Source organism: Vicugna pacos, chromosome 5, assembly GCF_048564905.1.
Source record: "Vicugna pacos chromosome 5, VicPac4, whole genome shotgun sequence".
NCBI classification, from domain to species: domain Eukaryota; kingdom Metazoa; phylum Chordata; class Mammalia; order Artiodactyla; family Camelidae; genus Vicugna; species Vicugna pacos.
This window is the reverse complement of record NC_132991.1, coordinates 10299537-10371625: the sequence shown is the minus strand read 5'-3', so window position 1 is coordinate 10371625 and position 72089 is coordinate 10299537.

The window sequence follows — 72089 nt, the reverse complement described above, 5'->3', positions numbered from 1 at the left end:
GTAAACTGACTATACGTCAATAAAATAATAATAAAAAACAGACATGGAAGAAACTTAAATGCATTTTGCTAAATGAAAAAAGATGATCGGAAAAGGTTGCCTGCTTTATGATTCCAACTGACATCCTGGAGAAGGCAAAACTACAGAGGCAGTAAAAGGATCAGGGGTTGCCTGGGTTTCAGATGAGGGGTTGTGAGGAAGGTGGGGGGAGGAGTGAATAGGTGGAGCTTCTGGCAATTTTGGAAAAGCAGTGTAACTATTCCCTATACTGCCATGTGGTGGATACATGACATCATTTGTCAAAACCCATAGAATACACAAGGCTGAGTGAACTCTCAACTATGGATGTTACTTAATGATAATATATCAATAGTGGTTCACCAACTATAATAGATACACCAGAGGAGTGCAACATGTTAATACAGGAGAAACTGTGTGTGGAAAAAGGCAGTATATGAGAACTTTCTGTACTTTCTGTGCATTTTTTTTGTAAACCTGAAACTGTTATAAAATTTTTTTAAAAAACTATTTAAAAATTATAGACTCAAAAAATTAGTCTCTGACAGATTTGACTTAGGTGGCTATTTGAGGCTGATGACAGGAATCAAGTTGAAGGACTGGTGGACCTTAATGGTTAACCTTAACCTTAATGGTTTGCAACATGCTAAGGAGAGGACTGTGCTTTGCAAACATTCTATTCCAAGCAAAAGTCTGATTTCCCTTTCTGGAAAGATTTACGACTTTGAAGCAGGCCAAATTTGAATCTGTGTTCTGATACTTATAGCGAGGTAACCATGAGCAGTTCATTTAATCATTGTCTCAGTTTCTGCATCTGTATAATGGAGATAATTGTGCCATATCTAACCTTATGTGGTTAGTGTGAGGATTAGATCAGATGTATGTAAGAAAATGAGCCAGCAATAGGCACCAATGAGCAATTGCTTTTGTTAGGGAAATTCAAGTAACTATGTTCGGAGAACCATCATTACATATTCTACCTTGGCTTATACATTTATTAAAATTAAGACTCATGATGTCTATTTAAAATTCTCTCAGTGACACTCAACTCTACTGAAGCACAGGAAATAACTGGGAACCATAATAGTCCTAAGAAGTGAAATAAAATGAGGTTAACGTAAATAAAAAGGAGTTACCTCCTGGCTTTTCCCAATTAATTAGCATACGCACATTCAATTATTTATACCTTAGGGAATTCATTTAGGCAATCAGGTATCTCATAAATATTCATCTTATTCACCTTCAATGTCTCTGCCATTAGGATTGGAAATTGGCAGTGTGTTCTCAAGGCATTTCACAACCGGTTGCTTTGAAAAAAATTACCTGGTACTCAACTCGTATGTCATTAACAGTGAAAACGAGCCACCACATGCATGCTGAATCAACAAAGGGATGCTCTGTCCTCATTGTCTTCTCCTGCCTCAGGACTCCAGCCTCTACTTGAGAGGCAGGAGCTCTTCCACTGGGCCTGCGATGGGACTGCAGAGGTGTCATTCTGACCTTCGGCCACTAGCATGTGCTCTTGAATAGTTTTTCGTGGCGGTCAGGCCCTGGGCCCGTAGGAAGGGAGAGGCTACACCTCTGGTTCTCATTTGTGGGAGAGGCAGAAAGAATGCAATGTCTAAGTGTGAAAGCCGTGTGCCACAAACACAGACATGACCTCACAGGAGGAGGCTCTTCAAGATACCAAGGAGGGCAGGGCAGCATTTGCAGAGGGCGATGTGCCCTCGGGATGAGCCACATCGTTTGTGGGACCCAGGGCAAAATGAAAATACAGGGTCCGCTGTTCAAAAATGAAGAATTTCAAGACAGCCACAGTGGGATCCTTCTAAGCGACAGGCCCTGTGCCACTGCTCAGGATTGTACACCCGCGAAGCAGGCCCTGTGTCCAACACACTGACACCTTCTCTAGACCTGTCCAGCCTCAGACAACAAAACAAGGATAACTGACCCTCCCTGGTTATTAGGAGGCCCGTTCTGCATTATAGATGCTATTTTTTGAGTGCATATGAAAACTAGGCCTTATACGAGGCTCTGACATTGTCTCTAACCCTTAAGATATGTCTCCAAAATCAACTTTAGTGCCTCCATTTTACAGGTAAGGAGACTGAGTTTTAGAGAGAGCAAGTGACTTAGAGCACAAAAGTGACCGAATCAGGGTAGAAACCCAGGTCCGTCTGTTGGCCTCCAAAGCCCGAGTGCTTCTTGCATGGACCACGTTGCTTTGTCAAGTTGGAACTTAGGAACATCTCAAATAGAGCAAGTGCAGTCTGGAGGGGGTGACTTTTCTATTTGTGAACATCTTATTTACCTTTAAAGATTTTTTTTGCAAGGCTCCTCGGTTTCCCTCGCCAGGCCACATGCTCCCTTCTTCCTGCAATAGGAAACACTGCAAAATAAAATTTACAGAGCAAATTACAAGTGTTGCTTCCACCTCTTGCCCTCCCGGCTGCAGACAAAAGCTCTTTTCATTGTGCCAAAGGGATACAGTCAGCCATATAGTATAAACTCACAGGACGATTTAGTTTCCAAGAGGAGCCCTAGTCTAAACTTTTTTGATCCACATTCGAAATAAATCAATATGGTGCAGGACGAGGCATGAAAGACCCTTTGAGAAGGGAAAGGTCTTCAGAATATAGAGTGGGGCCAAGTCTTTCCCTAACTTTCCCACTCACAAGTTGTGTAAAAACCAGGGGCAGGTTGGGGGTGGCCGTGGGGGTGGCAGTGTATCATGGAATGGCCTCTTGAAAGTCTTTTCTTGCTTAATGATAAGGAAACAATCCCAGAATGTCCCCACCTTCGGAAAGGAAGGCTCCTTTTGTTTGAAGCTTAGCAAAGCTACTTTGGTTGCCATGAAGACAGAATCAGTACGAAGGATCTTTTTAGGCTGTGCTCCTGTTGGAAGCCGCGGTCCCCTTGCAGCCAACAAACAGTGTGAGTGGCCTTGCTTTCCCAAAGCTCCGCTGCTCATTAGAGCCATCAGTTAACCCCCTGCCCCTGCCCGTTGCCTACTTATTGTAATTAATTTTATGGCCCCTTAAAAAAAAGAGAGAAAAGAAAAGGGAGACCTCTACATTTTATGCTACATTGAACAAGCAATTGAAAGTTGCAGGGAAAGAAGAAAAAAAAAAATCCAAGCACCAAATGTTTAGCAGGCTTTTCTTCTATTTTAAATGAGCACCCTATTTAAATCAATTATCAGCTCAAAATGAGCAAGCTGATCTAATTAGTCTTGGCCCCTGGTGAGTTAATGAATGAAAGAGAGGTGCTGGATAGATGTGGGCTTTCTCTGGAGTCTTCAGAACTGACCACACTAACACAGACCCCTTCTGGGTTTCTAAGTCTTACTGGGCAGAATTATAGAAAGAAATACAGAGAGGCACGGAGTGAGAGAGCGGAATGAGAAAACAAATTATTAGTGCCATCAGCAGAATGACTAAGCATTGCATGGCATATTTTCAGCCTGTGTTTTACCAGGCACTGATCATTACTGTTTGATGAATAGTTCAGAATTGTAAATAAATCAATGCGTGTTTTCCTTAAGCGTGTTTGAAATGGAACAACCTATTGACTTCAGGAGAAAACACGCTGGTGAGTGATGACAGCGCAAGTCCTGAATCTTGGCACATATAACCTCCTTCGCCTTCCCGCCCCACTCATGTCTAAGCCCTTATTTAATCACAGTGGCCCCTGGACATTAATATACGGTTAATTAAGGAACTCATATAAGGAGGCAGGAGTGGGAAATATTGTGAACAGTAAGTTTGTGACTGCTGGACGGGAAGGTCTAAAGTTTCTCCCCATTTTTTTTCAATACATCTTTTCAAGTATTCCTCAGTTCAAGGAAGTACATAGATGTTTGCTTTTTGGGTTATGACATTTCTTACCCCAAATGTTAACTCTCCAGTAAATGTTACAAGTGTTTACAGTTTGGGGATCTGATGTCTGTTCCTTTTTGGGTTACTCTTTTCTAATGGAAATTACATGGGCTTTGAGGTCAGGTAGATCAAAACTCTGCTTCTGAAGTGTGTGACCTTAAGTCACTTCCTTCCTGTCTCTGAGCCTCAATTGTTTCATCTTTAATATGGGGACAGTCTCACGTGGTTGTTCTGAGACTTGAGATTGTGTGTGTTAAGTCGCCACTCTACGTAACCTGCCTCTCTCCTTCCTCCCTCGAAGAGTACTTGAGGATGTTTTGGCAAAAGGCAGATGTGTCCTTGTGTCTTTCAAAATCGTGCTACAGGGTGTGAATCTTTTAATGTTGATTATCACTTGAATGGGATCACTTTTTCAGGACCCTGCTTAAAGGAGGGATAAAAGTGAGTCTCAGGTAACCAGGCTCTTGCCTCACACTGAGGATGGGGAATAAACAGGGAGACTCCATAAATGCTCTGCTGTTTAATGAGGATACCCAACAGGTACTTCTGGATTAGAAAAGCATCAGTGAAAAGCTGAAAGGAAACTTCACAGTCATTAGATCTTCAGGAGGCCAGTCATCATGGGATAGAGCAGCAGGTAGGGGAGGTTGAGTTAAGATATCCAGCTTGCCTGAGCCAAGCCTGTGATGGAAGGAGATGAAGGCCTGAGGAACTGGTCCAAGTCATCCTACTAGGTGTGGAAGAACCACGCTTCATAACCCCTCTGCCTAGTCCTCCTCCCCTATGGTTTTTATTTCATCAGAGTCAGAGAGATTTAAGACATACTGGATCATCTTTGAACTACAAAATTAGTAAGTTGGCTTTGGGGCAAGATTCTTCTTTGCTGCAAAACAGCTATATCCTTTAAGACATCTCAGAACTTCATCTTTAATCAATGAAGCATTCAGAAACATTGGCCTCTGTAGAAATCAAAACCCCACTGTTTTATGACCACTTGGAGACACCATGGTTCCTCTCACCCAACACCCAGTCTCAGTGAGGACAGAAGTACAGTTCACCTTATCATCCATTGTTTAAGGCTGAGAAATCTCATGCTGAAACTACAAAACGCCTTGTGGGAGATGAAAATGGTAAAGTTTGGAAGATGAAGAAAATTTTTGCAGAATCTCATGTGAATTGGATTTTGGCTTTGTGGGGCAAAGAGTGGGCGTGGGAGCATTCAGGAGCGCATATAAAGGAATGGAAATAATTTGCTATTTTTAGAGACACAGAAAGACAGAGAGAAAAAAGGGAAGAAAAATCTTTTGCAGTCAGGAAATGCAAACTTTGTAGTTCGTCATAGTTTCAACATGGGTTCTTACAATGATTTATTCAATTAACCTCTTGCCTGTAGCCCCCATCTTTAGATAAGCAGAATCTGAGAACAACAATTATAACTTTGCTAACGAGAAACTGGGTAAGTACTAAGTGTTTAAAAATCCCACTATTGGAGCCTGGTAATTTTTAAACATATAATTACCTCTTTTATTATACTTTGATTAGATTAAAATTAATGCATTATTAAGTCATGATATGTTCAACCATCTAGACCTCTGTATAGACACAGATAGCAATTCCTTTCTTTCCCCTTCCCCAGGTCTAAGTTAATTAAATTCCCTTTAATTATAATTTACTAAAAAGCTTCACTTTTGCCACTATTATGTCTTTTGAACTTTGAAATTTGAAAAAAAAAAAGGACCTTAAAATGGTCTTTTACAGGAGAAATGAACTGTCAGCGAATTCAGGCAAAATTAATTATTTCAGCTTGATAAACCTTTTCATCTATTTGACTCCTTATACAGAAAAGCCAATTAATAATGTCAAACATGCTTTGCCTCCAGGGACCTGCGACTTCTAATGAGTCTGTTTACTGTGGAGTGGCTAGCAGAATGAGCTTCATGTAGAAATTTTCTAATCGCGCCACACCTGTCAAGCTCAGTCTCATTATCTGTGTACCAAGGGCAAACCTCATTTTGTCAGTAGTGGTTTTCGAAGAACTAACAGATGCCTGGGGGAACATGCAGGACTGTCCGCCAGTAGACGAGTCACTTAATTACCAATCAGAGCAGCCGGGGCGAATGCCTAATGCTCCGTAGTCGCGACCTGCCTCATCCCAACGCCACGCGCGCATCTTATGGAGACCCGGAGCCTCGGTCCTTCTCAGCGCCGAGTGCTCGCCTACCAGGACCTCCTTCTCCTGGGTGCTTGGTAGTGATGATTGATGAGGCGCCTGTGGTAACAGTGATTAATCATGTGTCGAACCGCCGAGTGGGCCAGTCTGGAGGCTCGGGCTCCACCTGCCCGGGAGCTGATAATTGTTCGGTTGGTGAGGGCGGAGCCTGTGGCGGAGGGCGTTGACACAGCCACCCTTAAATGAGACCATATGTCCCCTCTCGCCGTCCATTTGCCTCTTTGGCTTTCAAGAAGCCCAAATATTTGACAGCACGCAAAGGCCCAGCATTCTGGAAAGTGCACATACTTTAGAACTGTGCTTCTCAAGTTTGATGCACCTTGGAGTCACCTGGGGATGTTGCTCAAACTAGTTTCTGCTTCAGTGGGTCTGGGCCTGAGATGCTGCTTTTCTGACCGGTTGATGCTGATGCTGCAGGGAGTGTGGACCATATACTGAGGCCAGAGTTGAGACCAGCCATCTTGGATAAGACGCTAAGCCTTTCTGGACCTTAGATAACCACCTCCATAAAATGTTACAGAAGATTCAGTTCCTCCCCATTGCCTTTAGAATAACAAACTCCTTAATGCTTAAGTGGACCACAGTCTTCCTCCAATACCTGGAAAGCTTAAACTTGCCAGTCTCCCCACCCCTGAGAAGGGTTCAGACAGGCTGTCCACTCTGAGTTCTGAAGATCAATGCACTTCTCCAGTCTCTCGTTGGAAGAGAATTTGTCTTGGTGAGGACCAGATCCACGGCTCTAGAGGTAATTTTATAATATTGCATCATGCCTGAGAAGGACTGAGATTTGGGAAAAGCAACCTGGAGGGGCAGTCAGACTCAGGGATTAGAAGTCTAAGGGTCTTGAATTCAAAGTGGAAGTCTGCCATTTATGGACAAGTCACTTATTCTCGCTCTGGCTCAGTTTCCACTTCTACAAAAGTGAGGGATGTCTAATTCACCTATCATAATAAGGACTAGAGATAGAATTTAATGAATGATAGATGTGCATTACTATGTATTGAAATAATCTGTGGAAAGGCTTGACATTAGATGAATGCCATCCATGTGCAAGGCATCAATCCTGTGACTTTTCGATTTATTCACAAATGTTTTTCCTCTCTCTTCTCTGAGCAGTGCAATGTCACTGAGCCATGGACTTCAGGTCTAAAAGAAATCAGAGTTCACATAAAATCAGGCAGTGGGCTTTAGGAAATCAAACATAGTTAACCTCTCCTTTCATTAGCTTTATTTCCCCAGGAAAACTGTGTTTCTGGGGAAATCTCAAAATGTATCTGATTCACCTAGAACCTTCTAATTTCTTAGCCCAGGGAGCAAAAGAAAGGAGGAAAATGGAGCCTGATTAATTCTGTCAACACTCTACTCGATTGCTTTCTATGCTGCCCTCCTGTTGAATGTTGGGCAGAGAGATGGCTAGATGCCAAGGGACTCTTCTGTCCTCTGTGTATGTTTCAGCCAAGATGACATTGTTGTGTCTCCCATAGACCTTCAGACTGTTGGCCACCAGAAAACATCCCCAGGCACTTTGCAATGATTAAAAAAAATTTTTGATCAGGAGTTCACATTGTCCTCTTTCAATACATGGAAAAAGCTTAGTCCATTCTTAACTATCATGTTTTTCCATGTTGATATTAATTTGTTTACCAAAACAATAAAATTATCATCTCTACTTTTATGACAATCAAAAGAAAATTAGGTATTGATACAGAAAAAAAAGTCACTTTAAAGGTGTGTCTTATGGGCCAGAGATTTTCATACTGAGTTCTATGAAGCCCTAGGTTTCCAGGGAAGTGTCTTATGCTGTCTTGGAAGGGAGGGAACAAATGAGGAGGCAGAACCACAGGTTCCCCATCCTAGTCTCAATCAGGTCTGCATATATCTGTTTTATGTATTGGGATCCCATTAAGATTTTATTTGAAAGAAGGGCACCAGGACTTTTAAAATGTTGGAAACTTTTGTTCTAGGTCAAATATCAGTGCTAACAAGGATGTTTAGATCTCATAATTTTACAGTCCTGATACCTAAACACCATGACCTTGCTTACCGTGTCCTAATGCAGAGCCTTCACGTGCATCCCACCAGTAGCCTTCCCATTATCCTAATGAACTGTATCCTTACAGAAAAGCAACAGAGTCCACACATTATGGTGACATCATTATTGATAAATAGCTATTGGGAACGCTGTCCATTTAGTCTTCCTCTTTGTATCGTAAAGGAGACTAGAGAAAGTGTAGAACATATGTACAGGAGATGGTTGGCCCATTTTACTCACATTGAGGGCAGCCAGGAAAGTTCTTCCAGGCTCCAAGTTTCTGTTCCCCATCATCTTTTGAGTATTGTCAAATGCCCTTCTACACTTTAATGGAGAAATCTTTCATAGGGTCACTCAAGTATGAAGCGTCTTCTCACTGTGTCTGTAGACTTTATTCACACACAGAACACTGGACTTTCTATGACTGAGGGAGAATATCTCCCTTGTATAGCAGAAAACCACAGATATCAGAGTCTGACAAGACTTGTATCTTTTGTTGTACCATTTATGAGGGAGATATCTTAGGTAAGCTAGCTATGTTTAATGCTCCATTTCTCCTTATGTTTTCGGGAAAACAGATCCCTCTCTATCTTTTCCCATCTAATTCATCTCATAATTGACAGCCAGCTTACTTTGGCTAGTAAGTGTATTTTGGGTCCATCTGAAATGCAGTGGGGTCTTTGATAGGAAGAGCTTTTCAGAGTAGATTTCACTTCGATCTAATGCAATTCACTATTCATCTACTAAGCACCTATCTTATGTCAAGTATTGTTCAAGGTGCAGTGAGGACTACATGCAGAGGTGAGTCAAACATACATCCTGGGGTAGCAAGATGCTGACCACAGCCAAGCTGGGGAAAGAGCTACAGTAGAAATTACACTCTGACATCATGAATGACTGGCTTCACATTCTACAGACTCTCACTCAGATTGGGATGTTTCCTCATATGCTCCACTCTCTTTGTTTTATAGAGAGGAAATCAAGGTCCTGAAATGAGGAGACCTTAAGAAAGGTCACGTCTCTTTTCCCCTAGATTACAGCATTTTAAAATTTCACATAGATTTCAGCTTAAAGGACACCATATCATGCCACTTGATGGCCCATCCTGGGCAGGTTGGCACTAATTCCATATTCATTTATGCTTTAAGTCTACCTACTTTTTGTAAGTCTGGAAGCTCTCCCCACTTTTTACAAGAATGTAACTCTCACCCTTCACAGCTTTCCTATTGCATTACCATGTCTGTCCAACTCTTCCAGCAAGCCCGTGAGCACTTCCGAGCTCCTCAGAGCCCTGTGGCTACAAAGAGCTGGTGGAAGCTGATGCTGATTTCTTGCTGCAGTGTCAGTTGTGTGACCTCCCAAAGAGAGCTTCTCTAAGCCTCCTTTTTATCAAACCAACCAGAAGGGCTGGAGGCAGGGGATTTATAAATTCAGTAGTGGAGAAACTCTGCCTGGGGATGCCATGGTGAATAGTATTTAAATAGTGTCTCAGTTCCTTAGTAGGACAGAGCTGGAATGCTCACACTCATTCTCTAGGCCGTGACTACCCATGAAGTGCACTTCTAGAGAAGATTTCAGTGCTGCATTTCCTGGGAAGCCATCATTTGCTCAACTTCTTCAGTTTGATGTAGTAACAGTCCCCACTGAAGACCGTAATATCCAGTTAATAAACAATGTATAACTTAGCCAATCTTTTGAGAAATGCTAGGTTTTGAAAATTGGCCTAGGAAAGCATATTGTGGAAGTAGAGACGCTATTTATTTATTTACCCAGTTGCTCGTAGGCCAGACACTCTTCTGAACAGCGAGGACTGAGAAATGAGAAAGTTATGCAGTCATGATGCAATAAAGAAGACCTACAAGAAAACACAGGCTTGCACTTCAAGCTTGTAAGTGAAATAGTAGTATGATGTCCAAGCAGTGCCAGCATAAATATATCAATGAAAACTTCACAAAGATGTTAAGAAGCAAATTGGATTTCTAAGGATGAGTGAGTGTTCTCCAGGGGCAATTTCGGACAGAAGAAATTTCCTGAGGACTCTCATTTAGGCCTGACAGCTAGACATTTATTTCCAAGACCCCATGAAGCCAGTTGGTCACTGAAGACCTTGAGGCAGTATCGTAATGATTAAAGGGAAGATTCCAAATCTAATTACCTGAATTTGGACTAGTTGTGCCAATTCTTAGCTAAATGATCCTGTATAAGTTATTTACCTCTTTAAGCCCCAGTTTCTTCATTTGTAAAATGGGTATAATAACATATTATTATAACTTCTTAGTAGATGGTCGTAAGACTAAATACTAGAGGTAAACCATATTAATTGCTTAAGACCAACACTTGGCGTGTGGTATTTAGTATATGTGTCCTGTATGGTTTTATTTGTCCCTTCCCTATTCAAATATCTCCATGTCACAGTGTCTGCTACTAGAGTTAACAGTGTGTTAAGCAACAGAGACCAATTAGCTTCTTAGCAAATTGTTATTAGCTCCTTGGTCCAGGAATAGCCAGAGATGTCCTGATTGCAAGCAATGTTTGCCATGGGTATGGATGGAGGAGCAGGGACATTGTTAGCCTTTTCTGTAGGCCTTTAGGAGGTGAGGCACAGAATAAGGAAGCCTCAACAATGTAGAAGTCAGGGGAAGGCACCTGGGGAAAAGGCAAGTCTGGAACATATTGAGAAGGCAAAGCACTAGAAGGAGCAGGGCAGGCAAGAAGGGCTCAGGAGGCGGGGGTGGGAGGGATGTAAAGCAAGAAGATGGCATTTGGAAAGCTAGATTCACCAGTTTTAGAAGGATTTACAAGCTAGGGTGGTGGCACCGAAGAGAGAATTGTTGATTTGTCCGTGGGTGATATGAACAGCCCTGCAATGAAAGTATCATAAGTGTCAGGTGATGTCATGCCTTATTCATTCATTTACTGAACTTCTCCTGGATACCAGGAGGGAACATGGTGAGGCTTTCATGATGTTTATATTCTACTGGGCCAGGAGCAGGGGGAGGAGAGTGATTGGGAACAGATTGCAAACATATAGTATGTAACATGTTGAATGTTATACGTACTCTGAGGAAAAACAGGACAGGGTGAGAGGAGAGAGAGTGAGAATGGGGAGAGGGATTCCATTCTGGGAGAGAGTTCAGGGAACGCCTCCCCGGCAAGATGACTTTTGTGCAGAGACATAGAGGGAGCGAGAGTGTGAGCTGTGCTGACATCAGGGGGAAGAATGTTCCAAGCAGAGGATCTGGAAGGGTAATCATGGTAGCCGACCTCCAAAGTGGCCCGGAAGACTTTCGCCTTCTATAATCCATGCCCCAGTGTGGTCCCTTCCCACCCTGAGTAGAGCTGACTGGTATAAACGATGGAACATTGTGGAACTAGAGTGCGACTTCCAGGCTTAGGTCATGAAAGGCATGGAAGCTCCCTCCTTGCTCTTTCTTTGGACACTCACTCTAGGGGAATCCCACTGCCATATCATGAGGACACACAGGCAACTTTGTGGAGGGGTCCACATGGTAAGGAGCTGGGTCTTCCAATCAAAAGCCAGTACCAACTTGCCAACCATACACTGGAGCCATTGTGGAATTCAGAGACTGCAGCCCTGGTTTACATTCTTGACTGCGACCTCATGAGAGATTCCCGTACCAGAACCATCCAGCTAAGCTACTCGCTCATTTCTGACCCACAGAAACTATATGAGATAATAAATGCTGATTTCCATTTTAAGCCATTAAATCTTGGAGTAATTTGTTACACAGATAACATGTATAGCGGTGAAAAAAATTCTTTAATCAGAATGGCTAAGGATGAGGAGTCGGCATGATGTCCCCTGGGACCCGCTCAATGATGCAGCAGGAGAAGCAGAGCAGAGACACGGTGCCTGGGTGACGTGTTGTGTGTGTTTCCATGCCTTTTCTGATGCTCTCTCATCACACAGTTTCCTCTCACCTATCATCACACCTGGGTTAGCTTCAGGCCTAAACTAAGGTCCTACCTAATCTCTGATCCTACTTCTTGCATTAAGCATTAAACATCGTATTAGTGAACTCATGGAGGAAGAAGTGAGAGGAACATGAATTTACTGAGTTCATGTTATATGCACAACCCTTTATATGAATTTTCTAATATAACCTCCTACAACCTTTTGAGGTAGGTATTATTACTTACTTTCTATAGATAGAAAAACAGTAAAGTTCAGAATAGTTAAGGCGTTTATCCTAGGACACATAGCAAAGGGACCATTTGAATTTAAACCTCTCTAAATTTAAGCTTTAGCTTTTAAGTTTTCTGTTTTTCTCTTTCACACTGCACAAGACATTGGTTATGGAAAATTTGGAAAGCTTAGGAATGTACAGACACAAATTATTAGTAATCCCACAATTAGGAGATAACTGCTGCTAATTTTGGGGATTAAGTATGTCTAGTTTCTTATTTAAGCATTTTTAATTGACAAAATTAGATTAGACTATACAGTTTTAAAACTATTTTTCATCTTCTAATATGTTATAAATATTTTTTGTGTTGTTACCTACTCCTCTACAGGTAATTTTTAATGGTTGCAAGTACATTTTATTTTTTATTAAATCAGTGTATTTAATGAGACTTTATTACTGTACATTTATGTTTGCAAATTTTCTCTATTATAAAGGATCACGCAATAAGCACACCTGAAAACAAATCTTTGTGCACATTCGTGATTATTAGGATAAAATTTTACAAATAGTATCACTTCTAAAATTTAGTTTATTATCAAGATTTAAAATTTAATTTATTAAATTTAGGGCAAAAACTTAAGTAAGGCTTTTGACACGCATCACCAAATTGCCCTCCAGAAAGCTACCAAACCTACTCCCACCAGCAGTACACGAGAATGCTCAGTTCTCCACACATTCATCAACATTAGAATTTGTATTATAATTTTTAAAATGCTGTTAGTCCTTTTATTTTGAATTAAACTCAGAATTTAATTTTGGATTTATGGGACTCTATTGATGAGTTGCTAAAAGCTTCCCTGGGAAATCTTGCTGGAGAACATGCCCACACTCATCAGAAACGTTTACAACGTTCTTGAATCCAAGGACACATAGGTAATGTAAACGTTTGTCCAGGCACTGTATTGGTGAAGTATAGAGAAGTAGGAGACACTTGCCTCCAAATATCAGCTTATAACTATTGAGGGGGATGTGGCTAAGGAGCAGTATCCCTGCCTTTCTACTATTATTACCACCTTTCGTGGTGGTGACAGTGCTAGAGGTCAGGTCATATAAATCCAGTCCAATCTAATGTAGGGTGGTCCCATTGCAAGGTTTGTGAGAAGACTGGAGCAAGCCTATGGGGCTGTGAGGAGCCAGTCACAGTCACATGATTCTGAATCTGTGTTAACACGGTGTACTGCCCGGGTGTCACTATCTGGGTAGGTGTTGGTGTTGCTGTGCTGTGTGAGGCACTGAATTAGGCTCTTTGCAACAGTGTCATAACCCTCATGTCACTGGGTCACATAGAAATTGAGTGGGCAGACCCAAGACTTAAATCCTGTGAATGTGACCAGATGCTTGCATTTGCTTACCCCTAGTTTTGCACCTTACTCCACAAAGTTATTGAGAACCCCTCGTGCCTCACTGGCTGGCTTGCACAGCGCCTCCTTCTGTTCATATTGCATTTGGCACCTGCCATTGTGATGACAACAAAGTCACTACATGGTATCATGTGTCTGCATGTTGATCTCCACGCTAGTCTGTGAATGCCTTGAGAGTTATAAGGTACTTGACTCATCTGTGCCCAGCATCTGGTATTATAATTATAATGATATGTTTTCATTAAATGTTGCCAACTAACAAAAGAGAAGGAGAGAGGGAGGGAAGAGGTGAGGGAAGAAATGAATGAGGGAAAGAAGGAACAATGGACTTGAATCTTGTCCAGTAATTTGGCTCAGGGCCCTGAAGACGACTGTGTTTCGAGGTGTTAATTCTCCCAAGTAACGGTCCATGAGAAGCAGATGCTCTACCCCAGTTCTAAATTAATAGTGGTAGCTAATGATTTCAAAATTGTAGAATAGATAAACAAGATTACACTGTATAGCACAGGGAAATATACACAAAATGTTATGATAAATCACAGAGAAAAAAATGTGACAATGAGTGTGTATATGTCCATGAATGACTGAAAAATTGTGCTGAACACTGGAATTTGACACAACACTGTAAAATTATTATGAATCAATAAAAAAAGTAAAAAAAATGAAAATTCTAAAGGGTAAGGCTGCTTTATAAATAAAACCTCTGTAATCTGTTTTTAATGCAAAAAAAAAAAATAGTGGTAGCTGTGTCGAGTAGAGTGAATCTCCAGGAGAGACTGTCCTGAACCTGGTGGGGAGTGACTCCTTCTATGGGTGGACGACCATCCTTTCTGGAGTCTGGAGCTTTGCAGTGGATCCCAGGATCTCCTGATGACTCTAGGACAGTAGGCAGTGGTCCTATCCCCTCTGGGTAGTGGTGAGCCCTCCTTCCTGTGGGGTGCTCCCTGGGTGCCTCCTACCTTAGTCTCTAAGGTGTGCCTCCTTCCACTTTCCGTTGGAATCACCTCACTCTGGGGCCACGGCTTGCTTCCATGCTCCTGATGAAAAACCATTGTGGAAAGCATTTTCACTTAAAATCCTTCTTATGCAGAAGCAGATCTTACTCTAATGTTCAAGGTGTCATCCTTCCAAACTTTCTCTTAAAAGTGAAAAACAAAGGCAGCACATTCTGCTCAACGTGCCAGAACATTACAGCTTTGTTGATTTCTTTTTTAACATTTTTTTTTTTGAGAAATGCTTACTTCACAGATCCTGCTAAAGAAGTCAGTGAAAGAACATTGTCTTCTCTGGTGTGGTTTAGTATAATAATTATTACTAATCACAACAATGATGAACCACATTCACTTTGAGTTATAAAAATTAAATAATAGCCATCTTAGGACTCTGTAAGGGTGTGCTGCTTCTGTAATTCCCAGAGCATGCCCGCAAACATGATCTCATTGCATTGCCACAGCAGCCAGGTGAGATGACAAAGTGTTGGTGCAATTGGTTCTATTTTCAGGCAAGATGGAAAGAGGCCAAGAGTCTTGCTCAACGTCACACAGCCTACTAGTGTCTGGTGGAGAAGAAGAGTCTGGGTCCCAGCTTTAAGAGCCCCAGGTCTTTTCCAGAACAGTTAGGACAACCTGGTCTGTCTGGCTGTGGAATTCTAAAGTCAGATCTCTGAACTTTTCTCTCCTGCCGATGCCACCAACCATGGCAAAAGCATAACTCTACAGCACTCTCCTATTCCATCTAGCCCTCCCAGTCTTTACCAGGAAGACCTGCACGTTGTGGGCTATCAGACCAGTGGGAGACATCTTTCCACACATGGGCAAGTTTAGCAAACAGTTCAACCTGAGACCTCATGAGAACATATTCTCTCTTCCATTGGCCTTAAGACAGAACCTGGGCTCTGGGGACAGTAAAATTGCCCTTAAATACAGACTGATTCTTACTGTGTGTGACCTTGGAGAAGGTACCTCTCCTAGCCTGTTGCTCCATGTAAAATTTGTCTGATAATGCAATGCATTGCAGAGATAGTTTTTGACAATTAAACAGGATAAAAAGCCCTCAGTGCATAGCAAGCACTCAACACATCTTAGCCATTACTAATGTTATTGTTACCAGGTAGGATGGAAATTCATCCAGAGACCCCATTTGTGTCTTTGGGCCTCAGTCATTTGGACCCCAAAGATGATAAAATGCTGATGCCACCACAAAGTCATAAAGCCCCTAAACATGGAACTGAGTGAGGTTTCCAGAACTTGCCAGCCCAGTCTTTGGTATTACATTAGCTTCCTATTGCTGCTGTAACAGATTACCACAGACTTAGTGGCTCAGAACAACACAGATTTATTATCATACTGTTTTATAGGTCAGAAATCTGACATGGGTCCCACTGGGCTTAATTCTAGGTGTTATCCAGGCTGTACTCTTTCCTGAAGGCTCCAGTGAGAATTGGTTTCCTTGCCTTTTCCAGTTTTTAGAGTCTTCTGCATTCCCTGGCTCCTAGCCACCTTCTTTTATCACCTAAGACCCAGCAACAGCGGGCTGAGTCCTTCTCATATCGCATTACCCTGGCCTCTTTTGTTCCCCTTCTTCTACTTTTAAGGACCCTGTGATTACATTGGGCCCACCCAGATAGTCCAGGATAATTTTGTATCTTAAGTTCAGCTGATTAGCCACCTTAATTCCACCTGCACCCATAATTCCCTCAGTTCTGTGCATTAGGACATGGGCATTTGGGGAGGGGGCATTATTCTGTCTACCACAGATATATGAGCTCTTCTCACTGTGTTATAATGTGGAAGCAGAGCCCAGCACCTGGGAGCCACTGCAAGGACAAGGGGATGGAGAAGGTCACGGGTCCAAGAAAACTGGGCCTCAGATCAGGATTGTTGTTTCTTGCCAACTACCTGCTGAACAGTTTACATACATATTCCCTCTAATCCACACAATCATATAAAGTAAATATTATTGCCTTTATTTTACATAAGGAACCTGAGACTCAGAGGGACTCATTTATCCAAGGGTTTGAAGTGAAGTTTGAGTCCCAAAGCCTACAAAGGTGTTTCTCAAAGAATGCTCTAAGCATCTGCATCACATCTCTTTGTGGGGGCACTTGTTAAAATGCAGATTCCTGGAATCCATATCTGCATGTCCTGGTTTAGTGAGTGTAGAAAGACTCAAGGATCTGCATTTAACAAAACCCCTGGGAGAGCAGGTGATTCGACATCCGCTAAATCATAATTTCTAACCTTTTAAATTTGTTGGGGCTTGTTTTGTGGCCTAGAATGTGATCTATCTTGGAGAAAGTTCTATGTGCACTTGGAAAGACTGTGTATTCTGCTGGTTTTGGATGTAGTGTCCTGTGGATATCTGTTAAGTCCACCTAGTCTATTGTGTCATCTAAGACTATTGTTGCATTATTGATTTTCTGTCTGGATGATCTGCCCATTGATGTCAGTGGGAATGTGCTAAAGTCCCCTCCTGGTATTGTATTGTTGTCAATTTCTCCCTTTACATCTGTTAGAATTTTCTTTCTATATTTAGATGCTCCTGTACTGGGTGTGTATATGCTGACAAGTGTAACATCTTCTTCTTGTACTGATCCTTTTATCATTATGTAATGCCCTTCATAAGACCTACCTCTCTAAAACGCACAGCCCTGTGGTGAGCATGAATCCTATAGACAAACATGATCCAGAGTTTTGGGATAAAGAGGTCAGGGAATCTATGACTAGAGGGGAAATAAGAAGGTCCCATGAAGTGTATCCTGATGGATGGCCTGGGCCTGGCCAGAAATAAAAGATGAGATCAAGGCCGAGTTCTAGCCTGGTTTCTCAGGTTCTGCCACCAGGGAGTTAGAGGACTGGTCTGAGTTCAGATAGCATGTATCTGACCAGCTTTTGCACTACTTGGGCTACTTGGAGAAAGAGGTGGAGAAAGGAAGGAAGAGCTCGATGTGATGTGATGTCACTGAAAAGAGAGACATACTGAAGTATGAAATACCTGCTCGCTTCCCTGGTGTGGAGATTGCAGGGCAAAGGTGGCTCCCTGGACTTTGGTTACTGCTGAGAAATGTGCAGGATCCCAGGACACTGGGCCCCTCCCTGCCCACCATGCTTCACTCCTTTCAGGCCCAGTACCCGTTCTCCAGAGGTCAGGCCGAGGCCACAGAGGAAGGATGGGGACCTAGGCTGAATCATCTCGGGGGAGAGTTGCGATGACTTCATGTGGAGTTAGTACCTCCTTCGCAGACTTGTTCTCACAGCAGGAGGTGCTGTCCTCACCTTGGGCAGGTTCCTCTGCCAAAGATGTTTATGGGATTCTTGTTTTGCAGCAAGTTCAGATTCTTATCACTTGAGGTGGGCCCTGGTTCCACAGTCTCACTTGTCCCCTTGTAAAGTAATCCCTCCCTTTTCCATGAACCTTCAAACATGTCTGTCCCTTCATTGGTCCCAAGACCAGCTTCAGACATGGGCAAGCAAGGGATGCAGCCATACTGGGATCTGGAATGTCTTGGAACAGGCTTTGTCCCCTCTATGGCCTCTATCTGTGCATTCATGGCATCCCTTCTCCTCCTGGCAGCCGTGGATTTCTCACCAGATTAACCTCCCAAGAGAATAGACACAGTTAAAGGCATTATTTCCCGGTGGTCCTACTTACAGTCCATGAAACACCTGCTGATAGTCCATCAGCTGCTTCTCTTATTCTCAGGCCTTTCTGTGACCAAGCATTTTTACCATCTTTGATTCTGAGAGTTCAGTCAACATAGGAGGGGAGCACAATGATGCCAAAGAGAGAGGGGAAGATTTCTACCAGACGGTTTTGGTGCAAGTCCCAGCAGAACTGTCCGCTTGCTGTCATCCTGGGCGAGTGCCTTAACCTTCCTGGGACTCGTTTCACTTGGCTGACTCACAGGGTCATTTTGAGGATTAAGTGAGATCAGGTATATTAAAACACATTATGAAGAGTAAGACATTGACAAGCTCATTAAAAATTAATTGAGCCCACATATTGTTTATAGTGTTTACTCTATGCCAGGCTCTGAGCTAGGCACTGGAGGTATGGACATTTAAGACACAGGGCACACTGAAAGCATTTTCAGGGCACAGCTTTCATCATCATGATTAATAATAAGCTCACATTTGAAGGCAGCAAGCCCAGCAAGGGTGATGAGGGTGTGGGGCCATATGAGGACCTGGCCGTGGTGGTCACCCGGACGCCAAGGTGTGGGGACAGCCATTTCTTGTTAATGATCTAGGGAGATCTCCACATGCACCCATGTATCCTAGGGATGGAAATATTCTGGCTTGGGACGCCTATGTCTGTTTTCTCTCTGGACATCTGCCTCTTGAGATAGTCCTAGATTTTCCATCCGTTCTGCTTAGAACCTCTTCGGGCATCCATTGAACTTTGTCTCCTTGGCTCCTGGATACAGGGCAGACTCAACACACAGTCCCTTGTCTGAATTCCTTGGTGCTTGATGCATTTCAGAAATCAGCTTTGAATTTTTACAAAAGCAACACTGTCCATACGTTTGCATATGAAGTAACACCTCAGGAGGATCTGGGCAGTACCCCCAATCAAATGTGGGAGCATTTCTGTAGAAAAACATACCACTGTTTTCCACTAAAGGGGTCAATAAAGGCTACAGATAATCTCTTGTCACCAAAATAATTATGCTAAAACTTTTGATTTTCAGGGTTTTTGAGTGTTGGAATTGTGACTAAAGGACTATGGAGCTATAAAAGTTTGGCCATTGGGTTCAGAAATTGGCCACTCATAGCAAATCCCCTTCTTCTCACTGTTACTAAAGGTCGACCCAGATCACCATCGTAAGAGCTCTCCTTGCCTTAGATGGCATTGTCACACCTCATTCACTCCTTCAATCACTTACTTACTTATTCATTCTTTTTCTCACACCTTCCTTTGTTGACTAATTTATTCCTTCAATTTAATAAAAAGTAAGGTCAGCCACGACTTCATATCAAACCCAGACCTAGAGCCTGAGGAAAGAAAAGCAAATGAGATGTGTTCCTGCCCTCTGGGGCTCTCAATCTGGTGGGACAGACAAACAGGAATCCAACCCTGATGCATTTCAAAACAGAATGAAATTTAGGGGAGGGGCCCAAGCAAAGGGTCTAGGCAGGACAGACTAAGAAGGCGATTTTGGAAGGCTTTGTGGAGGAGGGCCTTGCCTGGCAACAATCAGATTCAATAGGCACAGAAGATAGGACCATGGATGGGGCAGATGGTTTCCAGAATGTGCACAAACATGGGTTTAAAGTGATGACACACAGGGGAACAAGTTCAGTAGCTGTGACACCTCTCTGTATGTCTGTGAGAAAGACATTGGTCCAATGATTAGGCTAGTGGGGCCAGCATCTCCACAACAGCTTCTAGAGAAGGCTTTTAGGAAACATCCTTAACTTTTATTCACAAATAACATTTGTTGGGGCTGAAAGACACCACCAGTAGTTACCTGGTCCTGCCTTAGTTTTAAGCAGGTATTTTGCTAACAAAGGCCATCAAGGTAGGAAGTGACCATCTTAACTCCCCAGATCCAAATCAGCCCCAGTGTATGGAAGGCATTCAGGTGACATGGAGCATTGTTTGGATTCCAGTTCTAGCTCTGCTGCCTTTCAGCTGTTTAATCCATTTGAACTTTAGATAGGTGGTTAATATGCGTAGAGATCTGTCAAATAGTATGTGTTCAAGGATTGTTCCAGATGCAAAGCCAAGGAGGACAGAGATTTTCATCTGTTAGCTCACTGCTATTTCTCCAGGACCTACAACTGGTGTATAGGAAGACATCAACAGATATTTGTGGAATGAATGAAGGACTCCTCTTCTCAACTTTCAGTGGCTAATGTACCCCCCCTCCTCTTTTTTTTAGTCACTTATACTTAATTTCTCATGTTCAATTTCATGTGTGTTCTTTGATTTGGGGGTATGAGGTTGACACCACATCCCAAGTCAGGCAGGTGTTACAGGAAAAGATCTGTCACTCATTTACTGACCAGGCTCAATTCAAAAGCTGGTTGGACCCAGTAACAATTTGGAAAAGTTCAACTCTATTTGACTGCCTCAAGGAGAGAAAATTATGTAAAGCAAAAATTATTATCAAAAGGAAGAGACTGTGAGATTAAAGACTCAAATTCATCTCTTTATCTCAAATACCTGACACAGAGACTGATAGGTATATAGTAAGTGCCCAATGAATACTGAATGAAAGACCAAACAAAGAGACAAACTAATGAATGAGTGATTGGGTGAATGCGTTAATTTATCACAGGAAAGAAGGAAACTGTCATTGAGTGCCCGCCATGTGTCAAATTCTGTGATGGTTGTTTAAAAATATTCCTTAGTGAAAAGACGTTCTCAACTGGGGAAGCCAATGTTTCCTTCTTTGTTGATAATTAATGGTTTCCTTGTAACAGACAATTATCAAATTCCCTAAATTTGATATGGGTAAGTTTTCCTTTTTGCTAACGTCTATGAGGGACAGATGGAAACAAAAGAACTTCAGATGTGACCTAAAAGCCATGCATGTAACTCAGAAAATCTCACTGAAATTGGCTTAGAAGTGAACTTTTTGATTTATTTTTAATGGAAGACTAGAATCGAGTGCAAAGATTATGGGTTAGCAGGTTCATGCAACGGGGAGGTAAATATATGGCCTTCAAGATGGGGAAGAAGGAAAAGTGTGTCTCCCTGTCATTCTACTTTTCTAAACGAACCAGTACAATCAGTCCAATAGATTTCTGGAGCTAGAAACACAAAAAGCCCCCCTTGACAGAAAGTCCTGAATCTTTTATTCCTCCAAAGAATCCTTTATTATCTCCATTACCTTTGGTGGATTGATGTTTGATTAAAAAATAATAAATTTTCAGTGCTTTAATAAATATTATACATACATAATGGATTCTAAATACATACATTATTTATTAGCCTAATACCTATGTTTCCTCATGAAAGAAACTGTCACCTACCAAAAACATATTTGGAATGTGGTTTCATCATCCTCCATGGCACTGATTCTTTCTCTACTGTCAATGGTGATAGCAGAGCGGTACCTCCTAGTATGGGAACCACTGATTGCAAAGAAATGGTGAAGAGGCAGCCCCCAGCATTCCCATTCATGGAACTCTTTGGCCTGCAGCATCCACCTCTGCCCACACTTCCTGGCTTTGGGGGGTTAGCAAGAACAGTGTCTCAAACTAATAATCATAATCTTATGCTTCTTCCTTTTCCAGTGCTTTGTGGGGCTGTCAGTTCCCAGGCATCCACACAGTTTTGTGACAAAAGAGCAATTGCTCTGAGTATCTGGGGACATATAACATGCTAATAAATAAACACACTTTATTTCACATTTATATGGTGTGTTTTTATTGCTGTTGCTGTTTATACCAATCACTGGCGTCTATTAAAAATGAGGTTGGGGTTATAATTCTGAAAAGACAGTTCTGAAATTGCACTTTGGTTTCTATACATACGAAAGAGCTGTTTAAATGTTAACATCTTTTTATAGGTGAATGTCCTAGTGCCAAGAAGGAACAGAGCTGGCCATGATCTGGGGATCACGGCCAATACATGCAGGCTTGGTGGGGGCCCCAGCTATTATAATTCAGGGAAGGGATGAAAAGAAGAAAGAGAAGTGCCCTAAAAGAAAAGGAAGAAGTTGGAGGAAGGGGTTTGGAGACCATCTCCGTTAGAGCAAATCCAGCGTGCCTCATTTAGAAGCAGGCTGTGCTTTGAAGACTGTTTGCAAAACCCAGGAACCAGGTCCAGGTTGCTCCTTTCCCAACACAAGGGCTCGTACAAGGGCTACTTGACTCCTGCCTGCAGATCTAACTCTATCCCAGGACCTGAAAGCAAACCTGTCCATCATCAGTGGGATTTGAGGAAACAGCCAATCAACAGGGGGCTTGTTGTGGCAAGGGCACCAGAAGGCTCCTCTGAATAGCTTCATGTGCCCCCACCAGTTGCAGCCTTGGTTGGTTAGATGGGTGCTAGCCTTGGGGGCCATTCACTTACCCAGTAAATTATTAGTACCCATTATTGTGCCACCCGCTATTCTAGGTCCTGCAGACCCAGTACAACATTCATACATCTTCTCCAGAGTTTATGGCATATGCAGCATGAAGTGAGGGATCACACAATGGTTGTGCTAAGTGTGGCAAAGTTGGAAGCCCAGCCAGGCATGGGGTGTGCAGATCAGGAGGTCGGGGAAGCGTTCCCCAGGGAAGCGGCATTTCATGTCGTATGTCTGTAACAAGTAGCAATTAGCCAGGTGAAGGGTGAGCGGGAAGATGCACTAGGGAGTGAAAATGGCAATTGTGGGAAGATCCAGAAGAGGGAAGCAAAATGAGCAAGGGTGAGAATAGTGCAAAATTAGGTTAGACCCTGGGACCCAGCCATTCTTCTCCTAGGACAACGTACATTGGGCACCAAAAATATGTACTCAAATGTTCTTAACTGCAGTATTGATAATATTCCCAAATTGGAAACTACCCAAATGCATTGCCACCGAAGGATGAATAAATGAATGATGGTACATTCACCCTGGAAAACGATTCAGAATGAAAATGAATGAACACAACTATACACAGCAATATGGTGGAGTCTTACAAACAAAAGACTGAGTGAGAGAAATCAGATACAAGCCTTGTGCTTACAGAAGCTGCAAAAGCTGAGTAGTGGTTCTCCTTTGGAGGATTAATGACTAGAAGGCTCTTTTGAAGGGGCTTCTAGGGTGCTGGCAATATTTTTCATGATCTGGGCGTTGGTTACTTGGGGGTGTTTAGGAAAATTCATTAAGCTATACACTTAAAATTTAACACCTTTAACTTATATGTGCTATACTTCAATAAAAAGTGCAAAATATGAGACTAGAGAGACAGGCAGGGACCTCATAGGTCTGGTCCAGGTTTTGAGCCCCATCTTTTGACCTGGGACTTTGGGGCTAGCTATTCTGTTTTTACCTTTGATTACCTGACTGCATGCCTCCAGTCCCACACTGCAACCTGGTCCCATCCCTGCCCCTTTGTTCTGTATTCTCTCCTGCCCATCTGCCTGCTGTCCAGATCACACGCTCTGACCACCACCTGGCAGAGTCTCTCAGTATCCACCACTCACTCCACCTCCTTGTCGCCCATCACTTCCTATCATATAGGGTATTATATCCTTCCCCGCAGTCCAGAGGGCAATGCCCCTGGGACAGGGAGGGGAAAGATGTTTTTGCTTTCCTTTACTTGGCGTAACACCTAAGATGCCACAGATGATCTCTTACTTAAGCTCTTACTCGGAATGTTTTTAAAGCTTATTACCTGATTTGGGTCAATATTTACCTTCTTGTTAGGTGACAAAACGATGACCCCCTATTGTTTAAGTTACTTTCAGCTGGCTATTCTATTACTTGCAGTTGTAGGCATTCTAATGCGCGTGTTGTAGCTCTGTATAGAAATAGCAGTCACTGCCTCTTAGGTCCCATATCTCCTTCTACAAGGGGTAGTACACAGTCTTCCGAGCACGGAGAGGAGCTGGGATGGGGAGGAGGAGACCTGAGATCTAACACTCTGTTAAGTATAGTGTCAGATGTTTCAATATTAAAACACACACACACACACACACACACACCCCAAATAAATAAACAAATGGTTGAATCAAGAGATAAGAATTTATTTAGGTGACTGTGGGCAGTTTATCTAAACACTCAGGGCTTCGATTTCCCTCAGTGTTAACTTTGAGGGTCACACCAGTTTAGTTCCTCATACATTTCAATTACTTACTTGTTACCTTCTTGATTTTTACCTTATTTTCATGCCACCTGAACTGCAGTAAGTGCTTTGTATTTAAATTGATTCACTTCTTAAAACTTAAATTAGTTTCATAAGAAATAGTTACATTGTTACTTTAAATAAAAACCAGAACCACTTGCAACATAACTAAGACAACTGTAAAAATAGATACAATGTAAACAAAGCCCTATTGTATATTCTGGCTAGATTCTATTGAGGGTGGAAGGCAAAGGGGAGATTAGCAAGGGCTGGAGACCTCCTTGATATAACTGGAAGGTGTAGAGAGTATTCAAAAGGAACTCATTTTCCCATTGTGCAAGCGAATGTTATCTCCTGCCTTGACTGCTCATAGCCTGATATCAGCCTTCTAAGCCCCAGAGGAGGTCCTGTACCACACCATGGAAACTGGCCCAGTGATCCTTTAGAACCTGGTCAGCAAGAGGGAGGGAAGTGGACAAACAGTGAAGAAGACAGTATGTAGAAGTCACCCCCTTTGGCCAAGGGGAAAATGAGAGGCAAACACTTTGCTTTGCAAGTGTCAACTGGTCCCTTGTCCCTGTTCTCCTATTTCCTTTTCCCTCATTGTTTCAACAGGAGCAGCAACACAAAGCTGTCCATGTCACCAGGATAAAGAGAGAAAGGGGCCAATGGGCTGTGCACCTCACCGTGCTGCCTGCCGACATTGCCTGCCCCCAGCAGCTGTCCTGGCTCTTCCCTCACCCTCCACGCCCATCCCCACCACGGTGCAGCAAGGGCCCAGAGGTCCGCTCGGTGTCGGGGCAGCTTCCTGCAGCCTCCTGCAGCCTCATCCTGTTCCCAAATCAAAACCAGACCCTTCAGGTCTTTATATCTTGCATTTTGGCTAGATGGTGGGATCTTTCCAGGGTACTGTTCCCAATCTGTATGGAAGTGAGTTGTGAATGATGAATACCGTACATCATCTTGTTTGTGAATGGCACCTTAATATGCTGAAAGTAATATGAAGCCATATATCTTTCCAGAAGAATATATCCAGGTCCTGAAACAGCTTAATAGACTCCCCCAGCCCCTTCAGTTATTATTGAAGTTCATCGAATGGAGTCCACCAAAAGACATTATGGCTTTTGACCAGAACTAAAATTTCCTGTCTCTGATTTCCTGTAATTTCAAAGTTATTTCCCTTCTGTCCTGTAAGTTGCAAACCCAAATCCCCAAAGTGAAAGAGGCCCCATACCCTGGCTTCTCCCATAGCCCTATAATAAATAATTAATATGTAGCTGTTTTATGGGGTTGCTTCGCCCTTGGCAAGGACTGCAAGACATTGCACATTCCATGGACTTCTGCTGCTGCTCCTTCAGTTCTCAAGGAGGCTAGTGTTGTCAGTCATTTTACATTTTAATTAAGATGTTCAGGAAGAATGAAAAGCCTATAAAAGATTCTGGGTAGTTTATGACTAATATTGTTGAAACAGGTACTTATTTTTACCTCCAAAGCAGCTGGGGGGGGCATCGATGAGCTTGCATCCTTAACCCGTGATAACCCTCTGCTGCCCACACAGCTTTAATTGTCTTCTAGTTACTTCAGTCATCTTCGAAAACCATGTATGCTTTATTCTTGAAAATTTTATTCTTGCTTCTGTCCCCCTCAAACTTATAGAATGTGAAAGATGGTGTCTGCTTCTTCTCTCTTTGTTTCACGTCATTGTCTAAGTCAGCATTTTTGAGATGTCTTAAGCGGAAGACTCATCCTAGGACATTTCAATGTCAAAATACTTTGCAAAGTGACACATACCACATCCTCCTGTTGAAGATTCCCATCAATGCATACTAGTCTTTTAAAGGCTCTGAAAACCCTGGGGAGATAAGAAAACTGTTTAACGTTGCGTAATTATATTTTGCCAAACTCATGTTCCCCCCGAGTGATAGCTTTGGCACAGGGGTTCAATAGTTATTTCTAGAACTGAATTTAGATGGAGGGTTTGCGTCTAAAGGGAGTGCAGTAGTTTTAAACACGGCTTCATGGTCTAGGTCCACTCCCTTTGAATCTGGGTGGGTTTGTGACAGCTTCAGCCGGTAGAGGCAGCAGAAGAGAGCTCTGAATAGATCGTACATGCCCAAGCAGCTTCCGCCCCATCATGTTTGGAGTGCTAAGCTACCATGTGAGCTGTCTAACTGTCCTGCGACTACCGTGATGACAAGGCTACATTAGGTGTATTGATCAACAGCTAAACCCCGTTGGTCAACCATCCCCTGCAAGGGGTCAGCATATGAAAGAAGTCATCTAGGATCCACCAGACCCAGCTGAAAACCATCAAGGGATCCAGTTGATGCCATGTAGAGTAGAAGGATCACCCAGCTGAGCTCTGATGGAATTCCTAACCTAAAAATGATGAGAAATAATACAGTAGTTGTTGTTTAAACCTGTACGTTTGAGGTTAGTTTGTTACATAGTGATAGATAACTGGGGCAGGGATGGTTGAACTCCTAGGGTGGAAGTGAAACATGAGTGTCTTCTCTGAGTCATTCTGAAGTTAGAAAGGCCAGAGCCCATTAAGGAAAGCTTGGAGTCAGGGGATACCCGAGGATCAGCACTTTGGTTAGGTTTGATAAATGCAGTCATTGGTTTAACATCAAGCAAGAGTGTGATGAGAGCAAGAACAAGTTGGAAACAAGAACATCTTTCAGGTGTCATAGCTTACCTTGTATATGGACGGTGTTTGGATGTGTTAATCTTGGACGGAGCAGTAATCTTTGCTCATGGACCTAAATCTTCTCATGTAGACATCCAAGAGTCAACCACAGTCTCCTACCACAAAGATTTGCTGCCTCTGTCAGAGACAAAATCATAGGTTGGACGAAACATGGAGAAGATTCTGGTGTCCTCATGCCTGTAGGGAGAAGAGACATGACAGACAGCAGGAGGAAGTTCATGTCTAGGAGCATCAGAATAGTTATGAGTGATCACTGGCCAATCCTCAACTGTTGTGTTTGGAAAGTGGTTTACCACCCTGTCTTCCCATTAAAGCTCAATTGTCAGTGCTAATGGAAAGAGAACACGATTATAGCAAATTGAGAGAAGATTATAAAAACCAAATTGCTTAATTCATTTCTTTAAGATCCTGCCCTCAGTATACTCAGGACTATCCAATGGTATTCTAATTTCCCATTTGTTATCTCATTTTTGCCCTCGACTAGTCTTCTAGTTTTTTCATCAGGATTCTTCCCTCTTTACACCCAAGAATATATATCCTTGTATATTATAAGAACGTTACACCCAAGAATATATTCATCAGGAACAAACTCCTCCCTTGGCTAGGACCTTCCTGTTAATTGCACTCTCAGGCTGCTTTCCAAGTGAGCCAGACACAAATCATTTGATGCTAGACTTTGACATGAATTAAAAGATGGGGGATGGAGGGAAAATGTGCCTTTCCTTCACAGTCCTCACAGGCTTATATTAAAATGCCTGATACTTAAGTGCAAACTCTCTCTTATCAAATTAATCATTAGAACTTGACAATGCTACCTCCTAAGTAGATCATTAACCCAATACATCCTCTCAGTCACTACTCAGACAGCCATCATCTCTGTCTTATATAACATTTGCCTTCTGACTCACCTTCCTTCTTCCAGTTTCTCCCCAGTTGTTGCCTGAAGGGTTTTTCTAAGGCATAACTTCGACATATCACTTCCTTGGATAAGACCCTCCTTACTGTGCACAGGATAAAGTCCAAATTCTGTAGTAGTACCATGCTAGTTGTAGTCCAGTGAGGAAAAGAGCAATTATTCTAAGTTTTCAAATAGATGGGACCTAACAGAAAGAACTAGTTACACAGCTAATGGAAGAGCTAGGAAACCAAACAGAGGATGATAAGGCAAGGCAGACATTAGCAAGGAGGAGGTGGGCATTAGAGGTGGGAGCTGAGATCTTGAGAGAGGGGCTCCAGCTGGAAATTCCCCCACAGAGATAAGGGGCTGATGATAGAGAGACCACCAAGTGCAGAGCAAGAGACAATTACCCTGGCTTGTGTCTTGCTTCTATCCTCCAGTTTCTGCCTGTGCCTTTTACTGTTTAAACTTCCCAGGTAGCCAATCGACAAAGGATCTGAATCTGTAGTTTCCTGAAGAGTCGTGGCAGGGTGGAAATGGAAGTGAAAGCAAAATGGGAAGATGACCAGCACAGAGACGTAGAAGACCTCCGAGGTCTAAGCCTACTTACTCCAGCTTCTTGTTTCACCACCCCCACCCCCGACTTCTCCTCTCCCGCCAGCCGTGCTGACCTACTCAGAGCTCCCCGAATGGATCACTCTTTTTCATTGTAGGTGAACGTTCCTTCTACTTAAAATGTCCTCCCTTTGATAGACTTAGAGAATTTACATTTATTTTTCAAAACCAACCTTACTAAAGTGTTCTTGGACCTCTCCAAAATCATTGATCACTCCTTTCTGTGTTCTGCCCCTGGATCCTGTTTCTTTACAATAATAGATAACATTCTTCACTTTGCATTATAAGTGAGGCAAAGACAACTCATACCTTTGTTTGCCCAACTCTTTTCTCTCTTATAATAAGAAGGCCCCTGTTTTCCTTTTGGGATCCTCCTCTCCTAGTTTACGTGATGCTGGAAAGATGTTCAATCACACGGATTTATCTCCTTGGTTTTGAATTAGCATATGACCCAGGTTGAGCAATTGGAGTACTTCACCTATGTTGATTAGGCTGTGATGTGCACTTGAGTAAATGACCTATGGGGGTTCATTTTAGAGACAGATATGGATACCAGAGGACAGTCACAATCTTTGACTGTCAGTGCAATGCAAGCTAGAGCTCTGGTGGTCATCTGTGTCACTTCCTCGAAAAAAAGAAAACCTGCCTGAGAATCAAAGGAAAAGAAAGCAAAGCAGGACCAAATAATGAAAAAAGAGATTCTTGACATTGTTTGGGCACCTGGATTTAAGTGTAGCTGAATGAGATTAACACCTAAGCTTCTCAGGTGCACGAGTCGGCAGATACCTCCCCTCTTTTTAAAAAAAACTAAAACATTTCTCATGTACATTTAAAAAATGATTTACTCTGTTATTGGAATTAAGAATTTGATGTATAGCCATAAGATTTATGCTATAGATTGTGATATTTAGGTCTTTTGTCCTTAAATGTTTTTGCATATTTGTCCTAGACTGTAAGAAATGTGTTAAAATTGTCTATTATTAATGCATTTTGGTCCATTTGTCCTTATTTCTCCTGTTGTTTCTGTTTTATTTAAGTTTTTGGTGTCTTATTGCCTACATAGATATAATTATATGTTTATTGTGAATTAAACTTTTAAGCATTATAAAATGCATTTTCCAAAAAAACACTTTTTGGCTTGCAGTTGTGTGTGTGTGTGTGTGAGTGTGTGCGTGCGCACACATGTGTTACATCATGTGATCTGTTTGTTTTCTTACTTTCTTTTTGATATTTCTCTTGTTGAGAAGGCTCATTTTTCTCATTGCCTTTTGATAAATATCTTTATGCAATACCTTTAATTCCCTTTTTATTAGATACTGTCCATTAGTTTCCTACTGCAAACAATATTGAAGTAAACCAAAAATGTCTTATTCCCTCTTTTTTCCCACTCCAGCAAATTTCTACTCCCACTTAATATCTATAAAGACAATTAACAGGCTTATTTTAGTTTCTGTGTACTTCTCTCCATTTTTCTCATTTCAAAGATAATTTATTAGTTTTATAAATTTGTAATTTTAATAATTTTTATGGATCAGTTTCAAATATATTAGCAATCAACTGTCATCTTAAAAACTGTGCTACCTATAGTCAAATATATGGGTTACGTATAAGTACAATGTCAATCACCTTCAACTGAAAAGCGTCTCTCTTTAAAAACAGAATAAAGACTCACTTTCCAGGTAAGCGATCCCTGCATATGTTTGATGGAAGAAAAAAAGACAAAATATTTATAAATATGAATTTGCCTCTGAACAAGAGTTACTCCAAATTCGAATCACTCACTGCTGGTCACAGTTGCCTTCTCTGTACCTCCCTTGTCTTCTCATCACATCCCTGTAGGGTCAGGGTTAGGGCAGGGGAGTAACCTAGGCCTAGGGAGCGCCCGTGGGTGGCCCTCGTGGTCTGTAGGGATATGTGTGCCCAAATCACGCAGCTCTAGGGACAATCTTCCCGAGAGGCTTCAGAGTATGTTCTCATTCCCCACCCTCTGTGTTCTCTGTGTTCCATTTTGGCTGGTGTAAGCAATCCTCAATCTTAACGGAAAGTCTCGCCTGCAGGTTTTATTTGTCTATTGGGTATTCTGACCTCCTCTTCTTTTCCAGCAAGCCATTAAGACATCCTTCTCCTTTCCCGCCTCCCCATTTGGGTTGCCTCCAATGTGAGACAGAATGAGGTGGGTAAGTCTCATTATCGACTCCTCCTTTCTGAGCAGCTCTGGCTTAATAAGTTCTTCCGTGAACTGAGGGGAGGAGCCTTCCGTCTGGCCCACAGTATCACCTGGCCTCAAGCTCCGGGATGATACAAATCCCGCTCTACCGTGGAGAGCACAAATGTTCAGGGTTTAACATCTCTAAGGTCCCTTCTCCCTGACTGTTCACCCACTTAAGGTTACTCCTCTCCCCACAGCTTTCTCCTTCTGTTCTCTCCCCAGCCTTTCTGCCTTCCTCCTGTCTTGCTAATTTCTGTGTCTGTTTGTTCCCTCTCCCATTAATGGCCTAGACAAATTATCAATGACGTTTTAGGCATCCTCCTACCAATAATTTTTCATGCTCTACATCAAATGCTTCCAATTGCTCAGAATTAAGGGCAGAGCATTGGAAAAGGTGCAAAGCCTGGATTTAAGGCTGGCTCGGTCGCAAAACAGCTGGGAAGTCTGGATAGATGTTTACTAAATCTGTTTTACAGAGAGTTGCACTACAACCATGCCTTAAGACTGGACCTGTCTGAAAATTTTTAAAATCCCACAAGACTTGAACTAAGTATACATTAGATAGAGTCATTTTTGGAGAAAGAACACACTTTTCAAGGAAGAAGGGCAGCATGTTAGCTGCTTCTGTAACGTCCCTGAAAGGCTATCACCAGACACAAGCCCCGGGTTTCCTCACCCCTCCCTTCTGGCTCTAGCAAGCACCCTCCCACCCCTTGTCCCACAGTGGGACTATTTGGGAAGCCTCTTTTCCTCTCGGACTCATTTTAAATTACATTCTGGCAGCAGTTAGATAAATTCTATCTGTCTTCTGAGCCCCAGCCCCCCCCCCCCCCCAAGAGAGAGGTACTTATAATTGAAGAAAGAACAGAAACCAAAACTCGACCCAGGCAGTTTGGGTTTATGTACTTTGTCAATTTACCTGGGTGATTCCCCAGAGGACCAGGAGGATAAAGTTACCTAGGAGTGAAAAGTAAGAAGGAGAGGTCCTTACAATGGGGGCTCTGCTTTACATGAAGTAAAAACGAACAGGCAACCTTCAACTCGAGTGCCTTTATACACGAAAGGTCAAGTTAAATAACTTGAAATCCATGTCTAGCCATCACATAAACATCCAGCCTGGAGTCAATGGTGCATAGTTGCTTTGTACCAGGCAAAAGCATAGTTAGTTAGACTTGTGTTAACGACGCCCGGGCTCTGGCTGTGATTTCCACACAGGCCAGGCTTTGCCGTGGCCGCAGACTTTATACAAGGACTACTTTTCCCTAAAGATCCATGATCAGCCTTCAGTCTCATTTGAGGGCTTATCTGGTCTCGTACCTATAATTACTACCCCAACGTGAACAGCCTACCAACTCTATACTTTCCATCTTTTGCTCTCTTTGGATCACCGGTTTTGAGTCTCAGATGAGGTGCCCACCCCATTTCTGCTGTCTCAATTACCCAAGCACACAACCCCCACCAACGCCGAAAACTGCTTTTCCCTCTCAACACTCTTATCTTTGTAAATGGTGCTTTAAAGGAGGAGGCTATCCTCATATCAAGATGACTTATTTAGTAAGAAGCAGCTCTGAATATTCCAATGTTGCAAAAGAATTGAGCCATCTTCAGTAGTGGCCAAAAGCTAAGTATCTTTCATTCTCTGTAGTCTTTGGCAGCATGGAAGTCACTCCTATGTTATAGCCACGGTGATTTTGGACAGGTAGAACAGACGGTGGAGATCACCTGGGGATTCTAATCCTGCCTCTCCCTGGCTTCTTTATTCTATCTATGCAGTTTTATGCATTTCTTTTGAAAAGTAAAAAAAAAAAATCAAAATTTATTCTGTAATCCTGAATTCAGAATTCTTAGACATCTGGATGAATTTCATATCCCAAGAAGAAATGTCACTATTGGAATTGCTGTGCTTTCCAGAGTAACTTCACCATTCGGTTCCCACAAAGTTAGTGCTCAGAGTTCAATGATGTGTATGAAATTTTTAAATAGTAATGCATTTTTACTCTACCCCAACCTAGAGACTTTCCTGTAATGTGCACTTTCCAGAGGACTGTCCCACTTTTCTGTCCTTTGAATGAGGAAAAGTTGTAAGTATTCATAAATTTGACTTTAAAAACCTCTGAGACTCAAATGCCAACCATCTCCCCTTTCAAATGTAGCTAACAGCATTAGAAGCCACTTACTGGCTATACACTAAACTCCTACAAAATGTGAGGCACAGATTTTCAGAGAAGGCTTGCTTTTGAAATTCCACAAGGTCCACTAGGGTCAGTAAAGGCCAGAGAACTCAAAGCTGAGGCTCCCTTAAGAGAATTCTTGCTTTTTCCATCTGTTCATTCTTTTATTTATTCTTGCAGCAAGTTTTTATCGAGCATCTACTACAAAATCACTGTTTGATATTCTATGGGGCCACAAAAAATAAGGAACACAGTTCCTGCACTGAAGGAGCTCATACAGTCAGAGGGAAAGGACTCATAACCTGCAAAACAGCAACAAAATGACTTACAGTTGACTTCTACCTTGAGTGTGTGGAAGTCAGGAAACATTGGAATGGCAGATTCCAAACATGGAAAGAAAGTATCAGCCAGTCTGGAATTCAATACCCAGCGAACATATTCAAATTTGCTGGTGAAACTAATGTGGTTACTGTCATACATAGAGATAACTTGTTGCTAACAATTCTGCACTAAAATTTGGCTGAAGACAATATCTCAGTTGAAAGTAAGGAATTGTAGAAAGAATAAAGGAATAATGGGAAGTTCTTATGTGACTAAAATATGCGGAGAATTCAAGTACATACATTCAATAGGACAAAATGTGGGAGAGGAATAAACAGAGATAACAAATATTTTAATTTAAATAATTCCTTTAACATACTTAATCTTTTTGATAATTATATGCATTGCACACCAAATCTATAGAATACAAATTCTTTTCAAGTGCAAAACAAGATTTGTCAAATTGACCACATTATAAACAATAAAATAGTTCTCAACAAATTTCAAATGACTGAAATAATAATGTCTTCTCTGACCTTATGGATTTAAGCTAGAAATCCATTTTCAAAAAGCACTAGAAAATAGTCAGATGTCTCGAAATTAATAAATACACTTCTGAATAATGCATGGACCAAAGAAGTAATTGTAATTGGCAGTAGAGATTATTTTGAACTGAATGATAATAAATATATAATATACATAAACCTTCAGATATAGCTAAAGCCATATGTAGAAGAAATATTTTAGTTATAAATGACTCTATTAGAAAAGAAGGCCAAAAATAAGTGCTCAAAGTATCCATCTCCAGAAACTAGGGGAAAAAAATTAAACCCAAAGAAAATGGAAGGAAGAAAGTAATAAAGAACAGATATTAATGAAATGGAAAATAAGTGTACAGTAAAGAAAATAAGTACAGCCAAATTCTTTGGAAAGTTTAATAAACTTTGAAATCCCTAAAGTACTGGACCAGATAAAAAGAGAAAAGCCACAAATTATCAGTATCAGGAAAAAAGAAGATTTCACTACAGAGCCTACACATACTTAGAAGAAAATATTATCAACAACTGTATGCCAATAAATCTGACAACAAAGATAAAACTAACACATTCCCTGGAAAATACAGTTTACAAAAACTGAAGCACAGAAAGTATAAATAATTCCATTTCTGTCAATGAAATTGAATCCATTACTAAGCATGCAATGTAACAAAACTCCATGCTCACATAAATTCACTTTTTCCTAACACTGAAGGAAGAAATAAAGACAATCGCACAAAAACTGTTTTAAAAAAACAGAAAAAGAGAACACTCTTAACTGGTATTATGAGGCCAGTGTAATCTAGGTTTCAGAAGCTTGCCCAGAACATTGTAAGAAAGGAAAGTTGCAATCCAATCTCTTTCATGAACATAGATACACAAATTCTCAACAAAATATTAGTGAATCAAATCCAGGAAATAGAAGAGGATAACATGGCATGAGCAAACTGAGTTTATTCTGGGAATGCAATACTTATTTAACATTAAAGAATTAATCAGTATGTTTAACACATAAATGAAATAATGTTGGAAAACTATGTCACCAACTCTAATTACAGAAAAATTTACATAATTCAAAATTGTATCGAATTTAACGTCGGTTCACAAAAATTGTCCTAGCAAACCAGGAATAGACAGGTCCTACCCAAATCTAATTAATGGATTTCTTACAAAAACATTTCAGCTCACATTATAATTAATGCTGAAATATTTAAAGTTTTCCTATTTAGAAACAGTAGTAAATACACACATGTACATACACACACACACACCACACACACATATATGCTATGACACTCCTATTAACATTGTCCTGAAAGTCCTAGGCAGAGCAAGAAAGCAATACATACATACATATACATATACATATACATATACATATACATATACATATACATATTATTAGAATGTTGTGTTAGTTTTTGTGACTGCTGTAACAAATTTCTACAAACCTAGTGGCTTAAACAACAGAAATTTATCCTCTTTACAGGTTTGGAGACTAGAAGTCCAAAATTGGAGGGGTTCCTGCTCCCTCTGGGGACTCCAGGGGAGAATCCATCTTTGTCTTTTCCAGCTTCTGGTGGTTGACCTGGTATTCCTGGATTTGTGGCTTCATCACTCCAGTCTCTGCTTCCACATTTGCATCAATTTCCTCTCTGTGTGTCTGCTATCCCTCTTTCCTTCTCTCTTATAAGTACACTTATGATGACATTTAGGGCCCAGGACAATCCCCAAAGCTCAAGATCCTTAATTTACTTATATCTGCAAAGAGCCTTTTTCCAAACAAAGTAATGTTTACACGTTTCAGGAATTAAGACTTGATGTTTTTGAGTAGTTATCATTCAATCTACCACAGATAGAAAACGAATAAGTAATATTGCAGACAACATGATGATATAAATCATAAACTAAAAGAATCTACAGGTAAACTATAAGATAAGTGAATTTACTAAGGTTGCTCACTATAATTAATTGCATTTGACATACAATCAACAAACAACTAGAAAATAAAATTTTAAAAGACGCCATAAGCAATAGCATAGAAATCCAAAAAATACCTAGAAATAAATCAAACAAACTATGCATAACACCTCTGCTGTAAAAACTACCATTGCTGAGGGAAGTTGGAGAAGATCCAGATAACTAGAAAGATATATCATGTCTCATAGATTGAAATATTCAGTATTGTAAAGATGTCAGATCTCCCTAAATTGATCAATAGATTCAAGGCATTCTAAATCAAAATTTTCATTGTTTTTTAACATGGAAATTGACAAGCTGATACTAAAATGTGTATGGGAATATAAAGGGCTAATAATAATCAAGATAAACTTGAAGAAAAGCAACAAAGATGTAGTTCTTATAGTATCAGATGTCAAGGCTTAATATAAAACTCTAGTAATTAAGATTCTGGCATGTAAGACATAGTAGCATTCTCATGGAAAAAAAATTGAAAATCTAGAAAGACACCAACAGTAACTTTCCTTAACACTTTCATCTCCCAAAATCCACCTCTAATTGCCCCAGTCTCTCATATTCTCTTCCTCCTTCCTGACCCACTTCCCTTTAGCATAGACATTTTTACTAGAGAGTTGTCTGTACAGCAATCTTAAACTCCTACTACCATCATCTTCCGGAGGGAAAGAAACAAACCTAGCACCTCTTCATATATTAATAAATGCTAGCTGTCTCTAACTGCAAAGAGAGAAGGCCTAGCAGAGAAACTTCTAGATGATCTGACTCATCTTATTGAAGAGCAAACTTCAATTCTGAGAGATGAAGAGACTTGCTAGAGTAACCTATGAAGTTAATGCAGGAACCAAACCTAGAGTCTAGGTAAGACAAGTTCTAAGCAGAGAAACTTCTAGATGATCTGACTCATCTTATTGAAGAGCAAACTTCAATTCTGAGAGGTGAAGAGACTTGCTAGAGTAACCTATGAAGTTAATGCAGGAACCAAACCTAGAGTCTAGGTAAGACAAGTTCTAAGCTGACAGGGAATTCTAACATGTCTGACTCACTGCGAAAAATGCAAACACGTTCTAACCATATATGTAAGTAAATATAGACCTCTGCTCTTCGTGTATTTCTTGTAGTGTTGTAACTTTTTCTATATGAAGACCCAGCAGGTCTTCTCAGAATGGATTTTCATGCGTAGAGTCAATGCTCCAGGGAAGGAGTGAGCTGGAGAGGGAGGCAGGAGAGAGCAGCTTAGCATGTCTCAGCCCTCCCTGTTCTATTTGGTCTAAGCCCTGAGCAGGGCAGACATCCTGACAGGCACCCCCAGGAGCGCTCTCAGGGTGGGAGGATGAGGAACAGCAAGGCAGCGCCCACTACAGGAGACAGGCCAGAGGAGAAGGAGGTCCCAGCAGGTGGCTACAGGCTGAATAAAGGGGAATTCCATCTTGTGAGCCACACTCTGAGTTCTGAATTGATTTCCCCTTTGAAATCCTACTACCTGTGAAGTTCATTTTAGCTCCACACAGGGTGTCTTAGAGGTCGGGTCATAATCCTGCCCTAGGAAAACAGTGTCAGCAGACAGTGGTCCCTCCCCTCCCCAGAGGTCAGTGCTATGGGGCTGAGAGAGCTCCAAGGGGAGGAAGAAGGTTGGAGAGCAGAAGCAACAAACGTAGTGGCCTGCTGACCCATCCCAACCAGAAATGCTCTCTCTAATGCACACTTGGATGATTAAAGATTTGTTTCATTAAGGAAGTTACTGTATCTTTACATTCCCAGCCTTCTATTTCCTTTGGCATGTGAACCATTGCACTCCGGGGAACCTGACCTTACTTCTTCACAACTGGCCGCACATCAGAGAAGTGGTCTCTTTAACACACGAGAGATTAGCTCACAAACAGGCAATCCACTTTCTCATGACCCACAAGCCAACTTCAAAATTAGTCAAGAAGTCTCTCTCTTTCTCTCTCTCAGCCCTCCTTAATGCTCTGCTACGTCTGAGACAAAGAAATGTGGGGTTGGTGGGGGTGGTGGTTGTAGAAAGTATGGTGAGAAAATTTCACCAGACCAAACCATCTCAATCCCCCTTTTTTATAGCTGTTGTGGAAAATGGAGGAAGTGTTTAAGCTTTTGGCCCACGGGTTTTAACAAATAATTATAAAATAAGAGAAATACGCATTTCATGCATGAAGCATTTTGAGACACTAGAGAGTGAATTTCACAAAAGCCCTTGCTTAGGTCAGAACACTGGCTGGCATTCATCACTTACTGTAAACCTTGACTTTGGTGCCTGAATTCCTGGGGAACACGCGTCTGCGTCCGGCAGCTCCTGCCAGCTTTCACAGTTCATAGCCCTCTAGGATCACGGTTCCACATTCTGGGAGAATGGGTCGTTCAGACAGACTCTCATCCTCCTAGGTAAAAGCCCGTGGTGAAAATGGCCAAGAAATATGCTGAAGCTGAATCTCTTCCCTCAGTGGGTTCCTTTCTCTTTTCCTTTTGAAAGAATTACAGAAAAAATTTTTAAGATCTTTTGAGGAATCACAGGCTTTGGGAAAAGAAGATGGATATCACTTTGTTTACTGAAAAAGTGTCCAGTAAGACAGCATGGCCAAGGGGACAAGCTCTAGGGCTAGCCTGCCCAGATTTACTTCTCATGTCTGTTACTTACCAGCTGTGTGTGCTTGGGCAAAAATGTAATTTATCTGTGCTTCGAAATCATCATATGTGATAAAATAGGGATCATAACACATCTTAGCCTCATAGAATTGTTCTATGTAAAAGAACACATTGCTGGTGAGTACATATTGGCCAGGTGCATTAAAAACTGAGAATTTCTCAGCACCCTTGTGGGCAACTGCCTTTTATTTGTCCTTTTAAGAATAAAATTTGTCATATCTTTTCCATCACATCTTAAAAACAATTTGGAAAGCACACAAAAGTAAAATAGAGAAGAAAAAGCATTCTTGTTGTCTTACTCCAGGGGAAACATTAATTAAATTTTGGTACGTTTCCTTCTGGTCTTTTTTTTTTTTTTCTGACATAGATAAAAGGAAAAAAAATTATACACATAGATGTGAATTTGCAACTAACACCAATCCAGAAGAAGACGCCTTGTAAACCTAAGTGTACTGGGCCCGGTCTCGTTTTCCCTGTTGCGTTGTCCAGAGCGGTCTTCGTGGTTATTCTGTAAAGAAACTGCTTCTCCAGATGAGGGCAAGAGCCCCAAGGAGGAGAAATTACACAGTTTATTCATTTTATAACTCTCTCATTTTTTACAAACACAGGTCTAGGTCTAGGTCTATGATAGATTCTCGATAAACATTTGTAGAAGAAGATTGAGAAGCCATGGGGTTATTTATTGTTATGACAGTAATATTGAAAACCTTGGAAAACTAGCTAGGGCAGGATGGGAAAAAAAAAACTTGTTTGCTAAAATAGCTGACATTTCTCAGAAGTTACAGTTACTGTTAATGTATTTTTAAAAATTCTAAGTTCTCTGGCATACGTTTTAAGGGGAAACGTTGGTCCTATGAAGGATAACATTGAATCTTCAGAGCTGGTTTGGAGATTGTCACAGAGAAGCAGAGATCTGTGAATATTCTGGACCAAGAATGGATGCTCCTTAACCTTTTTAAGAGCCCAGCTTGGGGAGGATCACAGACGGTGGGATGACAGAGGAAGGACACAGCCACGCTCTTGGCCCCATCAGGAGGTCGTGGTTGGCATAATCTGATTGCTCTCATCCTAGGTATTCTTGTAGGGGTGACGCTCACACAGAAGTGTTTGTCTTTGAGGTTTACCTCTTCATCTTCTTATGAGTGACTACACCTACCACTACATACATGGACCTTGCGATATACTTCTGCCTTGTCCAGAGTTGATTTCGGGAGACCAACCTCAGTCTATCATATACATCTTAGCAGAAATGAATCTCTGTGCTCCTTCTCTCGGGTGGATTAATTTTTAAGCCTCATCTGTCACTGTGAAAAAGGTTTTTCTGTCTCCTACAACAGCCAACAGGGAAGGGAAGAATTTATAGAGCATTAGATCCATCCCACGTCCTAGAGTTGTACCGTAAAGATGGTCAGTGCATTATACCTGTCTTTGTTCTTAATTTCTCCAACGTTCCTGGAACCCTCCTCCTCCTAACCCTTACTTCAGCATCCTTTCTACCTTTCGTGAACCATAGAACCATAGATTTTCTCACTGGCTCTTCACAATAGCTAGTACAGCTGGTAAGGAAGACTTGTCATTTCCATTTCACAGATGAAGAAATTAAGATTTAGAAAGAAGGACTGTGAGAGCAAAGGTGCTGACGGTTTAGTGACAAAGCCAAGGGTAGAATCCAAGTGCTCTGACTTAAGTCAGAACATTTTCCTCATCAGTACACCACTACGGTGAGGTCGTGCCTGAAGTCAGGACCAGTAGCCCTTCCTCAGGGTTGGGTCTTCCTTGCCATTTCTTCAAGTAAGGCTTTGGCGGAAGAGGTTACTTGACTCCAGTGAGATGCCCCCACCTCCACAGTCCTGCCCACAGGTTAGAAAAGAGGTACTGGGTAGGTCAGGTAGCCAAGGCTGATGGTCTTTGGCCTCTGCCATCAGTGTTCCTAAAGCAGTCTAGAACTTTCTAGTGTGGCTGGATATCTTTTCCTAAACACTTCAGAGAGAAAAGCCCTTGTCTATGTAAGCTAACTCTCTCCCTAGTAACTCCCAAGTCCAAATGGACTCTTTCTGTAGTCTCTATTTACTGTTTATTCATTTGTATTTATCTGTGGTCTCCAGGATATCAGTGCTATGGTTGCTTACTGTGAGATAGAAGCTATGGAGAGAGTATATTACAGGGGAGGGATGCATGTTAATATGGGAGTGGGGTGGTTACTTGTCCCATTCTGTCAGCTCTGTAGCAAAACCCACTATACTTTCTTTCCATTCAACATTAGAGTTTGGCCAGTATAGGAGACCTTTAGTGCTTACAAGCCCCCTCAACCAGCATCAGAATTAGCCTGAAAAGTCTGAAAATGTTGCTATGCAGTGAAACCCAATGTAGTTTTTCTATGAGGGGCTGTTCACATGAAACAGTTATGACATATAATTGTTATAGATAAGGTTTACTAAGTGTTTACTATGTGCTTCAGTGATTTACATGTATGCATTAGTCAGTAGAAGCAGGGATATGCTGCAATAACAGAATTACTTTGCATATCAGTTTCCTATTCTGTCATTTAAAACTACCACAATTTTAGTGGCTTACAATGCAAATTTATTATCTTAACAGTTTTGCAGGTCCGAAATCTGATCCAGGTCTCACTGGACTGAAATTGAGGTGTTGGCAGAACTGTGTTCCTTTTGGAAGGCTCTAAGGAAGAATCCATTTCCTCATATGTTGTTTGTAATATCTAGTTCCTTGTGGTTGTAGGACTCAGGCTCCTTTTTTTCTAGCTGACTGTGAAGGAGGACCCAATTCCCGGCTTCTAGAGGCTGATGCCTTCCTTAGCTCATGGTTCCCTTGGTTCATCTTCAAAGGGCCAAGGACATGTTGAGTCTTTCTCCCTCTGCATCAGTCTGACCACCTGAGAAAAGTTCTCTGGATTTAATGACATGTGATTAGACTGGATTCCCCCAGATAACCCAGAAGACACAATTGGCCCTGGTTGAAAACCACTGCATAAAGCAAAGGCAAGTGGCCAAAAAACAGAACCCTGACATCCACCAACATTTAAAACAAAGGTAGCAAAAGAGGAATCAGTGTGAACAATCAAGGGAGGAGAGCTCAAAGAAAAAGCGCGTGGAAAAGTCAGCCTCTCTAGAGAGGTTACAGAAGAGATGGAAAGAAAAAAAAATATATACCTTTAAATTTGGTGCTGGGAGAGTCCTTGGTGACCTCACTCACAGACCTAGTGGGGGCAGGAGCCCGGAGGTGAAGAATAACTGAAATGCACGGAAGTAGAGTTAGTGAAAGTAAACTCTCCTTTCCATAAACGTGAGTAAGAAATGGAGGTGTGAAAAGCAGAGTCATCGAAGGGCTTGGGTATCAAGGGAGTGTCTTCTCAAGAGTGAAACTTCTTGTGTCATGCTCCCTGAAGGGTACTGTTTTTTGAAACGCCACACTGGATTTATGAAAAAGGCTCAATAAATATAGATTGGTTGAAACAGAGACTTGTTTTGTCACCCTTTCTTGGACTGTGATTATTTTAAAACAACTCCAGGAGGAAAGCAATGTTTAACACAAAGAGATGAATCATAAGTGGCAGAATTTCAGACATGAGTCAGAGATGTTTTGGGCGTAGCCTTGCCCCGTGTCCTCTAACCATACCACCTACTCACCTCACATTTCCCATATGAACCGAGTGTACCTTTTTTGCTGCCAACCAGACTTTGTTCCCTAAGTCAAGCCATGGGTAATTATTTCACCCTTGACTAATTGACGATGACAAATAGCTCCTAAATTGGGTAGATAAGGAGAGCAAATTTGGTGTCCTTGTCTTTCCCGGACTCTTTAGGCTGAGAGAGATTGGAATGTTCCCCTGGATTAAGTTGCACAAAATTATACCGTCAGTCTTAAGGATTTCTGCTTGAGCTAATGAGATGCAAATAGTGACAAGGCAAAGAAAACAGCCCGACTGAAAACCTCATAACTTATAACATTGTCCTAAGGGCGGCAGCAGAGTACATAAAAGGAGAAGGGGAAAAAACAGAACCAACGGCATGGCTTTTGAGTGACGAGTTTTGGTTTGTCTACAGTTTATGGGCATATTCTCAGCCTTCAAAGATAAGTGAGAAGAAATTCCAAGAAAGAAAATTTCTTCTTTGAAGATGGAGAATTGTTTTGTAAAGCCACAAGCAAAGGCAAAGCCAATTTTCATTTGGTTTTGACCATAGCTCACGTCTCCTCCCCTCAAAGAGCTAATAACTAGAAATAGTGGTTTTTTTTTTTCAAGTTGGTAATCAATAATCATTTACACCAAGAACCATCCCAGATCATAGCCTCCAGGAAGCCAGGACTTCCTTAGGCTTCACTCATGGCTGTCCTTTATGTCACTTAGCCTGACACCTGGCAGTTGCTTGATTTATGCTCATTGAACTAAAATGGAATGATGTTTTGAACTGATGTAGGTTAAAGTAAGATTCTGAATGTCCAATTTTATTTTAAGTAAAAACTCAGAAAAGTTGCCTAGCATCTGGGGACACCATTGGCTTTGAAGAGAACGGCTATTAGGTAAGCCCCAACTTTTGATGTATTGCTAAACAGCCAGCTTGATCAGAATGCCTTTCTTGAAGCCCCCATGATGAGCAGTGACACACTAATTGAAATGTACTTTCCCCAGTGAACCACTTAACAATTTATATAAATATCAAAGCCCTGGGCTTTACTGTCAGTCTTTGTTTGGGAATGAGAAATTTATAAAAAACATATGTTTCCAACTGTCATTGACAGAGTGTTCTGAAAATATAGCCACTGAATCACATCCGACTTCTCTTTCTGCAGACACTGCACTCGTCAGGGTACTTTTCTCTGTTAATAACATCTCCTTTCAGAAGGAATCTACTCCACACCGGGGTTGCATTACTAAATCCTGGGGAGCTGTTGATCATGGAGGTGGTGTCGAGGGAAAGAATGGCCACGGAGAAAGAGCTAATGTATTTGAAATTCTAATTCTGGTAGATGAGAAAGGGAAGCAATTATGAGAGAAACTACTGAACTTGTTGCTGATTTGGTGATCTTAATGAATAATACTGTCTTCGCTGGTAACGATTCTGTGTCCCTTTCACAGGCAAAGTTCTGTGATTGTAAGTGAAATCCTTCCTGAATCTGGAGACCTTCCTGTTTGATTTTGAGGAGCAACAGTCAGACTGTGATCATAAGTCTGGCTTGCAGAGGACTCGGGAGTTGCGCTGAAAGTGTGAAATCCTACAATAACTGTATCATTGTGCCAGACAGAGCCTCTTTTGTCTTTTTAAGCTATCTGACTTTCCCAGAGGGTTTCTTTCCCCGTACATGCCTCAAATGGTGTTGCTTAACGAAAAATGCCACTCAGGACAAGCTAGCTTTCACCAATGAGCGTACATGGTGGACATTCTAGTAATTCTAGTCATATGGGAGAGCAGGGCAAGCTTAGATAGCTTGGGAAAATAAGTCCTGAGAGTGGTACCCAGAGAACAACCCGGCTGGTGGGACAGAGGGAATGGGTCATGTGTCATTCTGTGCCCTCCACAAGCCTCTCCAGTCCATCTCGAAAATGCCCCACACCCCGAAACCCGTGCAATTGTTTTGCTTCTTGTTACATATAAATCTTTTAATTGCATGTCTTAAGCCTTGAGAAATTTAATGTGGAATTATTTGGGGGTGGGGGAAGAGGAAGGAAGGAAGGAAGAAAGAAACTTCTGCTGGCAGCCAAGCAATCTGCATTTCATTTCAATTTAGATAGTTTTGCTCTACATTTTTTTCCCAAGGTTTCCTGGATTTCAATAATATATCTTTCATCACCAGATCACCAAAAACTGGTTGTGCTGAGCTGTCCCTGGGGCTTTGGAGTGGATATCAGGGATTACTTTATAACTGGGAACTTATGAATTGTACGGGGTTTACAAATGACTTGTTTTTCTCAGTTTAATGGTCAAAGCATGAAACTGAGAACTTACTCCTGGGAGGGCATGTGTGTGATATGTTAACGGGTCTTTGAGAACAGGATTAAAACAAAAAAATCCAAACACACACACAGGCACATACACACACACACTCAACTAGTTTTAAATAAGACATTTGCTGAGTAGATGAACCCTGACTGCCATGAACTGCAGACTTTGAAATGTCCATTTTAATGTTCTTTTATGTCTCTCTAACTTTGACCCACCTATCCCAACTACTCTAAGAGGTTTAGGGCTTTTTTTTTTTTTTTTTTTTACCTCTTGGAAGCTGTCATTTGACACTGCAGTCAAGTCAGGCCTTGTGCCACCCAGTGAACTTCTGGCAGGACCGGCCGTGGAAGAGCCCTGAGCACCAGCATTTGCGGACCTGCCTTGCAGAAGTGACTGAGCTGGCAGTGGGTGCTGGCGGGTCGGGTGGGGTGGGGGAGGACCAGTGAGCATGGTGCCTTTCTGAGCACATCTGTTTTATTTCATATCAGCCTGATGGCTGTAGCAGGGCAGGGGGTAGCAGGAGGGGGGGTCAATAGGTGTGGGGTTTCTACAAAAGATATGTTTGGATTTCCATTTTATAGGGATGAAAGAAGCTGTGTTTGCCAAATTGCAAACCCATAGAAATATCCTGAGCTGGGAGGAGGGAATTCAACTGTAGCCTTTGGAGTAGAGGTGATTTATGTCTGGCCAAAGGAAGAGTCCAGGTCCACGCAGGCAGGGAAGTGGGAACTGAGGAGGCAGAACAAGAAAATGAAAGAAGGATTGGAATTTTCCTGACCCTCCAATAGCTCTTTCAATATAACATTGTGATGAGTTAGGTGTAAATGAAGCAGAAACATATGGATTAAACTTCCCTTCCAGTGGGGAAATAGCGGGAAACAATCGTTGTCAAACTGGGGGAGTTGGATGATTCTAATGTGAATTCAGTTGAAAAATACGTCAGCTGACTGACAGGTGAAAGATCTTCCCTTGATGGCCTCTCTCCAGCTTTGGAGGTCAGTTACATTGAAAGCTGATAGTCAAGACTGCCTTTATTATTCCCAAGATGATGGATGTTCTGGGATTCGCTTCCCACCCCTTCCTGCAACCCTCCACCTTCACAGCCATCTCCAAACATAAGGTCTTTTCCTCTAAGGACGCCCCTTGGCTGCCATCGCTCTTACCTTTCTAGTTTCAGGATATTTTTAATACAGTGATTTTAATGGTGATTTTTTTTTCAAAGGCATGGATTTAAAATGTGTGATGTTTAAAGTTGGAGAATCTTTTTTTGGTTTACCTTTGTGGGCTCTGCCATGGGCATCCTTATGCACGACAATTTTTGTTAATGCTAAAAAAATTGGCAATTTCATTTGGGGAGGTTTTAGCTCTGTGACGCGCTGCTAGGTGGCTGGAGTGATTCTGGGGATGAGATATGCTTGAGGGGAGGTTGGAGGAGGGTGAAAGAGAAGCCTACGGAGGAGTCTCCTGAAGATGACTGAACATAATCTGAATATGAAGTTGAACATGGCTGTGCTGGTTCCACTTCTGCATGTAATAATAACTATAACATTTCTGGAGTGCTGGCAATGCTCTGGGCACTGGGCTAACTTTCCAGCTACACTTCCTCATTTAGCGCTGAGTGTAACCATTGGAGGGAGGGTGCAAGATACCCATTTACAGTTGGGAAAACTGAAGCGCTGGGATTTTAATCCTTTGTTTATGTTTACAAAGCTAGTACACAGAGGACTAGGGTGAAGCAAATGGGACACAAAGCTTGTCAGGCACAAGATTTAAGAGGGCACCCCAAAACTCAGTAATTCAGCTATTTGAATGTAAGATTAAAAAAAGTTTTTAATTATTATTTTTAAAGCATTAGTATTAAAATTGGTGTTTTTCAAGGAATGTAGAAAATAAATTGATGGAAACGTTTACTAAAATCTTTTATAAACCTCAAAAAAATTAAAATGTAAAATTATTAAATTCAATTGAAATTAAACAATCAAAATTAATTAAATTAAAACTGATTCCAAATGATTTGTGGTGATCCCATTATTGTGATGATCAGGATGCCGTACTTGTCCAGTCCTCCTTCTTCCTTCACCTCGGCTGAGCCCTGGCACTCAGTTATATAAATGTAAGAAATTGTGACCCTCCCCCACAACCTGCTCCCACCAGGTGCCTCGACTGCCAACCAGTCCTGTGTCCAGGGTGCCCACACCTTGGAGAGACAAGGTGAGAAGAGAGAGATGGTTGAGCACACATAGGGTGAGGCGCAGCCCATCTCTCACCTCTGAGGAGGGGAAAACTGCAGGACTGGGGTGATAGGAAAGTAATGAGATCTGAGGGACCAGGGGAAAAGCCAGAAACCAGAAGTCTCCAAGGCCTTGGGGAGAAATGAAAATAAGTAAGGAGCGCTACTAGGAGGCTGAAAGAATTGTCTGTGTGTTGTGGTGGTTACTCCAGACTTTCCACCTCACTGAGGAGAGACAGTCACGGTGGGACCCAGGACAGGGCATCACAAAAGCCAACTGAACGTGAGCACACAGCTGCCGTGGGGGTTCAGCAAAGATGCTACCAGCAACCGAGTGGGAGGGATGCAGGGCCTCCGTGGCCCCAGGGATGAGCTGAGGTTGGAGAGATGGCGAGGAAATGGGGTGTGGGGATCAGGAAGGGCACAATGGGGGGAAATGCACGCATTTGGAGAAAAGCCCCACGCCCCACCCCACCTCACCCCCACTGTGGAAAAAGTGGTCCAGGAAAGTGGTTACACCTGAACAACTCAGCAGCCTGCCAACAACTGGAGATGCAGGAGACTTCATCATCATTATCATTCTTATTATTCTCTTTGGAGATAAGAAAACTGAGGCAATGAGACATTCAGTCGCTTGCCCAAACTTACAGTTACTACAGAGGTAGAATTTGAGCTCTGGGGTGGACACTCCATTTCATATTACTTTGAATGGATTCACCATATACCCTTGATGGATGAATAAATGAATAAATGGTATATCAGAGAAGATTCCATGACTTTCTAGACCTGTTCATATTTAGCTTCAATTAAATGTTTTGTGATATTCATTCTCAGTTGTTATCCCTACTAGGGAATCTGGTACTTCTGTTCTGTTTTATAAGTGGTTTCATGTCCCCTCTGCCAGAAAAAAAATTACCACCCTCTAGAATCCTAGGGTGGTTGCCTGGGTAATAGTACATTTGAACGTCTGTCTTTCTGACCTTAGCACCTGTGCAGGGGAAGACGGCAAGGAAAATGCCAAAGAATTCAGTCCCTATCTCCTTCACCTAGTGATGCAATGTAAAAGTTCTTTGAGACTTGGAGAGAACAACATGCTGGGTGTATGACAGGGAATAAAAGAGGATTGTTCCAACACATTATTTTTATGGGTTCATTGGCTCAAGTTATGGAATAGTAGAAATAAATTCTATTTGAAAATATAACATCACACTTCCAGGAATACTTAGCACCCTGAGAATAGTCAGTGCAAACTGCAGCCTGGAGGGGGGTAAGCATGAGGTCAGATTTATTGATTTTTATTTCTCCTTGGGTAGCAGAAGTCTGTGAGGGATGGAAGATAAGTAACATACATGCCCCTGTTTCCCACTCTTGTCTGTGACAGACATCACTAATCAATCATAGCAATCTTTCCCACTTTGTTCTCAATACAGCATCCCAGGCAGTCACTTCCAATCAGACAGAGCTGGAATGACAAATGAAGCTTATTTGCCAACAATGTTCTTTCTGTGGGCAGGATCATGTTGACTTTAGTACTATTCAGTAGATACATTGAGTTTGACTTTCAAATGAGGAAAAACACCATGTATACATGTTTCACTTCAGAACTGTTACTACCTGTCTTTTGTTTGTTTGTTTGTTTGTTTGTTTGAATCTTAGTTTACCTATGAAGTGTAGAAATAACGACAAATCTTGTAAGGGTATTGGAATGATTAATGAGATTATATATTTAGAGTGCCTACTAGAGTGTCAAGGGGCATTCAGTTAATTGGGTTCCTACTATGACTGATTTTGAGCCATAAAGAGTTTAGGAATCCATCTTGTTCATGACTCTACCTCTAGACAGAATCAAGCTTAAGCCCTTCCCTTTCGGGGTATGAATCTCAAAAGGTGAGAAAACTTCTGCTTCCTTCCTCAGCCCCTTTGTAAGTTTTATAAATGCTTATGTGATAATATGAATGGACAAATTCTCTAATGTTTTTCCTTCAAGGGGTCATCAGTGTTGAAACTGATACAAGTTTTGAGGTTCACATAGTGATGTCAATCATCTGGATAAAGTTGAAAAGTCTACTCCAGTAGCTAGAATGCCATTGCCTGTCATTGTCACCATGTTAATGGCCTTGTAATTGCTCCCTTACTCCTACCCTACTTCAGTGCATTCTTCACACAATTCCAATGTATTTCATTTTATTTTTAATTTTTTTAAAATGAAGTATGGCCAGTTACAATGTGTCAATTTCTAGTGTACAGCACAATGCCTCAGTCATGCGTCTATGTATATTTATATTTGTTTTCATGTTCTTTTTTTCATTAAAGGTGATTACACGATATTGAATCCAATTCCCTATGCTATGCAGAAGAAATTTGTCTTTTTTAATCTGTTTTTATATATAGTGGCTAACATTTGCAAATTTGGGAGTTTGAGATTAGCAAATATTATCCAATGTATTTTAAAATGCAAATTTAACTATGCCATTCTCCTTTTTAGAGATTTTTTTAATGGTGCTGTACTGGTCAGCGTTCCTGTAGGAAAATAGTGGCTCACATGGTAAACAGGGAGTTATTTACAAAAGTGTAGACAGGGGCAAGGGAAACCAACAAGGGATGGTGGTGCACCCCAAGTCTAGCAACAGTAGGGGCCATCATCAGTGACCCTCTGGGTCAAAGAGTCAGTGTGAGGGAAGAGCTGAAACTTAGGCATTCTCAGTAGAGGTGATATCACTCCCTGGGGGAGGAAATCTGGTTGGTGGGGTATGAAAATTTTTCTTATCTATGTATAGAGCACAGATATACAGAGTAACAAACACATTTCACTTGGGAGCGATTAGCAAAATAAAATGTCTTAAAAGCTGCCTTGGAGAGGCAATAATGAAAAAAATAATGGAGAAATATTGCTGTAGCTAAAGGATTGTGCCACCTCACGAGGAATTTGCTTCCTACAAAATCAGCCTCATGTGGAAGAACGCAGTGGCTTGGTTGGGAACATGGGAGAAGATACCCTGACCTCCCTCCTCACCCACCCTCTGATCTGCATGTGCTTCCCGTGGGCTGAACCCAACTGGGTCCAGAGCGTAAGGGAGCTTGTTGACATAGACCATCAGGTCAACCTCCATGGGGCCCAGAGCAGGGTGGGGAAGTTAGCAAGTAGATCTGGAGGGGCAAATGGAGATTATCCAGCAGCACTTCCGAGAGCTCTTAGGGTAAAGGGCCAAAGATTTATTTTGGCTCATAAAGGTCTACACATCAGGTCTCCCACCTGCACTCCTCTCTTGCTTTTTCACCTGACTCCACCATCTCATCTTTTTGGTTTCCCAAATGTTAAGCTAGTTCTTGACTCCAGGCCATTGCCCTGGATGTGTTATTCCTTTGCTGTGGTATGTGTTTCCGTCCCCTTTCTTATACTCCAAACTTCAGCTTAAAAGTCACTATCTCAGGGAGCCCTTCCTGATCCCTGGCAGAGACCCATTGTCTCCATTATAGTTTCTCCAAGAAGCACTCAGAGCTTCTTCTTTGTAGCACTCATTACGATCACAATTCAAATACCTATTTGTATAATCATTTGCTTAATTTCTGTTTCTCTTGCCAGACAAAATGCTTTACGAGGTCAGTGCCTACTTAACACATAGTAAGAGCTCAATAAATACTTGATGAATAGATTCATGCCAGTGGGAAATAAATACACCTAAGACACGGGAGCTTCCTGGAGCCACTGTGTTGGAAGCATACCTTTACCACTGACTGACTGTGTGATCTTAAGCAAGTTGCCTAACCTCTCTGAGCCCCAAACTTGACTCATCGGTGAAATGAGGATAATAATAGTAGCTATTTCATAGGGCTGGGGAGAGGACAAAGAAGTCAGTACATGCTTAGAAGATTGCCTGGTAATTGCTCAATACATAACATCATCATCATTATCATCATCATCATCACCAAATGAAGATTGTGTAAGGCTTCTATTGCTGACTTGCTGTTTGGTGGTGACATCTGCACTAATCAGAGACAGAAAAGAGTATGTTAATCATAGACAGCACTGATGCTAATCATATCATTTTTAGAACCAAGAACCTAATTTTCTTGATTTCAGGTACTGAAAAACAATTAGTGTTTCTCTTGTCATATTGTTAAAGTCTGGGGAAAAGCTATGTGACAACTAATTGAGTTTGACCTGTAAAAGCAGTGATTAATCCTTTTTTCTACTGAGATGGAACGTGAAGGCTTGGGTTGTTTTGCAAATCTTCACTTTGCTGATTTTTCCCCCAAGGCTTTGCTCCTCACTCAACACCAGGCAAATTAGGGAGAAAGGAGTGACAGGGGAGAAAGTGGCATTAGGATCCCTCTGTGTTCCAAGAGGCACGGTCATGATCAGAGTCGCTTTCTGGGAAGTCCCTGGGAGATGCAAGGAAACCAGCGGAGGAGATGCTAACCAGACTGAGAGTGAGAACTGAGGATGAAGGACTAGGAGAAGCAAACAAGGTAACAGGAGTAGCATGAGGCAGGAGCACTGACAGCACCTGCAAGAAACATTGGATACATTTTTCCAGGTGGTGCATCCCCTGTCTGGGAACAATGTAACCAGATGTAGCACACACACACTGTTTTTTTTTTTTTTTTTCTGATGCCAGGGACAGGCTGAACCATGGCGTCCCATGGTAGTCAGAACATTCTCACTTTATCCTTTAGTACTGGAGAAAAGGGAAGTCTAAAAAGGTCAAGTGACTGACTTCTAGCCACACAGCCATGACAGAATCAGTATGTGATCTCACGTCTCCCTGACACCAGGCCAGTCTTACTGCCTTTCTTGAGTTTCCTTTAAATCTAACTCTTACTTCCTCTTGTTACCTTCTATTTAGACTCTGCCAAGAAATGAAATCAATTTCTATAAAGTTAATTTCCATAAAGTCACACAAGCAAACCAGCTCCATTTCTTGAGCCACATCACTTGAGCCACACACACACACGTACACACACATCACCTGCTGTCCCAGCTCTGTTTCTGGAGCCTGAGCAGTGTAAGCACCATGTGTCCCTGATTTTTCCGAGTGAACCGTGCACTTGACATGGGTGGGGGCACGCATGGCTGAGCAATCACTGTCACAGAGGGAAGAATTTATGTTTGCATCTGTGTCTCACCTCTTTTCACATCTGGTCTTGGTAGACCGTCGGGAATTTGTTGGGGAAGGGAAGGAGAGCAGTGAGGAGGGCGCTCAGTACTGTGGGAGCCAGGGCTGAATAAAGATGAAATGGCCACTCTTCTACCTTGAGAAAAGCCATGGATTTTGACTATTCAGTGGCTTGGTGTTCCTGATCTCACGGGTTTTCTTGTCAGCTATTAAGGATCTTAGTTAGAAACATCTCACAAGGTCAGTTTCATGATTCACCAAGCCAGGGTTTATTTTTTTCCCAAAGAGGGTCACCAAGGAAAAGATTGCATTGCATCTTTAGGGATGTGTCTCAAATAGCTCTAGTTTCCCATATGAACCAGGGGTAGATTTATCACTCCAGAATTCATCCAGACCCTTTTAAACATAGCACATTTTAAAATCATCTTTTATGTAAGGTTCTTTGTTTTTCTCTTGTTGATAAAGTAGATCTTTATCTTCCCTGTGATGCTGTTGGGAAGAACTATGGTTTCAGAACTCAGAGTGAGTGGTTAAGCTCTTCTAGATTTTATAAATGCACAATTTAATCTCTTTTCTACCTTTATCTTGAGTTAAAAATGTCTATGCACTTGAATCAGACTTTATGTGACAGTGTCTCAACCCTGTTGCTTATCGTGATTGCCTCCCACTTTCATCCCACCGTTTTTAGATGTCAAGGATGGAACTACATAAACTACTCCCAGGTCTAGAAATATCACCGGCTAGGAGTAAGGAAAGGGGAAACATGCCCTCTGCTTTATTTTGACCTTTGTGGAAATACTACACAATTGGAACATGTTGTTAGGATTTGTTGCTGCTTTGCTGTAGGAGCATCATGTGGGTGGAGCAACATCAAGGAGTAAATTGTCTACGATGATTATTTCCTAAGTGCAGGTGGGGTGAGATGCCGTCACCTTCCGGAGTAGCTATTCCACAGTGATGTCAGTTGGACAGCTACCTGCTTACTTCCCCAGGGCTGTGGGGCCCTACTCTGGAGACCACACAACCTTCTCTGATCAGTCCTCTTGTTCAGCACTGTTTACTTAGCACAGTGGATGAGAGCGTGGTGTCTATGGCATCCCACTGGCCTGGGTTTCCCCTCTGCGTGGGTCATAGCTCTGTAAAGAAAGACAGGTTTGCTAACAGGCACCCTTCTTTCTAGAAGAAAATGGCTCATGGTGGCACCTTATAACAATGTATTCCAAACGTTTTTTTCTCTGCAATGCAAAGAAATAAATATATTTTGCATCACAAATTAGTACATACACGCACACACACACATCTGACAGCAAAACTTCACAAAATAATACTCTTGCTAAGTGTGATAAAAGGTAAAAAATAAAATATGGTATAAAAACCATCCCCAAACAATATTTTTAAAAGATTCTAGTGGTATTTTGCTAAGTTGATTTTTGGCAACTACTGAGATGAGTAGTTTAAAATAAATAGGTCATAGTTCTTGTATATGAAGAATCCCAACTATTTTCATACTTTTCCTTTTTAAAATGACTTTTCTTTCCTTGTCTCTTTTCCCTCTTCCTCTCCCCTCCTATCTTCCCTCCTTCCTTTCTATATGTCTTTCTTTTTCAAGAAATGCTTTTGGGAAGAGATCAAAGTACAAAGTTAGCAACACGCCAATCTGATCCCCACTAAGAGATCTGTAATTCACGCTATTCGCAGTCTGTGACTCACATCCTGGGTCACAGACTAGGAGTGTCTTCAGCTCTACTTGATGTTGCCAAGTTGCACCCCAGAAGGGTTACACCAGTTTACCTTTCCAATAGCAGTGTGTGAGAGTCTCTAAGTCCCTGCAGGCTTGATAATACTGGTATTGTGAAGCCTTAAAACATTTCGTTAATCCAATGTGAAACTGTTAAAAAAATATTTCCACAATGATTAATGAAATTGAACACTTATCTGACATATACTGATCAATCAGACTTTCTTGTTTGTGAAATGACTATTCATATTTTTTCCATTCTATGCTATTATATTATAAATTTGCAGCATTTTTTGTATATTTGGTAGACAAGCATCTGTATACTAAGCATTTGTTTATTACATGAATAGCAAATATACTTTCCCAGTATGTGAAGAGACAGGAATTTTTCTCCAGTTCCCCCAAAACCATATATGTTATAGTTCCTCCTTTTCGCTATGACTTGCTATACCATTTCTGTCATTTTACAAAGTTTTATCTATGTACAGTTCTTTTTCTAAAGTGTACACTCTCTTCTATCGCCCTACCCATTTATCTTTGAACCAATGCCATGCTGATTTATTTACTATAGTTTTATAATGGGTTTTAATATCCAGAAGGGCAGTTCTTCCCTCTTGTTCTTCAGATTTACTGTCTACTCTTGGACTTTTGCTGCTTTATAGGGGTTTTAGCATATTTTTTTTAAAACCCCAAGAAAATTCCTGTTGGTATTTGAATGGAATTACATCAAGTAAGATCACCATCTGTTTGAACATTTCAGAAATTTTAATGAGGCCTATATCTCCGTTCAAATTATCTTTTATTTTCTTAATAATATTTTGCAATTTTTCTCCATTAAGGTTTTGAAAATATTTTCTGTCAGATTTATTCCTGGTTCATTTATAGTTTTGTTAACACTTAGAACATTATTTCTTCCATACTAACTTGTAAGATCTACTGTCTTAGCAACCTGCAAATATACAATACAGTATTATTAAACTGTAGTCACCATGCTGTGTGTTACAACCCCAGTACTTATTTGTTTTCTAATTGAAAGTTTGTACCTTTTAAGCACATTCCCTCATTTTACCCACCTCCCACACCCTACCTTTGTTCTCTGTATCTATGAGCTTGTTTTGTGTGTGTTTGTAGTTTAGATTCCACATATAAGTGAGATCATGTGACATGTGTCCTTATTTTGCCTGACTTACTTCGCTTAGCATGATGTCCCCAAGGTCTATTAGACATCTTTATGGGCTCTCTTACTGCTTCAAAACTTTGCTTAGATTTTCTAACTACATATTTAACATTATAACCATAAAGACCACTTTATTACTTTCAAATTTTTAGAGTGTTTTGTTATTACAAAAAAGCTATTATAATTATTCATGTATAAATATTTGGGTGAATAAAAGCTTTCATTTCTCCCAAGCAAAGAGTGGGATGATGACGTTATATGGTCAGTAGGTGTTTAACTTTTTCAGAAACTGCCAGTCTCTTCCATTCGTTCTCACTAGCAGTGTGGGAATGTTCCGGTTACTTGGCATCCTTGTCAACACTTGGTATGTTCAGCCTTGTTAATTTTAAACATTCTAATCAGTGTGTAGAAGTATTTTACTGTGGTTTTAACTTGCATTTTCCTAGTGCTTTATGAAGTTATGTACCTTTTCATGTACTTGTCATCTGAACATTTTATTTGGTGAGATGTCTGTTCACATCTTTTGCCCAGTTTTTAGAACTGGCTTGTCTGTCTTCTTATAATTAACTTGTAAAAGTTCTTTATATATTCAGGAAAAAGGCTTTTGCTAGATAGATGCTCAGCAACAATGTTATTGCAGCCTGTGGCTAGTCTTTTCATTTTCTTAACGTGTCTTTTGAAGAAAACAAATTTTTAAGTCAATGAAGTCTTATGTGTTGATTCTTTTCTTCTATATTTCATATTTTTAATGTTGTGCTTAAGACATTTTTTCCAAACTGAAGTTTATTAAGATTTTTTTCCTGTTTTCTTCCCTAAGCTTTCTATTTTATAATTTTAGCTCTTACATTTAAGTTTATCCATTTTGAGGTAATTTTTGGCATCAAGTAAGAGTTAAAAGTTTTGGGGATTCTGTTTGTTTGTTTTGACTTTTTTTTGCATAAATCTATCCAATTATTCCAACACCATTTGCTGAAAAGATTTTCCTTGGCATTGTTGTTGAAAATCAATTCCATAAATATGAGATCTAGTTCTGAATTTTCAATTCTGATTCATTGTCATACATGCCTATTTTTTTGTCTGAACCTCACTCTCTTGATAACTGTAATTTCATGATAAATCTTGAAATCAATGATTAAGTCTTCTAAGTTTTCTCTTTTTAAATGTTTCTTTGGCTATTTTTGGTTATTTGCATTTCCACATTAAGTTTAGAATCAGCTTATCTAGTTTTGTAAATAACAAACTTACTGGGATTTTGATTGGGATTATGTTTAATATATAGATCAAAGCAACCTTTGCTGTAATAGCCCCAAACTGGAAACAATGCAAGTATTTGTCCAAAGATTGATGAATAAACAAATTGTAATATCTCCATGTGATGGAATATCACTCAACAATAAAAAAACAAACTTTGGAGACATACAAAAACATGGAGAATCTCAAAATTATTATGCTAATTGAGAAAATCCAGACCAAAAAAAATGTATGTTGTATGATTCCATTTATATAAAATTTTAGAAACTGCCATAATTTATAGTGGCAGAAAATACATCAGTGGTTACATGGGGGTGAGTGCTGGGTTGGGGAGGAAAAAGAGAAGGAGTACAAAGGGATATGGAGAAATTTTTAGGAGTGATGGATATGATTACTACTTTTATCATGGTGGTGGTTTGAAGCTTAGCAAAGTTTACATTTCAAATATGTGCAGTTCGTTATATGTCATCATTTAATAAATCTGTTAAAAAATCTGATAGCAATGAATTTTTATTTATCCTTTCCCCCCATTGGCAGTACTGTGTAGTATAGGGATGATTGTAGGCACCTTTGTTTTGTTCCAGACTTCAATGAATAACTGCCGTTTCATAAGGACTTCCTTCCCTTTTTTCCTTTTCTTCTTCTCTTCTCCCTCCCTCCCCTTTTCTGTCCATTTCTCTCTGTCTCTCCATAGATTTGTGTTAAAGTCTATCAAGTTAAAGGGGCTCCAAGATCAATAATTTTACTTTATTTTATTTTTTATCAGGAGTAAATGTTGAAGTTTACAACTGCTTTTCTTTTTTAAATTATTGTAGTTTTTTTAATTCTAATTTTGTTCATGTAAAGGATAATATTCATATATATGAATATATATATAGTCTAAATATCTTTGCATTTTTTAGATAAACCTTAGTCTTGAAACGTTTTTGTACTTAAAATAATTAAGTTTTATATGCTACAGTTTTGTTTGGGATTTTTTGGCATGAATGATCATAAGAGGGATTGATCAATATTATTTTCTTGCCCATGTTTTTCCAGTGTTGATGTCAAGGGTGGGCTCATAAAATGTGTTGGGACACTTTCCTGTTTTTTACATTTTCTGAAACAATGTATACAATATAGAGCTTATCTGCTCTATGAAGGTTCCTAAAACCTTATCTAAAAATCACCTATTGCTGTCACTTAGGGCTAAGCTGTAAGCTGTGAGATGTGAGGTGACACAGATATTTACAGATTCAATTACTTTAATGATTATGAGTCATCTAGATTTTTTCTTCACTCATTAGTCAATTTCTTTTAAAGACTTTATTTTTTTAGAGCAGTTTAAAATTCATAGCAAAATTGAGTGGAAATTACAGCTATTTCCTAACCCCCCCCTCTGCCCCCCCACATGCATAGCCTCTCTCATTATCGACAGCCCCCACCAGTGTGGCACATCTGTTACAGCTGGTGAACCCGCACTGACACATCATAACACCCAAAGCCCATGGCTTGCTTATATGATGTAGTGTATCCTGTGGGTGTGAACAAATGTGTAATGACATGTATCCGTTATTATAATATCATACGGATTATTTTCACTGCAGGAAAAATATTCCATGCTCTGCCCATTCATCCCTCCTTCCACAGCCCTTTGCAATTAATGACCTTTTTTACCGTCTCCACAGTTTCGTCTTTTCCAGGATGTCATATAGTTAGAATCATACCGAATATAGCCTTCTCAGATTAACTTCTTTCACTTAGTAACATGCATTTAACATTCCTCCATGTCTTTTCATGGCTCGATAGCTCATTTTCTTTTAATGCTGAATAATATTTCATTGTTTAGATGTACCACAGTATTTATTCTTCTGAGTCAATTTTTGTAATCTATGTTTTCCAGACAGTTTACTATTCTAAGTTTTAAACTTTATTTTTAAGATATTCATAATATATGTATTTCTCTGTATGTGTTAATAATATACACAATATATAATATATGTATATAACATACATATATGCATGCGTATACATACATAGAGAAAAAGAGAGAAAAAATCTCTGTTACATCTATAACTTTGTCTTATTTGTAATTCCTAATGCCATTTTCTTGTGTTTTCTACTGCTTGCTTAACTAGGCTAGCTAAAATTTGTCTAATTTAAAAGAACCAAATTTTGCTTTTATTGCTGTGTTTGTTAGTACATTTTCTAATCTGTTAGTTTCTGTTCATATCACTATTTATTTCTTCTTTCTACTTAATATTTTTATACTTTTCTAATTTCTTGAACTGAACACATCATTCTTTTCAATAAATACACTTAAGGCTATACATTTCTCTCTAAGCACAGCTTTAGCATCATTTTATAATATTAAATATCTTTGTCTTCCTGTGCTAAATCTGGGTTAAGTCCTCAGAACTAGCCTGCATTTCAAAGTTTGCTGTTTGTGTCCAATCTAGACTTTATTCTTGAAGTCTTGTTTATTAAGTCGTGTTTGAATGACTTCACTTATCATTGCCAAGGTTTCTAACTGGTTATTAATTTTTGATCTAAATTTGTGAAAAATATTTTTGGTGGGAGGAAAATTCTAGGTTGAACATCTGCTCTCAACATTTTAAGATGCTATTTTATTGGTGTTTTCTTTTCTTTTTCAGTTTTATTAGGCAGAATATTTTATTGGTGTTTTATTGTTAGCCTTCAGTCTTATTATTGATCTTTTGAAAGTAGCATATTTTCCCTCTGCTCCTTCTGCTTGCCTTATTTTTTTTTTAATCTCTCTGTTTTTTAGCCACTTGACTATGACAAATCTAAGTTTGGTTACCTTTGTGTTTACAATGCTTAGAGTTTCTGAATCTGTGAGTTGGTATCTCTCATCAGCCCTGCAAAGTTTTCTCTACAATAATGTCTATTTTTATTCTCTCTCTCTTCCTTGTGGGACTCCAGTTACATGCACCTTTGTCCTTTACATTATTTCCCACGTCTCTTGTATGCTGCTATGATTTCCCATCTACTTTTCCCCTAAACTTCAGTTTGCATATTTGCTATTCACTTATCTTCAAGTTCCTATCTGCCATTCTTAACTATGGATGTTGTATTTTGAAGTTCTAGAATGCTCATTTTCATAATTCACATATCTAGTAATTTTTTATTATATACCAGGTATTTTACTAAAAGGAGTTTGTAGAGGCTCTGGATAATATATTCTACCAGCAAAGGTTCCCAGCCATAGCTTTTAGGCAGATCTATAAGGATGCGACCATGTTAATCTAATCAGAGTTTGAGCCAGGTTGGGGCTGGGTTGTAGTTTTAGTTAAGATTCATCTCACTCACTTCTGTTTCTTCTCTTTTTCTTGGAAATGTTCCTCCTGAGCTTTTGATTGATAGCCTGGTGGGTTTCTGTCTCCTCCATCTTAAAACACTAGAGAATATTCAGACTCATCCTTCAGAGGTTTGCTCTTTTGCTCCTTCCAAATTTGGCAAATCTCTTGAGGAGGAATGAGCATGTGTTTGAGGTCAGCCATACTCTTCAAGCAGGATCATTTCTTCTCAATATTTTGAAATCAGCTGGTATTTCCCACCTTGTGAAAGCTCTACACCCTTTGATACAGCCCTAAATTTTGAAAATGAACCATTGGGAAATCAAATTGTGCATTAATGGCCCCCAAGGTTTCCAAATTGTTATGCCAGCTCTGCACAACCTCCAAAAGCTTTGCTCATTTCTCTTTCCTTTAACAAATCCCTTTGTGTTGGTTAAGTCTGATCCTCAAACCAAATCCCAAATCAGCAAATGTGCCCAGGGGAAAAAAGCAACCAATAATTAACTCCTCGCATCAGAAGGACTCTCCTCTCCTATGAAATTTTAATCCATTTATTTCTTTGTTTCTACAACTCTCCAATCTTTACAAATATGATATTTTTGGCAATTTATCTAGATTTTTAGCTGTTGCAGTAAAATCAGTGGCCTGCTACCACCTAATACATGTTTCATAATCATATTTTTAAGTAATTTTCAGATTTCTCTCTTATGTTCATTTCATTTGGGCTGAAAACAAATCTAATTTGATTTCTGTTAACCTGCCATTTTTAATCATTTTTCCTCCTGTATTTTGGGATTTTGATTTGCAAGTTCATCTTGAATAAGATTTTTTTTCTTTTTTGCCTTCTCTCTCTTTGCTTGTCGCTTGGTGTTTAGTAGCTTTATAGTTACATCTCTGTCTCCTCCTGGGATGCCCCAGATCAGGACTGAGTTTTATGTGGTGGTTTGGTGTATCCAGGAAGACAGCACTCCCACTGTTGTATTTGTGGGCTCAAGAACCTCAGTGTCACACAAGCAGGCTTGGATCAGTCAACTTTTCAGTGTGTAGTTTTGAATTCCATCCAAAATTTGTAACTAACAGGACTCCCCACTTCCTAAACAAAGGAAAGAGAAACGAAGTCTCTATGTGCCCTCGATCCATAATGAGGTATATCTAACATGTATCACATACTAGGCACCCGACCAGACCTCTCTTACCACTGTCATCAAGGAATAAAGGGCCAGAGCCTTCAAGCAAATTTGTATTTCTTTTTATCTGTGGCCAATGGGTAAAAATGCTCAGCTATCCTTAATTTTTATATCTGACTTTGAATCACTCATCCTTCATCAGTCAGGTATTTACTGAGAATGGCCCTGTGATTAGGCTGTGTCTCCTACGCACTGGCAGAGAGATCCCAGGCATCATCTATTCAGGAACCTTTCATGTTGCTCTCCTAAAAATATCTCCCCAGCTCTCTTGACTACTATGCAAGTATGGTATGCCCATCACTCTTCTCTTTTTGTGGGGAGCTCATGTTATAGTCAACTATCTTACCAGGTTTTTTAAAGAGTTTAATTGCCTTAATATATTGGAAGAGATGTGTTTAACCCTGATTTAGAGGGGACTAAAGCAAGCACGAGAGGGAGCTATCCAGAGCAGGGTATCTATGAGACCCATGAAAATGCCCTGGGTTGTCAAGAGATGGTGGGAGATCATTTAATTGTGATTGACAGGAGAAAAAAAATTAGGTTGGGAAGGAGGATGATTCTAAAATGAAAAGCTGAGAAACACAGTTGTGCAGAGGAACATTTCTGACTTGGAGAATCTGAACATACATCCGGTATACAGACCAATGTGGAGATGCCTGTAGAATTGGGCAAGTCAGAGAACCCCCTTAAAGGGAGCCCAGAGTGGGTGGAAGCAGTGTGGGTGCAGACCTGGTGCCTCGCACAGACACAGGTGTCCATGATCTGGGAATCACGATGTCAGAATTGCTGGGCGGTTCACTTCCTACAGCTTCTCCGCAGCTGCCTGACTTAAGGCACAGCTGACCTCAGCATGAACAATGGGAATATTTCAAGAATGCCATGCATGCTTTAAGGAAACTGAATCTGGTAGAAAAGGTATCTTCCAAAGTGTCTTACAGACAGGAATGGGGACTAGTCTGGGTCAAATGCTCCCAGACGCAAATAATGTCCCAGAAACATAATAAAAACAAGCTCGAAATGTTACCATATTTGTCTACTACTTAATTAATCTGTTCACTTTTTTTTCATTGGGTTATCAAATACTCATTGAGTGGGGTCTCTGTGTCACACACTATGCTAAGTGCTAGACATAAAGATGGACAAAATACAGCCTTTGTTCTCTCTGAGCTCACAGCCCATTGGAGAAGACGGACAAGTAAATAAGGAAGCATGGAGAAGAGAGGCAAGTCCCCAAAATGTCCCTGGCAGCCAGGAATGCCAGGAACCCAGGAACACTGAGCTGCTGAAGTCTCACCTAGAAGCCCAGAGTATGCTGCTTCTCTCATGCTTGCCCTGAGGAGAGATGAATAGACCCTTTCTTTCACAACATGAGAAGGAAATGTACAAATGTGAGGAACAGCTACATCTTGGGAACAAGCAGTGCTGGGAAGCTCAGAGTTTATGTCTTCATTAGAAAACCAACACTCCCTGCCTCCATCCTCTTACCCCCACCTTCCCACCAACAGGAAAGACAGTGGATGAGCAAGTATGAGGCATACAGAACCTGTGGGAACTTGAACTTGGCTGTCAAAGACATTCATCCAGACATACAATGCCTTGGTTTGGTAGTTTAGGAACTCAGACTAGGATGGGCTCACTGACTTGCAGGATCCGGATGGAGTGAGTACTAAAAACAATCCTCCACTATCATAAAGAACATGGTTCATGAGCATATATTGTACCCCTTCATTAAGAAAAACCTACCAGTTTGTATTCTATGTCTGTGAGTCTGTCTCTGTTTTGTATTTATGTTTTCTTTTCTTTTTTTAAAATTCCACATATGAGCGAGTTCATATGGTATTTTTCTTTCTCTTTCTGGCTTACTTCACTGGAATTTGACACAACATTGTAAAAATGACTATAACTCAATAAAAAAATGTTTAAAAAAAACTACCAGAAAAACATAAATATTCTAATGTTTTTGTTAATATAACATTGAAATATCTGTATAGTCACAAATATCCCAAGGTTGAGCATGGTGTACAAAAATATTTGCTGTCATTTCTTGGGATATTACTATGTGATATGTACTGTGTTAAGTGCTTTATAGGCATAATCTCATTTAATCCTTGCCTTTTATTATGCTTATTTTACATATTAGGAAACTGAGGTTCAGTGAGTTCTTCACTTGCCCAAAGTCACACAATTTATGATTAGTAGATGCCGAATTTCAAACCTGGATTGTTTTCTTCCAATAAACTCTTCTTTCTTTTAAAACATCTATGCTTTTTAACTGAATATGGTCTTGTTGATTGATGACTGGTTTGATTCATGATATTATAAGTTTTTAAAAAGAGGTTACCTTAATACTGACCTTAGTTGTTTTCATGTTAAAGTACACTCTACTGGACTATGGGTGACTTTGTGTTCATAGTCAAGGGATGTCACGTGGCAGCCAGCACAGGGCTGGATACACTCCAGGTACTCACAACTGGAGTAAAATGTCCATCATTTCAGACTGGCTTACTCAGTTTAGGGCTGGCCTCTAGCCTCTGCATATCCTTCCTTCTTTGTCTTTTAGAGAAAGCCTGGACCATTATTTATTGGTATTTTTTTGAGAGTTTTTTAAAAATATTTTTTATTGAGTTATAGTCACTTGACAATGTTGTGTCAAATTTCAGTGTAGAGCACAATTTTTTGAACTTTTAAAGTGTAGTAAGTATTGAAGCCCTACTGCACCAGGGATTAGGCCCAAGGGTATGAAGCAAACTAGGGCATGGTCCTTTAACAAAGTCACAGATGAGTTGGAGAGCAGGTACCTAAGCAATTGCAATGCAAAGTTCATGCTGGATTGCAGGTGCAACTAGGCCTCTGCTGGAGCACAGAGGCCATCTGGAGGGGTTGAGGACAACTCTCTGAAGAGATGGTCATTGTTGAGGCCATAATGGCTGGAAGACCCTGCAAGCAGAATGAACAGCATGCTCAAGGGTCTAGAGGTGAGAATGTGGTGACTCCTGGGAAGTGAAAGATTTATCATGAGCAGAGTGTTCTCAGCAAAGGGGATAATGCTGAAGGATGAAGCTGAGGAATAGGCAAGGGACACCTTACAAAGGGCTCAGAAATGTGGAGTTTACTGACTAAAAGACAAAGCAAATGAGATTGAGGACTTATCTGTCACATCCAAATGTCCCCAGACAGCAGGAAACTTGACATTATCACTTCTCTCCCTTCCCTGAGCTTCCTAAAATGTTTCTTTCTTGAGAAATCCCCTCTAGGAACAGGTATCTGCCCATCTACCAGCCAAATGCACCCCCTCCCCTCTGCAGACTGGCCCTACAACATGTTAGCGGGGTTGGAGGGGGTGCAAGGCGAGCTGCAGCCCCACATCTCCCCAGGGTGGGGCTAGTGAGGGCAGGGCAGCCACCAGCATTGGCCTCCCCAAGGCTCGCCCAGCAAATGGTTTTCTCCAGGCCTAATTAAGGATGACTTGATGTCTGCACAGCTACACTTAAGCCTTTGTTGGCTTGCTTATTGTTTCCATTGGCGTGACAAGGCTTAGATGCTTTATTCTGGGTGTCTCAGCCAAGTGCCAAAGGGAAAGAAATTTTTTTAAAAAATCACTACTTTCATTCACTAAACATGCCCATTTACTTGTTCTTCTATTTTATTGCATTAGTCATTGCTATAAACCCAGCATGGTCTACTTTCTTTCCCCCTTTAATGATAGTAACATTCCAGAGCCAGGCAAGCACTCCAACCACAAGACAGACCTATAGCACATATCCAGAGATGTTGGTTAAAATTCCCACCAACAGCCCCTCCAGATTCATCCTTAGAGGCTCCCAGCCCTAGGAAACCTTTGTTACTTGGCTCTTCGGAGCACCTCTGGGAGATCAGTGAGACTGTGATCTCATTCATTATCATTTTGGTGAAGGTATAGACCATATTCTTTCTTTCCAAAAACTAGAATTGTCCGATTTAGAAAATGCAAGTATAAGACACTCTAAACTTGAGTTTCAGATAAACAACAAATAATTGTGTAGTATCAGTATGTTCCATACACTGTTTGGAACAGGCTTATACTAATATACCATTTAATCTGGCAACACTGCCACTAACTCAACTCTATGGATGGATGCCATATCAGCGCTAAGCAATGCTAGGTGCCAAGGAGTCAGCATGAGTCAGACACAGCTTCCCCCCTTCAGGGATTCAAAGGCTAGTGAATCTGAAACTAAATAAACAACCAATAAAAATAAACCCAACACCAACAAGACAGCTTACAGTCAAATACTCACACGTGCACAAACACAAACTATAGCCGGATCTCATTTATGAGTTTGAATATTCATAAAAGTGTGAACTGTTGAAATGTTAGCAGTAGGAGAGGATTCAGGACTACAGAAAATAAGAGCAATATGCTTCAGCAATTAGGAATCAACCTTGGAACGTATTAGGGAGTCCAAAAATGTAAATATCTACTAATAAAATGCATCACTTATTATGTCAAAAATTAATGATATCAACATATACTAAAAAGGAACTTCACCAAGCAAATATTTATTCCTGAAATTAAAAAAAAAGCACTTAGGAAAAACAGGAATATTTAGACCAATTCCTTGATATGATAAAGAAGTAACATTTATTCCTAATTATGAGGGTAACAACAAAAAAGGTCATAGAAAAGCAGGAATAAATAAATACTTCTGTGTGTGTGTTCAAATCACAAGTCAGTGTCACACTTAGTGGTGACTAGTAGAAATGTTTTCGTTAAAGCCAAGAATGAAACAAAGATGATATTATAATTAGTATTTAATACTTTACTAGAAGCATTAACTATTATCATTGGACTAAAGAAAAAAATAAGAGATATAAATACTTAAAAGAAAATGACAAATTGTTATTTTTAGATAATATAATTATGGACCCAGAAAATCTAATTTTAAACTGTTAGAAAAAAAATTCAACATTAACAGAAACATAAAGAGAAAAACATAAACATAAAGAGAAAAAATTCAATAGGATTTTCATAGGAAGCTTAACACCTTTCTCTGTGGAGAAACAAGAATCAGAAAATACAATGGTTTAAAAATTCCACTGATAATCGCAACCAAAAATAGAGCATTTATAAGTAAACTTAATTTAATATACATGCAGGTCTTAAAAGTAGGAACCTTTGAGTCTCAAAAATAGTCATGTGCCAATAAACAATGCAATGAATTCTTGGATAGAAAGCCTCAACTTTGTAAAGTTATCAATTTTTTTTTCAAAATTAATCTGTAAACTGCAATCTTATTAAAATATCAAGAGGGTTTTCTTTTTTTAACTTGACAATGTTATGTGCTATTTATCTGGAAAAAGAAATATCAAAACTTTTAAAAAAGAAGAAGAATGAGAAGAGATCAGTTTTACTAGATATTAAAATGCATTATGTGGTTAATAAGTCACATACTTTGGACCTGATGAAAACAATTTTAGTAAAGAAAAAACAATGGCATAGAATGAAGGGAACAGAAAGAGACACAAATATATGTGGGTACTAAATAGAAGATAAAGCAACATTTAGAATCAGTTGGAAAAAGAGAAATTATATTTTTTAATGGCTTTGGGATAATTGCTTAGAAAAATCAGCTGGATTACTCCTTTCAGAAAAATATATTACAGTTGGACCAAAGATTTAAACATATAAAACACAGAGCTCTGTAAGTTTCAGAAAACAAGAAGTATAAGAAGCTTTTATAAAGCAGATACATAATTTAGAAATCATAGGAGTATAGAATTGCAATGTTGATGATGTAAAAACTTAAAGCATGTGTAAGCAAAATTACATACAGGAAGCAAAAAGACAAAAAAAGAGGAAAAATAATTGTTAGCAAAGAGCTCATAAAAATCAATACCAAAAAAAGAATTACAATCCAATCAAAAAATGTATGAGGCTTGTGAATAGGCCACCAGTAGATAAAGAATGAATGATTTCTCTTATAATTTATTAAGAGCAACAGTAATTTTGTTAACTTATCAGATGGTCCAAAATTGAAAGATCCGATGATCTGTGGAGAAGTTGGTTTTATGCGCCATTGATGGGGATTCATGTTGGAATAATGTTTCTAGAGGACAATTTGGTAACATCTATATGCTTGCTCCCTTTGACAGCTCAGATCACTTGTAGGGATTTATCTTTTGAATCCATGTATATTTTTGTAAACATTTGCCAAAAAAAGATGTACAAGGTTATTCACTATAGTATTGTTTGTAATTTGGGGAGAGAGGAAAGTGGAAACAAAGTGCCCATCAGTAGGGAACTCATGAAAACTTTCATGGGAAAGCTGTATGTATCATGCAAGCAATGAAAAGAGTGAGATGTGAGGTTCATGCTTATGTGGAAAGATCTACACAAAGAAGTGTGATTAGAGTGAAAACATCAAACGGAGATGAATGCTGTATAATAGTCCCTCGTGGAAGTAAATATTTTATATATGTATAATATGCCAATATATTATGTCAAAATATGTTTTATATATATATATATAAACAGAGAGAGAGAGCTATGATATTTGGATACTGGTAAATCCATGCTTTTTTTTGTAAGAACAACAGCTGGTAATTGTGTGACCATTTAGAGTCAGAAGACGGGGCAGGTGACCTTGCATTTCCGCCTTTCTCCATGCTTTAAATTTCCTAAACATGCCCACGTAGTGCTTTGCATTTTTCCCCTATGCCAACTGGTGCTACCTGGGGCTGTGAGATTAAAAGTTGTTTCTTGATTTTTTTAAATTGTCTTGGCTTTTAAAAATCAGATTCGTTTTACTTAAGACACAATGTGATGACAGCAGTACGTAGGGCTCAGAGCCATTGTCCAGGTTCTGTAACACCACGTGCACCCAAGCTCATGACCATTCCCTCGCCCCACCTCCCCCTCCTGGCAGCACAGCTCAGGGTCTCATTCTCTTAGGCTTCCTTCCTCGCTTCTGCGCCACCCTCCACATCCCTAACCTCTAGCTCAGGTCCCAGCGCAAATGGAGAATCGCTCCAGTGGTTTTAACTGGACCCAGTCATGGCTTCAATCTCTTACATCTGCCAGCCTTCTGGACACCCTTTCTTTGGCCACCAGTGCAGAGTTGAAGTCTCCCTTGCTTGCGTGGAGCTGGCCTGCCCCACGCTGGTCCTCCCTGAGTGATGACGTCCCATGCTGCCTGTCTTCCCAGGGAGGCTGCATGACCAGATAGCGCCCGACTTGAATGGAGGTCAGTGTCAATGTAGCTGCTACCTCTTGCTGGCTGACGACCCTGCTTCACTTTTCTAAGTCTCAGTACCTTCAACTGTGAAATGGGAATAGTAACATTTTCCTCTTAGCTCTGCAGCAGGTCGCCACTGAAATAATGTTTATCCTCAGTTGGTGATCAAGAAATGCTAGTTTTCCTTTGCTTTTCATTCCCCTTTACAGATTTGTTTTTCCTTTCCTTATAGTTGGGGGAGGGGCAGGGGCAGGAAGGCTACTTCTGTGTCATCTCCCAGCGTCACACTTAGAGTTTTCCATGACTTAGCCAGGAGAGCCTTCAAGCTACACATCCTCCAGATCCAGTCGAGTTATTCATTAACCCATCCCTCTATGACGAGATGCCCGAACTAGGGAGCTGATGAGTTCCTGCAAGCTCTCCAGGGGTGAGCCGGGTGCTTACCAATCATTATTTCTTCATCGTTTGATTTACAAGACATACACTTATGACCTGGAGGTCTCTGGGCACAGGCATCCAAACAGAAGAGAACCATTAAAGTTTAATAAAAGCTCAACGCTTGTGGGTAAAGTTCCAAGTCTGCATGAACCAGAGGCTGGGAAGCCTAAGCTGTCTTTGGGAGCGTACCACCAGCCCTAACCTAGCAGGGATGCAAGCAGCCTGCGGTCCTTGCTTTGATTTTCCTACCAGAACTGTGTGCCAAGATCCTATTGTATTATCGACGTTAGAGAGAATTTAGCTTTTGTTGTTTTCCCTTTGAAATTTTACAATTCTCCTTTAAGATGAGCCAAGTAAGTCCATAGTTTTAAAGCCTGTGCTATTTTTAAAAGACATGAAGGAAATGAAGATGGTCTGCAGGATGATTACCAGTGCGCCCTCTGGAGTCCACACATCTGGATTCGAACCCTAAGTCTGCTGCTGAGAAGCAGAGGCAGGATTTGAATCTTTCTAGCCTTAGTTTCCTCATCAGGAAACTAGAACAATAACATTCTCTACTAGGATTAAATCAGACAACAAACATAAAGCACTTAGCAAGGGCCAGGCACAGAGTAAGCTCACACGTCACATTGGCTCTTGCTACATGGATTGGGGCCATGGGGAATGATTTAAGGGTGAATTTGAGAGGCGGATCATCTGTAGTTCAAACCTGGCCCTTTGCTGGTTCCATGACTTTGTCAAGTTCCTTAACCACTCTGTGCCTTAATTGACTCATCCGGGAAATAGGAATGACAAAGATATCTACATCATATAGTTGTGAGAATTAAATCAGTTAATGTGTGCAAATTGCTATTTTAAAATGTGATATATAGTAGGCACTATACAAATGCTGTATTTTTAAATTATTATTAATGATGAAAAAAAAGCAATTGAAGGAATTCAAAATAGCAAAATTAGAAACAAACAAAAAACCTGCACACAACCACCCTCAACAAAAGCAGGTAGAAGGCAAGGAGATAAAGTCAAAAAGCAACTTTTAAAATCAGAAAAATAGAATTGGTAAGTAAATTGAAATGAAATAAACATCCACACAAATATTAAAAATGCAAGCATCCAATGAGCATGAAGGGAGAGAAGACATAAATAAAATCAGCAACAATGAGCATGGATTCCCCATAACTGAGGCTGGAAACGCCTACAGCTGGAGGTGTGCAGTGCAGCCAGCAGCTGACGGAGTCCTTGTTTGGCAGAAGGCCCACTTCAGAGACATGCAGCCTGCCTCTACCTGGGGCTGTTTCCACCTCTCCCAGCCTGGGTAGCAGCCACCTGGTGCCAGCAGTGCAGCCTGGAGCAGGAGCTTGCTTTGTCATCACCTATCTCTCTGAGGAGTCTTTGATGTTGACACCATCTTCCCCAGGAGATCTGAGTCCGACTCCTACCTTCCCTAACTGGTCCCAGAACACCCAGCCTCTCAGGCAGCTTCCCACCAGCCAGCCCATCCATGGACCGTTTTAAGGCTTGAGACCTGAAAAATGATACAAGGACTTTTCACTTCCTCACGCGGCAAATCCTCTGACATCCCTCTAACCCCAGAGACCCTGGGAAACGGATGATCGTCAAGCAGCACGAATGTGTGCCTGGTACCTGTGTCTTATGGGGCTGGAGTGGTAGTATATTATGGGGTATTGGGAAAATAATTGACTTTGTACTGCTTTCCAAGAGCTCAAAAGTGCTGAAGGGAGAAAAGTTCGAAATATTGGGTGCACCCAAGAATAAGCCAAGAGAGCAAAAAATAGAGTTTGAAAAATCTAAGTGTTTGACCCTGGCTGGGAGGGTGGTGCAGTGGGCAGACAGAGAAGGGAAGAGATGGCCAGACTGCAGTCAAGAAAGGACCCTCTTCGTGGAACAGAAGACATGATGGATGGAGAAACAGGTGAGAGACATAGCATGCACAGGAGGGATCATCAGTTCACTAGAGCACAGACTTTAATGTGTTCACTCATTCCTCTTTCCAGCATCCCCCTTGGAAAGTGCCACTGTCATGGCCATTTCATAGATGAGGAGACTGAGGCACAAGGACATTAAGTAACTGAAAGTTAAATAAAGGGTCTCACCATCACCAAGCAGAAGGATGGGACTCAGACCTGCTCTTAACCTCCTGGCTGTGCTGTCAGGTAGGATGATGCTCGTATTTGGAGTTGGCCACTTACTAGCAGCCTCAGTTTCTTTATCCTTAAAATGGGGATAATAATAGTGACTTCATGGGAGCTTGAGGGCCTAAATGAAATAACAGAGAGGCAAAGTCTCTGGTTTATAGTCGGTGCTCAAATGCCCCTGGTGGCCCCCTCCCCAGTCCCCCAAAACCTACCTCTGAGAGTATCTGCTGATACATTAGTTCATTTCATGTGTGGTCACCATTTCTGAAGGAACCACCTGGTTTCTGACTCCAAGACTTTGCTCACAAGATTTCTTCTACCTGAGATGCCCTTTCCTTCTACTTCCAAGGGCCTCAAAACTGGGAAGCCTCCAAGTCCCCAGCCAGGTCATGCTGACCCCGTGGAATCTTATTCAGTCCCCTCAGTTATAGATGACTTTTCTTCCCCCTGCGGTGCCCTTGTGCGGGCTGCCTCTGAGAGTTCTGGGTCTCGGTTTTGCCACCTAGAATATCGAATGATGACTGTCCCCCCGTTGGAGCTGTGTAAGGCATGTTACACTTTGACAGGGCACAGCAGGCCTCTAAGAAATGGTATCTATTATTTTATTATCATTGTTGCTTGACAAATTCTTTCTCATATTATAGTGGCCTTTGAACCTGGTTTATGCTCCCTCCTAGATGATGGATTAGGGCAGGGATATTGTTAAATAAGGCTTCGTTGTTTTTACAACGTCCATCCCAGAGCCTGTGATGTAATAGGTGCTCAGTAAATGAGGATTGAAAGGAACAAATGTCAAGCTGGAGACCACAGGATGGGGGAGGGTGGTTTGCATTAATGGGAATGAGGCTCTGTTTACACTTGCCGTGCCAGGTGCTTACAGCTTGCAAAGCCTCAGGCAACGTGCTACAGAGTATGCGACCATCTGACCCCAGGGACGAGCAGTGTGGTAGAGCCTAAGGGAGAGGGTGCAGCACATGGTTTATCAGCAAAGTGATTCCAGAAGCACTGAGCTTGCCCTCAGGAAAGTTGTGAATGAGGTCCAACACATCCCGAGGGATGCAGGCTTTTTTATCGACTGCTGGGTATCCCATGCCTGGCCAGGGCCCCGGGGGCCACTCCCAAAACAACATGGTTTACATGAATGAAATGTGGAAATTATCCTGAGGAGGATCAGGGAAATGATGTGGATTTCTGGGGAAGGAAAAGCAAGATGTTTAGGTAGACAGAAACAGAAACAAAAATACTATGAGCAAAAGCTTTGATGGCAGAATATTGGGAACAAATGATAAACCCAATGGTGAAAATATGGCTTTGTAAAATGATATTCCATTCAAAGCAATTATTTGTAGTCATTTAAAATTAGGTTTATAAAGAACTTGTAACAATGCAGGATGATTTTGTTTTATTTTTAGTAAAAAAATATGACGACAGAAAATAGCATAGACCCTACGATCATAACTATTAAAGCTATGTGCAAACAGCAGGAGCGAACACAGCAAACTGTTACTAGTGGCTTTCTTTAGATCCCTTGTTTAGGGAATGAGTTTTTTCCCCTCCTCTCTTTGTTTTATGTTTCAGGATTTTAAAAATTTCTATGACCATAGGCAATTTTTACCATGGCAAAACAATGAAATTGTAAATTTAAATTGTACAATATATCTGCATTGATTAAAGTATTTTTCAGAAATACGCAGTGACTTCTGGAGTTTGTATTTATGACCTACAGCGCAACATGCA